Consider the following 72,089-nt stretch of genomic DNA (forward strand, 5'->3'; position numbering starts at 1 on the left):
ACTTTGCTAAGCATTTATAGTTCTTTGCCTGCGGGTCTTTCTTTTTGTGGTGGTTTTGTCTTCCCGACTGATTTGGGAGAGATTTTGTAAATGAGCTGTGCGTCATACTAAGTACTTATCTAAGAGATCACAATATACAGTGAGGGTGGGAAGCCTAAAGTCTGTGTGGACACCTGAGCCCACCTGTTCTCTGCAGGTGATCTAGCAAGGTGCAGCTGCACTCTCTGTGCAGCACCTCATGGTGGGGGGGTAGTAATCCTTTGTTAATTGTGCAGCTTCCCAGACTGAGGATAGAGAGGTGCATATTTGAATGTTATAATGTCCAAAGAGATGAAAAACTAATACAGTGGTTCCTTGGGTTAAGAACTTAATTCGTTCTGGAGGTCCGTTCTTAACCTGAAACTGTTCTTAACCTGAGGTACCACTTTAGCTAATGGGGCCTCCCGCTGCCACCACGTTGCCGCCACGCAATTTCTGTTCTCATCCTGAAGCAAAGTTCTTAACCAGAGGTACTATTTCTGGGTTAGCAGAGTCTGTAACCTGAAGCATCTGTAACCCGAGGTACCACTGTACTGGTTGGATTTCCAAAAGCAGGCAAATAGTTGTGGGTGGTGGGTTTTGCTTGTTGCTTTTAATACTGGGGAACATTATATTTTAAAAATATGTCCCCCAGCAGTGGACATTCCAGAGTGGACGATACAGTCCCCCCACCCAATCTGAATTGGCAGTGAACATCACTGCAGGGCACCTGTCTACAAAGTACCTGGGGATCATCTGTCTGCTCCCGGTATTTATCAAAGATCCAGCATCAACTGACCCACTTTAATTCATCAGAGGTCAGCATCCTTACTTTAGTTAGAACTGCCAGGAACCTTGGCCCTTAGATCGCACAGTTGGTAGAGCAAGAGCCTCTTAATCATGGGGCCGTGGGCCTCACGTTGGGCAAAAGATTCCTGCATTGCATGGTATTGAACTATAGAACCCTCAGGGTCCCCTGCAACTCTATGAAATCGCGCCCTCTGGCTTGGAAGCCTGATCTTAGTGACCAGGTCTGTAGGAGGCGACTGCGGTGACTCCACTTTGCACGCTCTCAAAAGAGCCGTTATCAGAACGTCCCTTCCTCTGGGGACGAGCCTTGGAGAGCAAACGAGACCTGTATCTGAGCGAAGAAGAGTTGCTGCAGGGGCACTTGCTCATGGCTTAAAAGGGAAAGGGAAAGAGGTCGCGAATCTGACGTGGGGCAGAGTGCGTGACAATGGGTGGGCAGGGCTTTCCTTTCTCCCCGGCCTGGCGGTGCTGAAGGGGGAGAGCGGTTTGTTCTCGACGGCCCTCCTCCTCCTCCTCCTGTCTCCATAAAGGAGCTTGACTGGAGAGAGCCTTCACGTCTCATGCCCCTTCGGCTCCGCCTGTGCCAACCTGACCAGCACCTGCTCCGTTCCAGATCGTGCACCTGTCCTTCCCCACCCCGCCTTGGGGCCGCAGTGCGGTTGGGTGGCCGCCTCCTCGAGTGCTCTCCAGCCCCTCTGCGCCCCCGACCATCCATGGACGGGGCGGGCGCAGCGCCCTGAGGATGGAGAAACTGGCGAAGTTCCCATCCCGGGGCGCCTTTGCGCCGGGCCAGCCGCAGCCTCCGCAGCAGACGGACGACGAAGAGGACGAAGAGGAGGACGAGGACTGCTACGCCGAGCTGCTGGCCCAAGGCTTGCTGGACGAGGCGCCCCAGGCCGGCTCGCTGCCCGGAGGACGGCGCCGTGGGGCCCCCGAGCCGGGGCTCCGCGCTGGGATCAAGGCAGGTGAGGGGGCAGCTGCATGCCGGCCAGCGGGAAGGGGCAGCCCAGAGAGAAGGAATCACAATCCCTCAGGGCCGGCGGGGGCAGCCTCGGATCGGGGAGCCCTTCCTCGTGTCTTCCTGCTGGGCTGGGACCAATGCCGTTGCGCACTCTGCACCAGCCCCGGGGATTTGTCACCACCCCCTGCTCCCGTTTGTACTGCCTTTGGCGCTGGGAGCAGAGACCAGGATGGAGGATGCTCGGGTTTAAACTCCTTGTCTTCCCCTCCCACCCACGGATGCGAAGGGAGCGTTTTTCCAAATAATTGCAGTGGAAAGAGATGCCTCGGAGCCAATGCCGAGCTTATCTTGTTTCCATTGCATTCCAAGTAAGCAGTGAAAAGGACGCACAGGTCATCCCCCCCACCCCCACGTCACCCCTCAGTTTGGTGAGAAAAATACAAAGGCTTTCATTCCCACCGAATTCCCTCCCTTTCGCTGCCGTTCTCTCTCTGAAACCCAGATCCTAAACATATTTACAGAAAGCGAAAGGCTGAAAGAGGTCCCCTTGAACTCAGCGGGACTTCCTTCTAAATAAATACATAGGCTTGGAATGCGAGTCTCCCTGGTTTTAGCTGGGCTTCTTAGAATTACAGTCACAGAGCTTGGCTTCAGTTTACTATGCAGATGTGCAACATGGTGTCTTTTAGTGGTGTAGTGTTTGCTGGTGCTAAAGTCTGCAAGTCTGAGGTGGGCATTCCCTCAGCTGGGTATCTACAGATTCCAAATTGGCAAGGGAACATTTACTGGAGTAATTTCTATTGGTGCATGGGGTTTTGTTACCGAGGTACCCAAAATTCAACAGTCTGCATGTGAAATATGAATATAATAGCTAAAACAGCAGCATTGATTGGACCAAATATTCACCTCTTCCCGTATGCCTACCGAACATTCTTCTTTTCACACCTTTTCACACTTTGTATAGCTCTATGATAAGAAGACAAAACTAGAAGTCATCCGCTGCAGCCATGGGGATGTTGCTCTTGTTGCATTGGGACTATGGGATGTGTTTGTGTGTATGCGCAATGTGGCTCTTTGCAACACACCTGATCTGGATTAGGCTTCTCCCCATGTGGCTCTGATCTGCATCAAGAGGGGAAAGCTCCCATCCAAGAAATCCAAGCTCAAAATTGTGTGGAGTTCCCAGGTACAGGCATAGCAAAATAAAATGAACCAACAGCCCACAGTTCATTTTGATTCATTGTGTTTTCTTCTTAAACTCCCTTGTGCTCAGAAATTCATTTTAACCGTGAACCCCTTTCCTTGGAAGAGGAAGATGGAAAGAGCCACGAAAGTAAGATAAAATCTCTGAACAAACACTCGCCTCCAAAGAAAACGATCACTCAGATGATGAAAGATAAGAAGAAGCAGACGCAACTCACCTTGCAATGGTAAGACCACTGGCCACTCCAGAGTGCTGGTTAACTCTGCACACTTACTGAGGAGTGAGTCCCATTAAACTCAATGGCACTTGCTTAGGAGTAGACACGCAATGCCCCTTTCCTTCTACTCCAGGGGTATACAACATGGTGCCTCCAGATATTATGGACTATAATTCCAAGAATATTTGCCCATCAGCCATGCTGGACGGGGGTTATGGGAGCTGCAGTCCAAGCACCTAGAGTGCTCCATGCTGTGTACACAGTGTTACTTTTCCCCATTTAATGTATTCATTTTTAATTGTTTTAGGCTAGCGTGATTTCCATGTCATTGTAAGCCTAAATATGGATTACCAGGACTGCAATAATAATAATAATAATAATAATAATAATAATAATAATAATAATAATAATAATAATAATATTTGCACCCTGCCCATCTGGCTGGGTTGCCCCAGTCATTCTGGGTGGCTCTTTGGGTGGCTTTTAGTTCATTGTGACAGCTGATCCAAGCTTTGGCTTCACATGCCATTCACACGCAGGATTGTGGTTGAGGAAGAGTGATCTTAACCACGATCCTGCATGCAGGTGGCACACACTAAACCAAAGCTTGGGCAAACTGCTGCGCCCTGCTGAGCTAAAAGGCCAGCCAGGCAATTGTTATATGCTCCCTGGAAGCCAATACACCTCTGCGTTCATGCTAGGCTATGGTTTGGCTTAGGGTTAGGTCAGAGGCAGGACTATTAACATTTAGGAAAAATGATTGGAAGAAAGTGGTGGAGGTATTCACACAGTACAAAAGGACCAGGACTTTTTTTTCCAATTTCTGGGCTGGTCAGTAATAATAATAAGAAAGATAGATAAACTAGGATTAAGGATAGGATAGAGTATTTCATGTTATTGGCTTGTTTTCCACCTTTAGGTTGGAAGAGAATTATATTGTATGTGAAGGGGTTTGTTTGCCGAGGTGCATCCTCTATGCACATTACCTGGACTTCTGCAGGAAGGAGAAACTTGAACCTGCCTGTGCTGCCACATTTGGGAAGGTAAATAAGGCATTTGATTCACCTGTTTTCATTTCATTGCTTTTTTGAAATAAACAAAACCAGTTCCCTCATTTTCTTCAAGAGGCGTTTGATTTGAGCCTCTGATTTCTCCCATGATAACAGGACTGAGCAAAGCCCTCTGTGCTTTCAGTGAAATGTTATTTTAAATCTTACTCCTGGTAGGATATGCTCAATGTCCTTCTTTGTTTTGCAACATGGGACTGAGAAGGGGCAGTAGTAGAAGCCGGGGATTTGCAGGAGGATAGAATCAGTCCTTCACCTGAAGAGGTGCAGGGTAGAGGAAAAGGATTGCTGGAGTCGGCAAAGTTGAAAGGCATGTAACTTTTGTAATAATTACTGTGAGAACAGGGCACAGTTAATGAAAGAGATTGAAAAGGATAGGGTTGCAGGTGGCAGATCTTTCCTCTTCCCTCCTACCCCCAATTGACAAAAATCCACCCATGCTTTAATGTTGAACTTATTTAATCAAAGTGAGAGGTGGGCTTTCCAAATTAAATCCAAACTACTAGGAACTAGTGAAACTAAACACCAAGAAAGCTCCAGAGTTCAAAAAACACCCATATCTCCCAATTGCTTTGTGGAGCTGAAACACATTAATTTAATGAAATGGGGGAGGGGTCCATGTCTCCCAATGATATTAAATGACTTCAGTACCAACAAGAGTGAATTAACCTTAATTCCTACCCCCAACTGCATTACTTCCTTTTCCGAATTTTGGCAACAGTGGGATTATCTCATTCTATTAGATGCTGGGCTTTCCGGCTCCAGGGTATTTGCTCTGTTGTTGGCTGCTGAGCTGTGGTGTCTGTGACTTTTGGCAGCTCGGCTCACCCTCAGTTGTGCCGTTGCAGAAGTCAGTTCCAAGGAGGGCCTTTTCAAAACAAGATTAGCTATGCTGTTGAACTGAAAAACAACAACCCAGTATCGGCACATCTCAAGTTCAGAGTTCCTTATCTCAAACCACATTGAATAAATTGGTTCTCCAAGCTAAAAAAACCCCTTGTTTTAAAACCCACCTGGCTTTTTGGTAACCGTCCAGCTACTCATATTGCCCAGTTGTCTTGTTGATGCTTCCAGGGCAATTCATGTGGGATGCTAAAAGTGACACTGGGCTTTTCTTGTGCCACTTGTCCAAAATTGTTTGATTCTTGTTCTTGTGGCACAGAATGTGGAAGAACATCTGCCTTGTGTGCAGAGTGTCCCAGGTTCAATCCCCAGAAACTTCAGGTAGGGATGGGAGATTTATCTGCCTGGAACCCTGGAAATCTCTTACCAGCTGTTGTAGACACATCTGAGCAAAATGGACCGTTGGCTTGTGGCAAACTTCCTGTGTTCCTAGATGTAAATCTTAAGCTATAGAGGTTTTACATTCAGGTTTCATAATGTGGGAAATGAGAGCGGCAGGGGAGATGAACGCAATGCCACAGCCTTTGCCCTCCCATTATAGATATTTAATTTCTGATCTTTCACTCTAGACTATTCGTCAGAAATTTCCTCTTCTCACCACAAGGCGGCTGGGCACCAGAGGCCACTCAAAGTAAGAGATATTCCACCTCTAGCTCTTCGGAGCTGTGATTTCTCAATCTATAAATGTGTGTGTTAAGCCGTAAAATCATTCATCAGACAATGGGAATTCTCATATGAGATGAATTAATAAATAGTCTCTAAAACAGGGTGCAGAATCTATTTCAGATATGGGGCCATGTATTCTTGTGGCTGATCTTCCAGGGGCTGCATGGATGGGGCCAGATAAAAAGCAGGCAGGGGCAAAGGTCCTAGCCACACTCGCCAAAATAATCACAAACACACACACCCCTGCAGTCACACACAGCAGTTAGGTTTGAAAAAGACCTCCTATTGGAGCTGATAGGAGGCTTTTCTCCAAACCTAATTGTGGAACTGGGCATTATTAATGGGGAAGATTAATGATAGAATGATAGCTCTGGGTCCAACCCCCAAGAAGAAAGCTATTAATTAAAAGGCCCCTCAAAGCCTCAGTAGCACTTGGCCTGGCCACACTTAGAGCAATTATGTTTTACAATTCTTAAAATATGCACAGATGAGATCTGAAGAAAACAAAAACCCCAACCAGGATATCAACATGGAAAATTCTGGGGTGCAACAGATTAGAAATCAAAATGTCTTTAGGATGATTCACAAGCATATCATTGGCAGACCCTGTTCCACTAAAAAAGGCCACAAATACTTAAAAACCTTCAGATTAAATGACAAAAGTCTGGGTAAAAAGGAAAGTTTTTGCTTAGTGCCTAAAACTAGACAAAAATGGTGTCAGATTATCTTCCCTGGGGAGAGCATTCCACAAATGGGGAGCGGCCACAGAAAAGACCCGTTCTCATAGTGCCACTCTCTGGACCTCTCATGGAAGGGGCACCAGAATAAGGGCCTCCAATGATAATAGCAAGGTTTGGGTTGGTTCATATAGGGAGAATCAGTCCTTGAGGTATTGCGGTCCTGAGCCCACAGGCAGAGGAAGAGGGGGGTGGGGAGAGCGCACCGCCCCCAGCACCACCCCCCTGCGGTGGGCGCCACGCCCCCAGGACGTGCACCACGCCCCTGCAGGTGGCGCACCACGCCCCGGGACACATGCCACGCCCCCGAGACACATGCCAGCCACGTCCCCGCCTGTTCTCTGCCACTGTCTGAGCCATTTAAGGCTTTATAGCTCAAAACCATCAGTTTGAATTAGGCCCAGAAACTAATTGGCAGCCAGATCCATGTACTCTAGGTCTGATCTTTTATAAATACCCTTGTGTGAGCCCAGGTGAGATTCATTTCCTACTGATTTCCTACAACCAACCTTATTTACTTTGATGCTTGATGAAAAGGCTGAAAAATGTATTTATTTTATTTATCTCCCAACATTTATATGCCTCTTGACTGTAATAAAACCACAAAGTGGTTTACAAAAGGCAGCATGAATGGGCTGGGTGAACAAGAGGGGGAGGGAGTGAAAGATGGAAGAGGTTAGAGTAAGCGTAGTGAAATGGCAAAAGTGATGGAAAGGCCCGGAGGAAGAGACCTTTCCACACAACTGCTGTCCATGAAATCCCGCAGGCAGTTAACTTAGTAGGAACCATTAAACCAATGGCCCAGTGCAGAGAAAGCCGTTGGACATAAGCCCTATTGAAATCAACGTGACAGATAAATTAGCTGTGCTTAAATTAAGCCACACAAGTAACTTCCTCTGGACCAAGGCCAAGGTCTGCTGTGCAGCTGCGGTTCCTGTTGAGGGATGACCTGTGTAGGTGTCATGGAGGGCAGATGCTGTGGGCTGTTTGAGCTCGAGTTACAGTTTAATTTCTTTGTAGACTTTGATCAATGCTAAATCTTAGCTTCCCTGCGCCATTTCTGAAAGGCATTATCTTATTTATTAAAAGTGATTTAGTGGGTTAATAAAACTGATATGGCAGCTGGCCTTGCGATAATGAGTTATTGCAAGTGCCTGAACAGCTTAATCCTATCATTGCCCTTATCAGCCATCATTTGTGTCAGCATATGCTCAGGCCAGGGCTACTTGCCGCACAGGAACATATGTCCATGCACATGAAAATGGGAGAGTGAAGAAATAGAGGGAGAGAGATTCTTCTGCTTCTTACAGTAAATTTTGACGAAAAATGCACATATGAAGATTGTCTTCACATCTTTTATTCATTTTCAGTACAATAAAAACAATTAGACACTAAATAAACCTATCCCATCTCTCTTATGCATCCTATAAATCAGTTTCCCTTTTCTTGATCCTCCCTCTTCTATCATACTATATTTTATATAAAAAAATTACTTTTTATGTTACAGATAGTAAACTATTCAATAGCTAAAGTTCACTATGGCGAGTGAGCTCGCTTCTGCATACCTCCGACTGCTGGAAATAAGCAGTTTCTAAAAATCCAAATAAGTTGGGTTCCTGGCTTAAATGTCAATACCTAATGACAAAATGGATGCCATCATATAAACTACTGTCTTGTTTTTCTCTTATTTGCTTATGAGTCTTAAGGAAAGGCATGCACCCTGTTTTCAGGGATACTGGTGAAACTTCTTATTGTGATAACACTTTGGGGTCTTTCATCACCTTGACTAGTCATGCTCCTAAGTTCAAATCTTAGCTTTTAATAATGTCCTGTCTTGGGGGACAGGATTACTGAATGAAAGTTACCTAATGAACATAAAAAAATAAAACTTGAAAGTCTGAGTTCTGCTTTGTCCTCAACTTTTTGTGCCCCTTTTAACAGCATATCTATCATCTCTATCTATCTATCTATCTATCTATCTATCTATCTATCTATCTATCTATCTATCATCTATCTATCTATCTATCTATCTATCTATCTATCTATCTATCATCATCTATCTATCTATCATCTATCATCTATCTATCTATCTATCTATCTATCTATCTCTATCTAATCTATCTATTTATCTCTATATCTGTTTGTTGGCTTCTTCCCTGCTACAGATATCACTATTATGGAATTGGCATTAAAGAAAGCAGTGCATACTATCACTCAGTGTATTCTGGAAAAGGTTTGACAAGGTATGGTAAAATAACATTTGAAGTATAACTGATATAGTGTTGAATGATGTTCAAAAATCACCTTGGTCTAGTTCACACATGTACACTTGATTTTTCACCACTTGATTATTATATTTATTTATTATTTATTTATTTATTTATTTATTTATTTATTTATTTATTTACGGCTATTAGCCCATAAACTTGATTATTATATTACATGATCAGGCGTTTGCTTGAACATGCAAATGCTCAAAGTGTGGACAGGGGAGTGGTGTGCATTCAGGCTCTATTTGTGTTATATGTTATAAGTAACATATAACCAATGGCTACCCTCTCCTGCCACAGCAGTGTGGCGTGTCACACCCTTTGAGAACAACTGATTTATGGGCTCATTGCCTTGTGGGCAGTCTGTGTGTGGGAGGAACATCCTGACAGTGGGTGGGGTTGAAGCCAACAGAGACAATTGCATAACTCTACAACACACCCCTTATTGGGGACACTTTGGGGAACATGCTCTTAAAAGCCCCGGAAAGCAGAATTGTGTTGCCTAGCACCTAAATGAGAGAAATGAGGTCTCTAGTAGGTGCTCTTGGGGAGGGCATTCCAAAGGCAAGGAGCCACCACAGAAAAGGCACAGTCATCAAAAAAGTGGCAAACTTTTAGCTATTCTGAGACTGAGTTAGGCTGCTTGCAGACAGGGATTTATTGTGGAACCACTGCTACCCATGCACAGAAGCTTTTTGCAACATCCACATCAAAATGTCAGGCCATAATTTTTGTTGTATTTAATCCAAATTTCTTCTGACTGCAGAAAATCTTTTAAGGAAAAACAGACCTCTATATGTCTGCAGTCACCACTGGTATGAAAGGAAGCTAGTGCATTGGTTTGAGTGGACAATTTGTCATATAATGTTTCAGTCTCCATCACCAACGGAATTTCAGTATAGCTGAATATATATCTGCATTATTATTATTATTATTATTATTATTATCATCATCATCATCATCATCATCATCATCATCATTATCATTAACCAAGTGAAAATAGATGTTGCTTCACTCTCCTCAAAAAAGCACCACCCTCCCTTTTGTGAAACATGATAAGAAGTGGTAGTACTTTTCTCAACATTTCCTAAATTTTACATCCTAATGCAAATGTGAAATATCTTGGTTTTCAAAGGTTTTCTGGAAGCAAGTTGAAGAATGAGGTGAGTAATATTTCATATGCTTTTGTAATGTGGTGGGAACATCAGATACACAGAGCCCTGTTGATCCCATAGTGGAAGTTCCACAGTCTTTTGATGTCTGCTTCAAAAGCTCATGTAGTTGTGGCCTGTTGTTTATACTTGGTAAGAAGACTAGAAAATGCAGACTCTTGATCCAGAGGGGGGAGTGAACTCAAATTAGAGATTTAAGAACAGAACAGCTACAGGAAACTTTTGACTCCACTCAGATACAACCAAATTCAAGGTGACCTAACAACTAAACTGTACAATAGCACAATCCATATATGTGGGGCATCAACGAAGCTCTTCCCAATGTCAGCTTCCCCCAGTTTGGGGAGGACCAAAATTTTAGATTGTTTAGCAACATGTCCCCCAGGTAACATAAGGTATGAATATTTTACAGAACTACAGTCAATAAAGTTCATTACATTATGCTAATTGATTATAGACAGAACTTTCCCAAGCCTCCCACGTCTACAACCTTTTTTGCTTCACTGAGACACACAGATTTGCAAATGGTTGGCTCCCCTCACCCACTGTGAAGGCAGCAGTATCAACAAACTCCTTTATCTAAAGCATTTATTGTGCCATTCAAGACTCTGTGATTAATTGAGCCACAAATAATTGCTGTCATGGACTCTCACGTTAAGCGGGCTTACAACGAGTTCCTTCGAAGTGAAAGACACCCATGGCAAATGTGCGGCTGAGACCCAAGTCTCCAGATTCATTATTGAATTCATCATGCCAATGTTTTCTCTGCATTCGACACAAACCCACACACCACACCTCCTCCCTCAGCTCCCCTTGCCCCTCATTTTTGAATGTTTGATGGGTACTTGCATCATGATGTTTCCCAAATTACTCTTGTTTTTTTAAAAACAAACAAACACAAAAACAGTCTCCAAATGCTGAGAGGTAATTGTTCAACTGCAGCCATGTTGACTCATGACAGTCTTTTAAACCACCTAATGTTTGTGTCAATACAGAATGTGAACACACATCACTTCTTTCATTTAGCTCTTTATCTGTGTTTGTGTAGCCTGATTCTCAGGTGAGGTGCAGCCTCACTATCTATATTTCTATCCTTGCTCACTTAATTTTACTTTAAATTGTTGAAAATCTAGAACAACGGTTCCCCAACCTTTACCTCTATGGACCACTTGAAAATTGCTGAGGGTCTTGGTAGACCACTTCCTGATTTTTCCACCTCTCATAGAAATCGCAATGTGCCAGATTCTTTAATGGTATTTTAGAGCTATGTTTATTTCTTTTATATTGCATTTTATGGCATTACAATTTGAATTCCATGCAACAAAATAAAACACAATATAAGAAGTAAATGAAGCAATAATAAACCATTAAAAATAAAATAAAAATATTTAATGTGATGGATGTGCCATATCCTGTCTTAAACCACAAATCCACAGACAAGCCATGGACCACCTGAATGAAGCTTGTGGACCACAGATGGTTCTCAGACTACAGTTTGGGAATTTCTGATTTAAAATATCCATTGACTATTATCCTTGAATCATGAGATTGGCCATGGATAGACTGCTTAGTTAGATGGCCTGATTTGTGTCACCCGGCATGCTAATTCTGAGAGTGCCGATATATAACAAATTCAAAAGCTGAGGTCACTGGAATAAATATAAAGGGATGCAATGTTCAAGCCAGACTAATGTTGCACATTCTGTGCTCCTGGTTCCATGTTGTAAACTGTAGGATCGAAAATATGGGATCCAAATAAATTTAGCTTTCAGTAGTTACCAACACATAGTTACCCACACTCCTTACAAATGTTGTATCCCAGCATCTTCTAAGGGCCCAGAAATCAAAGGGAGCCTTCCTCTATGGCTCTCAATCCTTCTACCTCTGATCCCACCCAAATCCCTCTTACAAATTAAAAAGTCTGCAAAAGCTACAAAACGAATAATTTACACATAATATACAGATTATGATCATTTATCCCGAGAATATGAGTTTCCTTGCTGTGGAAAGTCCTTTTTTCAGTTTCAAAATCTTTTATTTTTAAAAAAAACACCACAGAAAGAAAGAAAAACAAATTAAAATATAATTCAAACATTTTAAAGGGCAGGTATGAAAAAGAAGGCAACAAGGAGAAAACACAGTTTTTGGAATCATTTCAGGAAGAAGCATCCAGGTTTTTTAAGAAAATCCGTTCCCTCTTTCCCTCTCCTTCTGTCCTTTTAATGCTTAGGGTTAGTGCAGAAACATAGGCAGGTGGAGACCTTGGAGCTATCTGGTTGAGCCAGAAAATGCCTGGGCAGATTTATTATTGTAATTCAATCTCTCTCTCTCTCTCTCTCTCTCTCTCTCTCTCTCTCTGTGTGTGTGTGTGTGTGTGTGTGTGTTTTCCTGTGTGCTAAAGCACCACCATATATATTTTCTGATTTAGTCTTCATATGCATAGATTTATTATTAATTTAATTGATTTATTCACAACTTAATATAAGCAATCTTGAAGTGATTTGCAAATTAGAAACTTGAGGGGAAACCCAAATCTGAAGTACAAATAAATAAGAGAGAGAAAAACATACTTTAAATTTTAAAAAATGGAATCTAAATATAAAAACAAAATACAGATCAAAACAAAAGCAAAAAGTTTCATAATGCCAGCTTCATAATTCTGATCAGTAAATTTATGCCAATTAGTATGGCCAACTTTTATCCTGCTAAAATTGCGGCTGGTTGTTGGCGTGAAGATGTAATATTGTTTTCCATCTTATAGGGTGGATTCACTCGGAAATATTCACTGAGCTCCAAAACTGGGACTCTCCTTCCAGAATTCCCCAGCGCCCAACACCTTGTACTGGATGGGTGCATCTCCAAAGACAAGGTAAAAATGTAAAGTGATAATATATTGAACTAAATCAGCTCCTTTTTATTCTGTCTCTTCCCTTGAAGGCTTCACAGTAGTAGTGACATGAAACAAGTAGAAATATCTATAATCAAACAAACTTGACTGATTTATAGTGGGAGCAAACCTCTATTATCTCCTTTTAACTGGCTCTCCGGTGGAAAGTGGTTAAATTATTTACATATTAACTTGCCTAATATTTTACAAACAGGTGGTATTTGCCTTAAGAAGGGCAAAACAAAGAAATAGTTAGGAGTACTATCCATTCCAAATACCAATGGATTAATTTAGCACTGATAAGATAGGAGCAAACGACTGGGGCAAATTATTAAGTGGATTTTTCCTCCTGCCTAGTTTTGTCAATGAACAGAAGATAGCACACTTGTACTTACTGATTATTTTTAAATTATGTACATGTGGAGTTTACATGACAGAAAATAGCACTGGACATTTCAGCTAGCAGATTGGGTTCATTTCTTTGTAAATCTTTGTGAACAATCACATAAAATGTAGACCTTTATGAAAAATCTCACTGAAAATGTTTCACAATTTTGGCTTATTGTCCATTTGATCATTGGGATCTCCCAGACTTTCCCAATCGTCATTAAAAGCCTGAGATATGCTTTGGATCCCACAGGAGTCCAGGAAATGTAGACACTGGTTTCTATGGAGACACTTTAAGCTTGGAAAGGTGCTCTACCTGAAGCATACAACATGTCCTTGTTGTAGAAGATACAGTCTGCATATGCCAGGCAAATTAGCGTTTAAAATAATTTTATAGCTTTGACAAAATCTTCATGATTCTGTTTGATTGGATGGTCCAGATCAACCTTTACAGCAAGATGATGTATAACATTCAATTGCCAAAATGCCCATTTTGGAGATCAAAGTCAGAAATCAGCATTTGAATTTTAACAGAAGAACCCAACTTGGAATGTTCAGTTTCAAATGCTAGTCACTTTCTGCTCCTTTGATTGGACAGTTTATCTTGGCATGTTAAACGCTATTGCTCTATACTTTTAACTCTATTCTGTGTTACATCAAGAAGCAGAAGGACAGAGCATGGCAAAGCTTTGGCTCCAGCCTGAGTATTGTAGTGCTTGCTGGATTGAAATCATGGCTTAGCCATGACAAATCACTCCTTAGCCTTCTTAAGTCATTTATCTCCATGCAAAAGATTTGTGTTTGAAGCCCATGAGAGATGCTGCCACTCAATGCTAGCAATCGATGGACCATTGGTCTGATTCAGTAGAAGGCAATGTCCTATGTGCTTATGATAGTTGGATAGGTTTGCTGTGAGGGCAAATGAGGCTTCCAAGGCACTTTGAAAATCTTACATAAATGGTAAATTGCATAAATTAACAACTAAGTGATCACCTCGCTTGAGTGCAATGCTCAATTCCATACATTATTATTTTGTATTAGATCAGCTTTCACAGTTAATGCAAAACTGCACTATGATACTTACTAAATTCCTGTAGAAGAGGTGAAAGTTTGTGTGAAGGGCCATAGCTCAGTGGTAGAAAACATGCTCTGCATGCAGAAGGTTCCTGGTTCAGTCCCTGGCATTTCCGGGGGGAAATGGGAAGCGTTCCTGCCTGAAACCCAGGAGAATTTCTGGCACTCGGTGTCAACAATACTGAGACTGAAGGACCAATGGTCTGATAGTATAATGTGGCTTCTTATGTCTCTGAATTTCATTTGATTTTAATTTTTTTTTTAAAATTCCTGAAATAGGTAGATACCCTCATCATGATGTACAAAACCCATTGTCAGTGTGTCCTGGACAATGCCATTAATGGAAACTTTGAAGAGGTAAGGCTCACTTGAGTATGCACCTAGCACTTACCTGTACAAGGTCATGGCCATCATATCATTCATATCTGTGCTCTGCTTGCTCTTCCATAGATCCAACATTTTCTATTACATTTTTGGCAAGGAATGCCCGACCACCTCCTCCCCCTGCTTGAAAACCCTGTGATCATTGACATCTTCTGTGTTTGCGACTCAATACTATACAAGGTGTGTTCCATGTTAACTAAAGTGGAGAATGGAAATCTTGTCCCAAGCTAAGTCCTCACTGAAGTGAGAAGCTTCAGTCTCCATACAGGGTTCATGTGACTGAATACTCCTCCATACAAAAATCATTAAAATCACTGCAGATAGAAAACAGGAGTGTCAGGGTTCCTTTCTAGTTTTTTATCAGGAGTACCACCTATAGTGGAATGGTTGATGGGGAGGGAAGTGAAATGTTAAAGTTTCTACAAACTTTTGAGTGAAGTGTTAAAGTTTCTACAAATTCTTCAGTCTGTTAACTTTTAATGATTGTGAATGGTTGTTGAAATAATCTCTTATGTGAAGACAAAGCAATTTTAAGGAAGCTTTAGTAAGCACCAGTTTATTCCTCCTACATTGGAATGTGTTGGTGTTTGAAAATTTTTCATTTTCCTGCCACTTTATTCAAGGTCCTTACAGATGTACTCATCCCTGCAACTATGCAAGAAATGCCAGAAAGGTGAGCAATTACTTGCATAAGATGATGTTGATTGAATAATAAAGGTGGACATTTTGATAACTGATATGGAAGGTGGGGGAGGAATTACCATTTTTAAAAAACGTTGATCTTTTGACACCTAATGACGTGAATTCTTGTAGTTGAACAGGGAGCAGCTTGATGGACAGCAGTGTTTCACTTGCTAATTTCAGTTGCATTTATTTCTTCTCATCCAGCAAGGGCAATCAAATTCTCTATGTACAAAAGGGCAGTATGTGAGTGGTTCCTTATGCTGAATCTCCGCCATCAGCAGACAGGGCTGTATACAAGTTCCCCCTCGCTAGTTTTGGACTGTACACATACCACAAAACAAAGAGTTAGTTAGCACTTTCAGCTTTGCCAATGCTGATTGCGAGCTAAGGAAAAATTGCATTCAACCTTCCCTTCCTAAACAGCTGTCTCAGTGTTCATTATCTATACAGTGATATGCAGTATTAATATGGTTTTTTTAATGGTGTCTGTTGGATATATTTGTTTAGGCTGAATTGTTCTGTATTGTTTCATTCCCTGTTGTTTAATGCAGTATCAAGTAAGGTTGAAGGCTTAATATATTTTGATTGGATAGGATTGCAGTGGCAAATGTTGATTTAGCTAAAGCCAGAACCCATTGCACATTGCTACTTTGCCATGTCAGGCAATCGCAGTTGGGCTGCTGGGACAGTAGATTTGGCCCATCTTGTTATGCTGGTGCAGAATAACACCATGTGACACTTGCCATTGCTTCCCACTGTGTTGCTAGTCTTGTGCATTTATTTGCAAATGCAATGGGTCTTGAGTTTTGGCCACGTGGCTTTTGAGACTTCAAGCAACTAGTCTGGCTTGTGTTGGTTTATCAAGTATGCAGCTTAGACTGTCCAACATTTTTGTTCAGCTGTTCCTGATTATGACAAAAATCAATACAGAAGTTGATTCCAATCTACTATTTTCCTTTTCATTAGTTTGTTGGCTGATATAAGAAATTTTGCTAAAAACTGGGAACACTGGATTGTTTCATCACTAGAAAATCTACCAGAAGACCTTGCAACAAAGAAATTACCCATAGCACGAAGATTTGTATCTTCGCTGAAGCGTCAAACCTCCTTTCTGCACTTAGCTCAGGTAAATCTAGAATAAAGGTCATAGCACTGCATGCATGATGAAGAGAGTGACCTGAAAGTTTTGACAAGAGACATTGGTTTTTGCCACTGGTGCTCTAGTTGTCTCAGCAATTGCTTCATTGCCCTCATCCCTGGGGAAAACCATGCGGCCACCTGGGCTCCATCTAGGCTCCATCTGAGAGGGAACTTTGGAGCCAGACAGTCAATGCCCCTGGTTAACTCCACATTCCAGTGGGCTACCAGGGAATCAGCAGAGGCCATCCATGTGGGATAATATATCCCCTACCACTCTCTGCAAACCATTTGGATCCATTGAGTGGTGGTGATGAAGTGAAGTTACAGGGAACCAGGCAGAAGGCCTTCTCAGTAATCATGCCCACCCTGTGAAACACCATCCCATCAGATGTCAAAAAGATAAATAATTATATGACCTTCCATAGAAATCTGAAAGCATCCCTGTATTCAGACGTTTTTTTATGTGTAGTGTTCTGTTTAATGTGTTATGAGGCATGCAGGCATCAGAGGTTGGCCAACCTGCAACCCATTATATATTTGTGCTTGGATCCTATACAAAGCTTGAGGTGGATATCTGTAGGTTAAGAGAGAACTGCTCCTCTCCATGCATTTGGTGAATGTGCAATAATGGCATAGAGAGGAAAGAACACTTCTAGGCAGGAAGGGTAACAAACCATTGTTGCAAAGGTGCTAGGGAACCTCTTCCCTCAGGGGAGCCCTCTTTGCTCATTCCCCTCTGGATTGGTCCTGGCCAACTGACCATTTTCACTAACACATTGTTATTTACCAACCCACCTACCTCTCTCAGGGCTGTAGATTCACAAGCAAGAGCTGGTGAGAACAGTTGCTGCCACTGATCAAGTGCTTTCAGGCAGCCCAGACCTGCTCTGTGTTTTCTGATGGTGCAGCTTAACCCCCAACTAATTTCGTTGCATCTGAAACTGAGCAGACACCAGTTATAAGAACTGTGCTTGCTATTTCAGTGTTCATTCCATATTTTTTTCTATGTCAGAAAACATTAAGGGGGCCAAAAATAATAATACTGATTCTGTATGGTCTTCTGAACATAAACATAAAGAGAAACAGTAGTGCCATCTCCCCACCCATCTCCATTAGCATTTTCAGCATAGTTTTTTCCCCTGTTGCCTATTCACAGATTGCTCGACCAGCGCTTTTTGATCAACATATAGTGAACGCCATGGTTGCTGATATTGAGAAAGTAGATCTGCACAGCATTGGATCTCAAGCATTGCTCACAGTCTCAGGAAGCATGGTTTCTGAGGGAGAGGGCTACGTTGAATGTAAGTTGCTGGTCAAGGGAGGAATCATTGCTGTTCCCCACACCCAGGGAATTTCTTTTAAAATATGTTACATTAAGAATCACATTTAAACCTTTCCTGTCGTGTAACAATGTTTCACCACTTAAGAGATTTTTGAAATCTTAAGTGGTATAGAAATGTTTTAAAGAAAGAAAGAAATATTAATAATGATGTTAATAATGTCTGAGAGAAGTCAGAAGAAAAATCAAATGATTCCCAGGCAATATAGGTTTAATTTTGCTTTATCCAACAGCTTAAGTCTAAGGTGATTTGTGTCTCATGTGTGAAAATAGGCCTTAACCTGCGGATGTTTACTACAGGTGCCTGAAGCTGCATGGAAGCAAGAGTTTCTAAGTTCACTTAAATGTTGGGAGAAGCTCTTTCTCATTCCATGCACATGGTGGCCACTGATATTGAAGAACCTGGTTTGGGAATGTGATAGAGGCAGCTGATTGTATACAACTGAAAATATTATTTGGAAAAAATCAGCTTCACTCTATTCCTGAACCATCACTTTTGATATTTCAGACTTTTGCTGAAATCGTTACAGGATCATTGACATCCTGATTTTATCTCTGGCGATTGCTTGTTATGATGACCTGGCTAATTTTCCCTTTTGTCTGGCTACACTCTGTGATCTTTGTGTGGTCGTTAAAAGTATTTCACTAAGGAATAATAAGTTTCAGAGTTAATGAACTCGTTTTTGTTTCCTTTCTTAAAGTAATGTTTTTTTCTTTTTAAGACACGTTTACATTTTCAGTGCCATTTCTTTTCCTCTTCTTTTTTTACTCCATTCTTCTGTTCTGCTTGCATAGCTTTATCATTGCTGTGAGACAGGAAAAGACTGGTTAATCCACAGGAGAAAAATTCCACAGGGTGCATGTAGCCCCACCACTGACTGCTGAGATAGCTTGCTCTAAATCAAGAGGAGTGCCCTAGCCATTTTTTGTCTGAAGGTCACATTGACATGTTACAAACCCTCTGGAGACCACATGCCAAAGTGGCAAGGCATTAAAGTCTACTTAGTCAGGGTAGCTGGTATAAGACTGGGTACAACTAAACCATTAAGAGTTTGTGGTATTTTATTCCTGTGTTTCTCAAAATTGCTATAAGGGTGTATTCCAAGCAACAGCTAAAACTACTGGGTTGTATCTAGCTAAGACATACTCAAAATAGGTCCATTGAATTCAATGGACTTTATTTTGATGAACTCAAGATGCTGTCTTCTCATTTCACCTCTGCAGCTCTAATTCTTCCTTTTCCTTTCCTTTACATGCTCCAAAACTATCAATGACTGGTGAGTGGCTTTCTCTCCTGTTCAGAGTAGAATGCAACTACATGTTTTCCTTTTTACATGTAGATGACTCTATTACAGTGTTCCAAGAACTGAAGGACCTTTTAAAGAAGAATGCCACTGTGGAGTCCTTTATTGAATGGCTGGATACTGTGGTTGAGCAAAGGGTTATCAAGGTAAGCCCCAACTGAAATCAAATTGTTCCTGATAAAGTCTATTCCTCTTGTGAACAGCATTCTTCCCTCTCATGGTGCCCAACTGGCACCTTCCCTTCCTGGGGGTGGGGATACAATGGGAAACTGTGGTTTAACCAGTGCTTTTTTCTGGGGGGGGGTGCAGGGGTACATACCCCTAAACATTTTGTGTTGCCCTGACCAACCGACCAACCGACGGACCAACATGCCAGCTGTCTCCTCAGTAGTAGCGCAGACTGGAGCTCCGTCATCCTCCCCACCAGTGCCCAGGGAGGGGAGTCTGGGGCGGCTGCAATGGAGGCAACGGCGCTCCTCCTCCTCTTGCCGGGCTAGAGCCAGCCAGCGAGCACTTGCCCCTCCTCGTTCAAGCAGACCCTGCCGTTGCCGGGGGCCTTCCTGTCCTCTCAGCACTGCTGCTGCCACCTTGAGTCCCTCATCCGGGGGTTGGGGGGAGGAAGGGGAGAGGAGATGGGGAGCAGCCAAAATGAGAGTACCCCTAAACATTTTTTGGGAGGAAGCCCTGGGTTTAACAAACCAGAAAGCAATGCATTAAGACACACTGGATGAGGGCACACAAGGTAACAGTTTGTTGGACTGGGACTATTACATCTGAACTGAATCCAATGTATTGTTAGGCTTCAACTTGATAGAAATAAGTCAGGCATACATCAGAGATATTGCAGGTTTGGTTCCAGGCCAAATATTTCAATAAAGCAAGTCACCCAATTCTTTGTGTGTGTCCCAGTACATATAAATTTTATGTTTGCACTATACTGTAGTCTATTAAGCCAGGCCTCCCTGGCTGCAGGGGCAGGAGGGGGAAAACCCAGCTTCAGCCCTAGCCACCTCCGGCCCTATGGTCAGAGGGGGGCAACAGCAGCAGGGGGGTGGGCTGACTGCAGTTGCACCAGCATCCTCATAAGAGTCAATGAGGTATGCCTGTACTTTGTGAGAAGACCTTAAGGTCTCAGAATCCATACACTATCACTATACAATTCAAATGATCATTAAGCCCTCTGATTCAAGAATGAATTGAAATATTGCAGAGTAGAATGGCATTCTCAGCTCTGTTTAGCTAATCTTTAGATAATCACTGTTAAACAGAGGAAGCAAGGGAGGGGTGGAATTGTCCACCATTCAGCATCTGTTGCAGAACATTGTTCTAGGGCAAACAGGTATAGTTTCCAGTGTTTTCCTCCCACGTCTGGAAAAAAATGCTGAACAATTTACTGTATGAATCAAGATTAGCTGAGTAAGAGGTAATGATTTACAGAACACGTAATCCTTCCATTGCCCTCTACCTTCTGTTCAGTTAAAAGTGCAGGGCCTCTCTCCGTCACACCAAATGGCTTCCTTTTGTTTGCTGATTGAAAAAGGGGCAGCTCGTCATGTTACCACAAGCTGCTGCTGGGTCCTGGCAAGGGAGGCAGTGTCAGAGCGTCTTTCAACGCCTGGACACAGAAAGGACTGACAGATTGATAGCACAATTTCTTGCGGGGATATTGTGGGGTGTTGCTGGGCAGGGGTTGTTGCTGTGAGTTTTTTGTATCTTTATTTTAGATTTTGTTGTGATTTATTTGGGTTGGTTTTGTATTTTTAAATGTTTTGTTTATTGTTTATGGCTGCTTTTGCTATGTTGTAGTTGCATATTTTTTTCATGTTGTAAGCCTCCTTGAGCTTGGTTTGAACTGTGGAAAGGTAGCATACAAATAAAAGTATGTATGTATATATGTATGCATGCATGACAAGAGACAGAAGCAGGCCCTGATATCCATTATGTGTCTCTGCAGGCACATCGGTGATGCTGCAACCATTATTTAGAATGGAGTGTAAAACTGCTTAGGCTGTTGCAGCCTTAATGATGCAGTGGGGTTTACGCAGAAGCAAATCCCTCTGTGCTCAGGGGTGTAAGATCACAGCCTTGAAGGTCCTTAGTTTGGGGCCTGGATTGTGCTCTACACTTCTTAGAAAACATTGTTTTCTCCCAACATCAAGTGACTACACTCTTGACTGATTTCACCTTGCAGCAGTAGGTTACAAAATTATGGCCTGTATGAGGCACAGCCATCATGGTACCCTCCAGATGTTTTGAATGACATTTCCCATAATCCTTGACCATAGGCTCCTTAATGGTTGGGACTGATGGGAGCTGGAGTCCAGCAACATCCAGAGGGCAACCATGTTGTCACCCCCTGGTCTATACTAACGATAACTGGTTTTTGATAAAGCCAGTTGTCAACACACAGTCTTTAAGCATGTTCACTACAAGCAAGATGCATGGACATTGGTCTCCAGAAATACTGTACTGCACAGCAGGATGGGTATGTTATAGTTTCCACTATATGTGGATTTGGTTTTCATTTCTTTTCTCTCTCCCCCCCCCACCTCCCTGCCATTTTGTTTAGGCAAGTAAGCAGAATGGTCGATCCCTAAAGAAGAGGGCACAAGACTTTCTTCTCAAATGGAGCTTTTTTGGAGCTCGAGTAATGCACACTCTCACTTTGAACAACGCATCAAGTTTTGGTATTTGATTTTATTCAAATTCTTTGTTTTCCTATTTAAGTTATGGCAAGGTGTAACCAGGGGCCCCACCAAATTAAAAGAGGTGGGACGTCCATTTAGGTGGTGTCAAAGTCACACAGATGTGCCTATTTTCCCAGAAGCTAAACAGAAGTCCTCTCGAATCCAGACATATAGAGACTAGTTGTGATTACTCAGTGGTGAGAAGTATTTTCTACATATGGTCAGTGGTTCTTACATTACTTTTCTAGGACTGAACCATGGCATTAAAAATAAATTTTAATGTTAGGCTCTAGTAGGCCCTGGCTCCAACCAAACTTTTGTCTTTATCTGTGTGGTTTATATAACTGGTTCTTTTAATTTTAGAGAAAAAAGTGATTTTGTTGTTGAGATGCTGAGTGATTTTCTTTTACCTCCATGTAACTAGAAGCAAGTTTTTCTTGATGTTTTTGTTGGTGTACTTATGTTATTGCTTTTTGGCAATGGGTTTGTAGTTATACCATTAAAAGGCATAGATGCCACGATTCATGCCATGTTTAATTTCTACATGAAAGGTGATGGGACTAAGCTTTGTCTGGAACTTGTGCTCACAACCTCTCATACGGAAGTCCCTCCCTATCTACATATGTGTACATAGGATTTGTCTTAGACCGAGTCAGACTATTGGTTCATATAGCTGAGTATTGTCTACAATGACAGCCAGTGGCTTTCCAGGGGTTTAGGCAAGAGGATTTTCCAACCCTGCCTGGAGAAACCTGTCACCTTTTGTATGCAAACCATATACTGTGTTTTTAATATGTCCAGTCAATCAATCAATCATTTTATTTGTATGCCACCTTTCCAAAGTTAAAACCATGCTCAAGGTGGCTTACAACATATCCAAAAAATAACTACATAGCAAAAGTAGTCATAAATAATAAACAAAAGATCAAATGTTACAAAACCCAATTGAATAATTTCCACATAAATAATTTGATACAAAATAAAGATACAAAGAATTATCCACAGCAACAAGCCCCTGTGAACAGTCATAAGAAACACCCTGCAGCCTCAGCTTTTATAGCTGGAGTCAGTCAGAGCCCCACCCTCCCAGTCCAGGTGGGGAAAGGCCTGCAAGGCAGGGAGCAGGTCTTCCAGGACTCACAACCAAGATGGGCCTCAGTCATTCCCTATATACCTAAGTGTATAGAGAAGAGGTGATTTCACCTCAGAGAGCATTTTATTCTCTACGTGTTCACAGGCCCTTTTTCCTTTATAATTCTTATACAAACCCTGGAGTTAGGGATGGAGAAACTCGATTCATTTACCTTTCAAAATTCAAACTTACCTGAATGTTGTGATGCAGTTCTGCAACAAACCAGCGTTTGCAAAAAAAATGCATGAATTTTTCATACTTTTAAACTGAAAAATGCTCCAAAATTGGAGAACTGAATTTAAGATTGGAGAAACGAGAAACTGAGAGAACCAATCTTGATAGATCCTTCAATCCCTACCAGGAATAAATGATTGTTTTTGTTTTTTTAATGACAGCTCTATCGTCTCAAAGAGCCCCTAGCCACTGCTAGGAATTATCTTTAAAGTGTTGTTAAGTCAAGATTTCATGACAATGTGCTCATTTTCTTACTCTTATTCTACAGAGGTCTGCTAGCAAGACTCTGCCAACTACTTTCTTGTTGTTTAGTATAAGGGAAACTGAATATAGCAAACCAGAACTCTGTCTACAGAGTTCAGCTTTATCTTACTCTAATGTATGCCCTCTTCAAATATAAAGCATATCTCACTTTCATCAGTGTTGTACTTTGATGTCATTAGTGGCCAAATAACCTACAGGACAGTCAACATATTGAGCTTGGGGGGCCAGTGCAGAGCAAGATTAGAGTGAGAAGTTAAGCACTGCTTCTTGTTGGTCTTAGCAGGTCATTGAAAGTCCAACAATTATTTGTTTGTTTCATTTGCTTCTTGTAGAGTGTTGAGAGATGGTCACCAAGATAACTTTATGACATACACTCTCTCTCTCCTCTTTTCTCCCCCTGCAAAGGTTCATTTCATTTGGTCCGCATGCTTTTAGACGAATACATCTTGCTTGCCATGGAGACCCAGTTTAACAACGACAAAGAACAAGAACTCCAGAATCTGTTGGACAAGTATATGAAGAATCTGGGTAACTAGGAGTGGTCGTTTATAACCCTGAGAGTTCTGAAGCTTTGATGATGTTCACACTTGTTTGTGGTTAGGCAATGGTAGCCAAGCTGATTGGTTGTTTTGACATGTTTAAACAATTATTCTTCCATACCTAATATTGGCAGGGTGATTTGTTTATTTAAGTTTCTCTTGGGATGGATGATAGATTAAGGCTCCAGTCTTAAACACACTTATTGGGGCATAAGTCTCACTGAACTCAGTGTCCACACACGTTTCTGAGCAGGCATGCATAGGACTGTGCTGTTATAAAACTAAACTAAAATTAAAACAGATTGCTCCCCTCTTGTTCCTATTAATTCACCTTCAGTCACAAAATGCCAACCCTAAAAAGGTCTTACAAAATGTCATGTTGGTGCTTGAGCTAAGGCTTTGGTGAGCCCCTGGGGGTGGGAGGAATTCCAAGTTGCAGAGGCTGATTCTGAAAACAACTTTTGGAAATGGCAGAGGGATGATGAATCAAGAAAGGTAACCTTTAAGAAAATCCTAGCTGGTCATAGAGAAGAAGGCTATCTCTTGGATATATTCTCTCCTGAGGAGAATAGGTACCTATTGTAAAAACCTGAAAAAGTACTATATGATATGTAAAAGAGTACTTTAAAAAATATTCAGGTACCAAGCAATATGGTTCTTTTTAAACATACCTAACCAGTTTATATTGTCCAACAACTCTGTTCCTATTACGTTTGATTACTGTGCACAATCATCTCTGGTTCACCGCTAGCTGTATAGCTCAGTCGGTAGAGCACATGACTCATAATCTCAGGGTTGTGGGTTCAAATCCCACACTGGGCAAAGTATTCCTGCATTGCAGGGGGTTGGACTAGATGATCCTAGTGGTCCCTTCCAGCTCTACAATTCTATGGTTCTCTGGTGATATGCCTGAGTCCCAAAGACACAGGGTTTCTCCTCAAGGGAAAACCTCACTTAACACTGCCCACCGTACACTTCAAGTGTGTGGTCTTTCACAGCAGATATTTAAGAAGTGTTCCTGAATGATCGACCCATTCTTACATTTTCATAATTCATCTAAATATATAGCAGTATACACACACAGCAGTGCATACTCTTACTTCACACTTTATGAATCCCGTCTTATTTTTCCAGATGCCAGTAAAGCTGCTTTTACTGCATCCCCAAGCTCTTGCTTCCTAGCGAACCGCAGCAAGGCTGGTACACTTTCCAGTGATGCTTCAGTGAAAAATGAATGCCTAGTGGAGCAAGCCTATTTTCCTCTGCCAACCAATCAGCACAGCGGCATGTCCTCTGGTCTGAATCCTTTCTCCATGGGGAACCCTGAAAATATGCAGCTAACAGGTAGGAAACAAATCCCCACCACCCACCCTTTATGCTTTCCTCATATTTTCCCTGTGTAGTAGTGGGCAGTGCTATGGAAAGGAGCTGTATACCATGCAAACCATTCCTCTACTCTACTGTTTGTTTTCCCAGGTCAAACAGAGCTCTCTCAAAGCACAGGTCATCTCATGACTCCGCCCATATCTCCAGCCATGGTTGGCCGAGGAAGCGTCATCAACCAGGGACCGATGGCAGGCAGGCCTCCTAGTGTGGGTCCACCGCTGTCATCTCACTCCCACTGTGCATCTTATCCGGAGCCCCTGTACCAGACTGTGCCACAAACCAACCAAAACTTTTATGGAGTCAGTGCTGGTTACCCAGTCATGTTCAGGACCCAGACTCACCCATCTTCTGCACCCTATCAGCACAGGGCAGAGGCCAGCCATTTTGCAGCCAGCAACGAGCAGCAGCGCTTCTCCAGAGACTACTTCAGCAGCAGCTGCGCTGTATCTCCATACAGCACGAGGTCACCCCCTAACTATGGGTCCTCTTCGACAGTACAGGAGGCACACGGCATGCAATTTCTGAACAGCGGGAGCTACAACTTCATGAACAGTCCAGCAGCTAGCTCTGGTCAAGGATCGTCATATTCCTCAAATGCTTCCAATGGTACTAAAATCTTGGATTTCCATTGATCTGTACTTCTTCCCTAGTGCTCCAAAATTTATGTATATTCTCTCTAATACAACTTCTGGAAGCGATAGGCATTTTGGGACACATTCTTAACCTGATCTCCCTGCTGGTGGGTCTTAGTGGAGTGGTGGGGCCACCATGGCATCTGCAACCCTGCTGCTCATGGAAGCAAGACGATTGGACCTAACACAGTTGTGCATCAGCAGTGAGCTCAGGGTGCAGTGGATCCTGGGCCAGCTGAGCACCATCTTTTCTCTGCCCCGGGACCCATTTTTGTCCTCTGGGTCCTGGTGGCAACGAGTCTTCCAGTAGACCTTCCACTTGCCCATTTGCTGAGTGGAAGAGGGAGAGCAGTGCTGACAAGAGGCCATCTTAGCCCACAGAGCTCAGTGGAGGGACACTTCTGCTCAGTCCAAGCCAGCCTGGCATAAAGGGTGGTTTGGATTGCTTTGTTAGTCTCTGGCAGCATAAACAGCAGTGAGTCTTGTGGCATCTTCCAGGCTTGTATTGTAAAGTAAGTTTTTGAGGACAAGAATTCTCTTTCATGGTTCTCTGCTCAAAACAAAACAGAAATGAATAAAAGGTCCCTGATTTCTGTTTAGCAGGGTCTCATAGGATAGGTTTCTAGATAATACCACTGTCTGCTGCTGAGTAAGAATTTAAGAAGAGCCCAACTGGATCAGGGCAAAAGTCCATATATAGTTGAACATCCTGTTTCTCAAAGCCAACCAAAAGCCTCCTCCAGGAAGCCAACATGCAGGACATAAAATCAATCACCTTCTTCCATTGTTGTTCCCAAGCAGTTGGGACTGTGAGGCATGCTGCCTCTGCCTTTGAGCCCCCAGCATGGTGTAGGGGGACCAGGTGGTAATACTGGACAGCATCGTGAGATGATGGAGAAAGCAAACATTCAGCTGCTTGGAGGCTAGCATAACTGAGTACAGCTCTCTGACCTTATGCCCATTTGTGATCTTATGGTAGCTTCTCAACAGCCACACACCTTCAAGATGTTAATTTGAAATAATTAACTATGCCCAATTTTTTTGACCAAACTGTGGGAGGACAGGAGTGCCTGGCGTGCTCTGGTCCATGGGGTCACGAAGAGTCGGACACGACTAAATGACTAAACAACAACAAAATGCCCAATTTATTCTCTGCCACCATTGGTCACCCTCTGGTAAGGGTAACAGGTCTCCCACCCACCCCACTCCCATTCAGACGCTGGTATCCTCCAGCAAATCATCTCACTAGCCATTGCTGCTCCAGTATTTAGAAGTTACTGGCACACAAGTTTCCCTGGTTAAATCTGCTGCAAATCACAGAGATGCTACTTCACACAAGCAGCTACCAGATGGAGGGGTGATGCTGTTTGGTTTCTGCAGCTTGTCCATCTTTGTGTCTTTCTTGTATCCATAACTATATCTCCATATCCATATCTGTGCACATTCACTGTAGACATGGAACTTTAATTTTATTTGGGTGCTATAAGGCAGAATTCTAGATGATCTAATGCTCATATAACAGTTGTCTATTAAACCTAATGTACACTTATTGTCTGTCAACAGGGTTCTATGGGAATAATATAAATTACCCGGAATCCCATCGGCTCGGGTCAATGGTGGATCAGCATGTTTCAGTCATCAGCAGCATCAGCAGCATTCGACCATTGCCTCCATACAGTGACATTCACGATCCACTTAGCATCTTAGAGGATGCTGGAAGGAAACAGGGAGCATCATATTATGCAGATGCCTCGATAGCCTGTCAGAACCCGCTAAGTAAGTAGGTCTGATGGCAGAACAAGAACTCTAAATCTTCTCATGTTTTGGACTGGGCCAACAACTGGATGGGAAGAAGAATAGTGCTGACTGGCCATGCACATTAACCAAAAGTGAGAAGAGGTTCTGTGCATGCACAGTTGTATGCGCATAGGACATGTAGTACTTGGAATGGTGGAGCCCACTTGCACTGGCAAAGCCTGCGCACATACAACAGTATATGAGTTGGGTCTGTTCTCACTTTTGGCCAAATGCCAAAGTTGAGGTGTAATGCCAGCAGACAAGTAGAGGTCAAAAATGGAGTCAGTCAGCACTAACCTACTTTGTCTCCATGCATTTGCTTCATGCATGGGCTTGTATCCAGTGCAACTCTAAGTAAGCATATCATCAGTGCAAGAGTTCTCACTTGGGCAATGGGACTTCCCATCTCCCCCACATACACTTCCTATTCCCTCCCCAAATCTGCACCTAAATGTCAGGGAAACTCCAAAACTCTAGAAGTGATTGGGGAGAGTCCCATTGTAGAAGAACCTTCTCACTGACTGGATGCCTTCTTAGTGCTGCACTGGATACAAGCCTTAGATCCAAGCATGAAAAATGGGTTTACGTTTTAACTTCCATGGGAATCTCAGCTGCAAAACCTACAGCCAGTGCCAGAGCCCAGCTTTAGAATGGAGGCATTGTACATTTCCTCCACCACCTCCATGTATCTCAGACATAAGACTTTCAGCTCAGAGGGTGTAATGTCTAGGAAGGCTGAAATGTTGTCATTCATCTCTTTAGAAATTAATCACAACTAATGAATGATTGATTCCCCCTTCTCCCAAGCTCTAAGTATGGCCCATTACATATGTGATTTGGAAAGCTATGGTAGGAGGGTGGTTCCTCTGCATCACACCCACTCCCACTTTTCTGTTCAAAGATGTCCTCTGGGGCTCCCCTTTGGAAATGCTGGGCATTTTCTCACGAACATTCTTCAGAAATGTTGTTATGGTTGGAAATGTCTTTTTAATAAAAGCTGGGGTTCAGAGGAACCCAACAGGGCCTCATGACCATCACACACACCCAAGAGTGTTAACTCCCTGTTCCTTACTTGATCTATGTTTGCAGGCAGGAAGAATGAAGAAGGCTTAATTTATGCCAGAACTGTTCTTAGTGCCAGGGCTGCACCTTGAAAGTAAAAGATGAAAGTGCTCCCGAACTTACGCACATTGTATTTCTTGCTCTAGTAAGTAGAGCAAGTCCTCCTATAGCAGGGTGGAACTTGCAGATCAGAGGGTGCTATTTACAAGCAAACTAAAGCCATGGCCTATGTCTCCTTTTCCCCCCTAGAAATTAAGCACTGGAAGTAGTAACTGTTGCCATTTTCTTTGTAGCTTCAGATCTGCAGCCTGCTATATCTGCATCCTCCTCCCAATGTATGTATGGACATTCTAGACAATGCCCTTCGCAGGAAGCAATGGACTCTTCTGGGCAAGGTCATAGTGAGATGGTCTCCACCTTGCCACCAATCAATACTGTTTTCATGGGAACTGCTGCTGGAGGCACCTGACTTCCAGAAGTGGCTGTACCAGTCTTCAGTCCCAGGACTTGATGGCGAATAGGAATGAAAAAGTATTACACATAATGTTTTAAGACTACCAAGAAGATTTTACAATGCACTGAAAAAGCAACTACAGCTGGTTGCAGAGTCCATCCTGTCTCAAGTGTCTCTGGTCTTAAACACAGGAAAAGAGATTGTCCATTGCATTTTCTCTCCTTGTCACAATTATAACCAATATTCTTGTTTTTTTCCGTGTAATCAGGATGCTGTTCTTTCTTGGTGATCACTTTGCTGCCCCTTGATGCATGGTGTACCATATGCACCACCTCGTGGTTACAACAGTGTGCAGGTTCACACCTGACAATGGGTTGGCTAGTCTGGATTTAACAGCTTTGCTGCACCATTATGATGTTCTAGATCATCTAACAGCAACACCCCTAAAACACAGAGTTCTGGTGTTGCTCTGAGGCAGCAGTCGCTGCTCTCCAACCTATAAAGAAGGCATAATCAGAGTGACAGATAGGTAGCCGTGTTGGTCTGCCATAGTCAAAATAAAAAAATTCCTTCCTGTAGCACCTTAAAGACCAACTAAGTTAGTTCTTGGTATAAGCTTTCGTGTGCATGCACACTTCTTCAGATACTTCTCTGAAGAAGTGTGCATGCACACGAAAGCTTATACCAAGAACTAACTTAGTTGGTCTTTAAGGTGCTACAGGAAGGAATTTTTTTATAATCAGAGTGAACACTCTTGTTCAACTTAAATGTCCTAGTTACCATCCTTTCTCTAATTAATTTTCTACAGACACTGGATATGTGCCAATATGCACTTTGTTCACTACTGTATTACACCAAGTGCTTTGTACTCTATATTTGCTGCATGCATAGTGAAGTGTAGCTTTATTTTACACCTGGAGGTCCGCTAGCTTTTGTGCACCGGCCCTAGATATCTTTAGTATGTACATACTGCTCACAGTTGGCATCCAGCAACTGAACTGGAAGGAGGTCAGGTGAGCAGCACAACCCCACCACTCTACTCGCTACTGGCTCCAGGTAGGCCTGGATACAACTCCTGCCTTGAAGAACAACTGCCAGTCAGCACAGAGTAGAAGATTCTGAGCTAGACGGATCAATGGTCTGATGCAGCAGAAGGCAGCTTCCTATGTTCCCACACCACAAAGTCCATGAAGCAGTGTGACTGTGACAGTGGTGCACTTATGTGAAACATCTGGTGCCTGAGTAATGTGACAGCAGCCATGAACTGTAGTGCTTGCCTATGTAACATCCCATATGTACATGAACACACCTACCATATGAGTAATCCTTTCAATATATAAAATCCGAATGCCAGTCCATGATCCATGTGAGCTGATGAAATTTTCACAGTATTTCTCCATAAAGCACTGAAATATTTCCTTGTTTTTTGTTGCTAAAGTACCAGAATGTTTGTCTTTCTGCTCTGCTTTATTGTGCCATGTCTTCGCAGCAAGAAAAACCAGCAATAAGTTCCAATGAATTGTGGGGGGAAACAATCCTCTGCCTCATTATTCCTCTAATTTATATTTAAAAAGCAGTTGTCCTGTATCTTCATACATACATTTTGTTTATTTTGTAAAAGCAAAGAAACATTATTTAACACATGTTATTTACCTTTATTTATTGGAGTTGCAGAGTTCTTTGCAAGTTGCAATTCTGTTTGGCAGATTGTCAAATGTATGTGTTCTACCTCCTATGGAAATGTTTACAGGGTAATTTTTTATGATGGGGTGGAGAACCTGTAGTCATCCAGATGTTGTGGGACTCCACTTCCCATCAGCCACAGACAACACAGAGCAGTGGCTGGGGATTATGCGAGTTGTAGTCCAATAACATCTGCAGAACCACAAGTTCATCATTTCATTTTATTGCTTCAAACCTATCTGGACCAAAATTACATTTTTCTAATCTTGTGGATTAAAGGGTTTATTTCAAATGCTATCAAGTGGCAGCCTCGTTTGTTATTTTGTTGTTCTCTGATTGGTTCAGACCTAACTCTTTTCCAACCTGATACCCACTAGGTGTTTTGGATCATAAGTTGTACTTCAGAACTTGTGGAGGGCACCAGAACAGGGCAGGCTGTTTAAGCATATATTTCACATGGAAAAATTATCTTTAGCCATCATTTTTCATGCTCAGCATTTCTTCTGAATCCCTCATGATACAATTGGATCCACCATGTGTTAAATTGTCTCTCAGTTCCAGTGACTGATAAATCTCAGAGCTCCTTCATAACTGAAAACATTCCTCACTTCTGAATCTTTCAGCTGCACTACCACATGCAGCATGAAAGGAAGGGTATCTAGGGTTTGTCCAAACCAAGCATTCTACATGTCTTCCTTTGGGCCCCTTTGACCTTAGTCACCTTAGACACCCTATCATCCTTAGCTAGCGGGAATTGTGGGAGTCCAGCAACAGCTGGGGACCCAAGTTTGAGAAACACTGTTAGAGTCTAAAATCCTGACTGCATTTTTTTGGAACACATTGAACCATGCCTAAGTCACCTTGCCAATATTTTTGTAGCCTTACATGGTATCACCATAGTTTATGGTTGTGATGTGTATATACCTCTCTACTGAGTACATTTCTGAGCACAATTCAAAGTGTTGGTGCTGACCTTTAAAGCCCTAAATGGCCTCGGCCCTGTATACCTGAAGAAGTGTCTCCGCCCGCATCATTCAGCCTGGACACTGATGTCCAGCTCCGAGGGCCTTCTGGTGGTTCCCTCACTGCAAGAATTGAGGTTACAGGGAACCAGGCAGAGGGCCTTCTCAGTAGTGGCACTCACCCTGTGGAATGCCCTCGCATCAGATGTCAAGGAAATAAACAACTATCTGACTTTTAGAAGACATCTGAAGGCAGCCCTGTTTAGGGAAGTTTTTAATGTTTGATGTTTTAATGTATTTTTAATCTTTTGTTGGAAGCCACCCAGAGTGGCTGGGGAAACCCAGCCAGATGGGCGGGGTACAAAAAATAAATATTATTATTATTATTATTATTATTATTATTATTATTATTACTACTACTACTATTATTATTACCCTGAAAAGAAACAGCAGCATCCTGCTGGCATCTGCCTATCTCCGGCATTAGAATAGAAAGGCAAGCTCCTTACCTGCTTGATGGCCTGCAGTGCATGTGATCAGAGGATGAATTGTTGACTGCCACATCCTCAGATGTTCTGACACACAGCACCACATCTGTTTTATCCATAGTGTAAGGCTGCAAAGATAGATCACCCTAGCTCCGCAAACATTAAATTTAGAACCCCCTTTAAAAGGCTTTAAATTAAGTCCTGCATCTAGTACATATTGAACACCATGCTCTGTTCTGTTCTTAACCCATCAGTGTCAACAGAATCTTCTGAGGTTTTATGTACAAGCTAGTGGAGTGTCATCATCATGATAAGGGTGTGTGTGTGTGTGTGTGTGTGTGTGTGTGTGTGTGTGTGTGTTGGAGAGATCTAAGGAGAGAGGGCCTGGAAGCACCTGTGTATGTGTGTGTATTTATGTAAGGAATGACTGTGTTGTTCAGATTAATGGGAGATGAACCATGGGATGGATCTCTGCAGATAGAGACTGAGTTTGCCAGTGTCACACAAGTCCTATGATGGCCACAAGCTGCCCCAGCTATCATCTCACCATGCCTCTCCAACCTCCAGTCTGAGGCAGATGGCTTATTCTTCCTTTTCTGGCCCCTATAATCTACCCCATCCCAGTAGGCTTGTTCCAATAATAACAATCTTCCAACAGTATTAAATATTTCTCACACCAGTGGAATAAGTTTGCTAGGATGCGAGGAAGTATTGCAGAGGCCAGGAGATTAAAGCGTTAGCACCTCCATTCATTAGATACTGGAGGAGAATGGTGAGATCAGGGCAGGTCACACTTTCCCAGTACAAAACAAGGAAGCTAGGGAACTGCTTAGGAGAACATGAGATTTTTACAAGCTGCTGGGTACCTTACTTCTAGAATTCAAGTTATTTAGCATCCAAATGCTTTTTAGAATGGTATTGAGATAGGCACCTGGAAATAGCAGAAAGATTCTAGTAAGCAGTTGAAATAGGAAAATCTACTTCCCTTCCTCTTGGCTTAGTTGATTATTATCCCTGATCAAATAAAAGGCCACATGTTCGGGTTGCCCCATGCCCTGGTTGCTATAGTAAAGGTAGATACACAGTTAAATTCTGCATTTAAAAAGAGATTGATATTGAGAGTCTTTTTGTCTCCTTCATGCGCTGTGGTGGCAAGTTAATAGGAGTATTTATCCCATTGTATGAGAAGCTTTACTCAGGAGATTTGCTCTACAAAAGGCTCACATCTTTGTCAGCTCATAAGGCAAAGGAGAAAAAAACCCTGTCAAATACACATACAAATATACTTACATGCCGAGCCGTCAAACAAACATCAGGCTCTGACAGGAAACTAATATGGAGTCAATTTTCACGCTTGAAACTAAAATGAATAATGTACATTTGCCATTGTACTCCGTGTAATTTTATTGAATTTTTATTATTGCAAGCCATCTTTGGGAATGATGATGATGTTTATAATAAAATGCCATAGAACCATTCCTACCTGATGCTAATAGGCTTCTGCTTATCTTTCATCGTAAGAAAATCTCAGTGATGTTGTAGTAGTGACCGGAATGGTGCAGTGCAAAGAGTGTTGAGTCCAGGATTCACATCTCCACTCAGCCCTGAAGCTCACAAGGTGACCTTGGCCCAGTCACTGTCTGTTAGCCTAACCTACCTCACAGGGTTATTACAAGGATAAATTGAGGAGGGGGAGAATCGTGGACTCCTTCTTGAGCTCCATGAAAGAAAGAGAGAATATAAATGTAACAATAAATTAATTCATTAACTAAATTACTGCTACCCACCACCACCATTTAATGGATTACTAGTCTGCCTTTTAGAGTGTGTGCCCTCCCAATGTGGGTTACAACAAATTCAGTTAAAATCCCAAGAGTCAAATCTTGCAATATGCAATAAAATCAATTAAAAAAAATTAAAATCCTTAATTCTTAAATATAATAGCTACAGATTTACCTAAATGCCGACTGGAATTTTAGGGTTTTCCAAATGACAACAGAGGCAGGGAGTTTACAAATTCCCCTTGGGGAGGACAGGCCAGATAGATGGGGCCACCACAAACAAGGCGCTGTCCCTGGTACTTAGCAAGCCTGGCCCAGAACATTGATGGCATTCTTAAAGACAAGGAAGGTGCATATGAGTGTAGGTGATCATTCAGATAGCCTCATCTCAAACTGCTTAGGGCTTTAAAGGCAAAAGCTAGCACCTTAAATTGGGCTCAGTGGCCAAGAGTCGGCCAGAGCAACTGGCAGAGAATAGGTGTGCTAATAAGTCCTACAAGTGTTCTTGATGCCGCACTCTACTCCTGTTGAAGCTTCTGGGCCATTTTTAAGGACAGTCACATGTACAGAACATTGTCACATGTAGAGAACATTGCAGTGAACCAGGCTGGATATCTCCAAGGCATGTGTCTCTGACACAATGGTCATTTTGTTGAAGTAACTAAATGATAGACATTGATATGGCACATTTCGAGTGTTCAAAGCACTTCTTGTATACAAACTTAGCCACTCTTACAATAGTCCTGTAAAGCCAGCAAGTGTTATTAACTGGCATTACATCTGCGATGGCAGGGAGGGGAACACCACTTGCATTCATCTCTGGTAATAATCAGTACAAAAATGTAGGCACAAAAATCTCCACACATGCTGCTTTTTGCTTCTGTTTTTGGAAGTTTAACTCAGAACAGCTATTTGAATCTTGCTGTTAATCTTCCTCCGCCCGTCAAGGAACCCAGAGTGGCACCTCCATGGTTTATGAGGGATTGAACTTTGCCATTCACCTGGGCAGGATTTTAAAGACGGCGTTCTTGGGTTACACTGCTCACCTTTTCCTCAGGTCCCAAAAAACTTTGTTTTCATCTTTGTCGGCATTCTGCAAAGTGGATCTGAACATGAAGCAGTCTGGGTAAGATTTAACAGTGATGTGTCTGTGTCCCTCCGTGGGCAATCATGAATGTCTAGGATTTCTACTTTAACACCTGCATTGTCTGCCCACAAAAAGCCTGTCTCCCTTAAGCACCACTTTATCTGCTCTTCTCAAGAAGAGCTCCTGAGACTCAAAAGCCAGACAAGCAGTGGAGGGAGAGATCAAAGCAGAATTCTCTCTGTGTTACATGTGGCTATGACATCTGTGGGGAGAACAATTGGATACCTGATACCCATGGGCACGCACCACTGGCCAAATCTGATTTTCCCCAATTTTATCTGCCCTGATAGGAACGGCTTCAGTGCCAGACAATGCAAAATGATAAAACACAGGAGAGGCAATTTGTTAAAGTGCAACCACAAAGAACGCTTGACTTATCCACCCCTCAGCATATTTCAGAACCTTTTTCAAAATGCACATCTTTTCTTAGGGCCAAATGTTGCAGCTGCTTGCAGCCTTTCTCTGCCCTTGCCTGTTCTAAAACAGGGAGCAGCCTCCGAAGCTGCCAGCTGCAGCCTAGGAATCGTAGGTGTCTGCCTGGCTGCTGTGTGCCCTTATTTTTCCTCCCTGCAAAAACAAAACAAAAAAGCAGTCATGGGAAAGGAAAACTTTGAGCAAAAAAAAACGAAGAAGACAAAAAGGAAAGGTTTACCATAAACCAGGGTTGAGTAACTGGATCTAGCCAGGGAGTCATTCTGACAAGTGGCTGGGGCCATTAAATAGTCCTCTCTCCCCATCCATATCCTTCACCACCAATTCCTTCATGGAACCATGGACCAGCAGAGGTGCTCTCAGTGAGCAAATGACTAGGAGAGCAGTAGGAGTGAATCTTTTATACCAGTGCAAAGGTGGCTGTGCTTTTTCAACTAATAAGAAAATCATACATCCAACTAAGATCTACTCAAAGCAAATTCATTGAAATTAATGGATCTATCTTAGCCACATCCGTTAATTTCAGTGGGTCTATTCTGGGCAGTGGGTTAATTTCAGTGGGTCTATTCTGGGCAGTGGGTCTATTCTGGGTTGTTAAGGCAGCAGAGAGCATTGCTGGCTGCCCGCTCTCCACCTTAGAGCAGATTTATGCCACAAGGTGCCATGGGAAGGCACTGGACATAGTAAAACATCCATCGCATCCTGGTCACTGTCTCTTCGAGCTCTTGCTGTCGGGACGGAGATACAGGACGATGAAGACAAGAATGAGCCGTCTTAAGAACAGCTTCTTCTCCAGAGCGATCTTGGCCCTGAATGGGAAGCCAGGACTTTGAAAGTCATCTAATCTCCCTTGCTGTATTATACTGTATTGTTTAATTAGTGTTTTTATGGAGCAGTCAAGTGATTTCGTTGTCCCCGAAGGGGCAATGACAATAAAGATATTATTATTATTATTATTATTATTATTATTATTATTATAGCTGGCTTTAACCTGTAATTTCCCTATTGGCAGAAGCAGCACAGCCACCTTTCCACTGCTAGAGAAGATAGAACATAACATTGTACTTGCAGGAGACTGTTCTCATGAGATGCACTTCATTCATGCTGTCCATGACGACTTGGGACCACAACAGGGATGATTAACAAACATAAACTGGGAAATGAGTTGATCTTCAGGAAAAGGCAACTGCAGTAGCTAATGCAAAGTTCTGGTTAAACATTGCCTTACCGTTTGCTCTAGGCCGTCTGTTGTTTTTATGTTAAAGGCTTAGTTGAGGTTGGCCGCAGTATTGACTTTGTAATTAAACTATTTTAACTTCAGGATTTGGTAATCACCATATTTAAACCATCTGGTCCATAGCTGGGGGTTGACTTTCTCCTTTCAAAGCCTGAAGAAACCCCCTGCGTTATGTTTTTTTAGCCTGCAGCTCTGGGGACTTCACAATCCCTGTTCTTCAGCACGTAATCCTCGGCCAGTTGCAGGGGAAAGGAGAATGACTTCCTGTTTCTGTGACAAGGAAGGGTTTCTTCCATCCTAAAACACTGTGCATGGGGGCAGCATTTAACACCGTTGCACAATTGTACGAAGGTATCTGAGAAGTGGCCTCACCCAAAACACTGTCTCAGTTCTATACGGATGTCTCTGGCCTCTTCAGTTAAATTTTAGAGCTGGGTGACACCTTTTCCTGAGACACTGGAGTATTACTGCCAGACAACAGTGACAGGTTGGTAGTGGAGTCAAGTTATGTAGCTGCCCACTCAGTGCTGCCAGAACTGCTGCTTTCTTGGACAGGACTGGGGTGGGAGCAAGGTTAGGGCTGTCTAGGTGTGTCAAGGAGTTCCACTGCCAATCCAACACTCCTGCTGGTATACCCATATGGTAAGCAGCAGCAATGCTGGTCCCTCCATCTCGCCACTGCACCACTGCTGTTTCCAGCATTTTGCAGCAGAAGCAGGAAACTGCTTTGGGGTGATTTTCCGAGGGCTGCCTGGCAGTGGGTGGGGCTAGCGGTAGAAGCAGGCAAGGGCCAGAAACAAAAAAGTGGCCTGAGTATAAATGGGGCTCTTACATTTGTGCAGTATATGTGTCTTTGAAGTAATGTCAGATTTCTAAACACACACACACACACACCCCTCTACCCTCTAGGCAGGGAGGAAAGAGGATTTGCCGCTGTTCAAGGACACTTTGCAGCCAGGAAAAAGCACTCAAGGAAGGTGCAGATCAAGCTTAAATAGTTTCCTATTTCATTAATATGGCTGAGGGTTTTTTAAAAAGTATTTTTTTCCAGATAAAAAACACATAATAACAAATAAGATACATATAATAAACTTAACTATTAACTTAGTCTCACTGCTACTTGCAAGTGAAGTGAAAGAAGGAAAAACCAAATTATTTTTAAGGGGAATACTGGTTGACCATTTTTGGGTGTTATGTACTCAATTCTGAAACGCTCTCTGAAAATTCCAGCTACTGTTAATCACTTAGTATTCTTGCTGGACTTTATTATTTTTGCTCTTTATGAGGGGAAATAATCGCATCATTCAACCACTTCATGCGGTCCTTTGTGATTGCCAGGCCAGTGTGGTGCCTGACCACAGTGCAATGGCGACATATGAATTAGCTTTCATACACCTTGAGTAAAAGAAGAGGACCAGGTTTTGTGGAGAACTGCTCTTAGTGGATCATTGCTACTTTTCCGTTTATCCAACAAGCACTTACTCCAAAACGTGTCATGACCCGCCGACTTGTTTAAACCATTAAAAAATGCTTAATGTGGTGAGATATGGCTGTAGAGGGTCCATAATTCTGTTTTAAAAGCCTTTGGTTTGCAAAGCTTTCTGCTAATGTTGGCAACAAAACTATTGAAGCCTGCAATAAAGCATTCTCTGAACAAATGCATCTTCTCATGGCCAATATTAAAATTTATATCTGTTTTTAAATTAAACATGTTGGGTTCTTTCGTGTTTCCTTTCCTCTCCAAATGTCTTGGTCGGGAAGAGGTGCTGGAGGAAATGGACTAGCAACAGGAGGATGCGAAGAAGACATTAAACAGATGTCAATTGGGCTGTTATCGCAGGGTTTTTAGATATTGCCACCTGTCCTATGTCCCACCAACTATTACTTTAGCACTTCAAATCATCGTGTAGCAGAGGTATTAACATTTCTATTAAATCTTTACTACCACATTAGAGAGAAGCCAAAGTGCATGCCTCCGTATTGCGTCTGTCGCTGTGAAAATACAGATCAGAACATGGAAGTGGCTGATACTGCAGCTACTAACTAGCTCCCCACACAGATTCACTGGCACTCAGTGCTGTTTTTCTAGAAAGAGAGGTGCCAGAACTCACCATGAACACCTCCCTTGTTCTCTTTGATTGGAAATGGTGCACACCGGAGAGGTGCTGGAACTCAGTTCTGCCGAGTTCTGGCTGGGGGGGAAGCCCTGAATATTGGCTGCTCAGTCCATATAGAGAAGAAGCACTTGGTGGTCCCTTGTGCATCTTGATAGCCATGCATTTTCCTAACTGGAAGCCTATGATGCTGACCACCATCTGTGTATATCTGTGAAAATATAAGCATTCGTTAAGAGAAATCCCTCTGATTTTGTCCTAAAACCGTATCATTTTCTATTCAAGGCCTTAGAGCACATACCAATGGATTTTGGTCAAGCGTCTGATATCTTTAAAATATGAAATTTGCTTTTATTAATAGCTGAGGAGATTTCAGACCATTTTAGCAATCTTACAGATTGCTTCAAATATTATTTCCTTCAGTGGAAGTAAGCAAGTGACAAACTGACAAAATATGGCAGAGAATTCAGTAGTGTGTGCCTACATACATGAATGGAGGGGCTGTATTTGCTCCATTGTCCTAGGAAGAGGACAAAGCAATACTTGGGCTCCCTCTATTGGTTTGGAGCCCAACCCACAATCTAGTTGTCATGAATTATCACTAGCAATGGAAATGGTCACCCCGGTGAACTAATATACAGCAGTATTTATTTATACATTTCCAGCATTTATAAATTTAGAAATACATCTCATGACGATTTTATGTTTTCAGCCTATGCGAAAAATGTTTTTGTTCACCCAAGCATTGTCAAGAGTAGCAATGTTGGTCACATATATTACTGGTCTCTGTGCGACTGTGAGATAGTATTTCATCCTGTTTTTATATCATGGTATCATGTATTGCATGCTTTTTCTCTTATATATCAATGGGTGTTTCTTTTTTTAAAAAAAACCTATTAAAACAGTTTACAAATATTTAACATAAATAAGTAAATCATGCCAGCTGCGTTGGAGAACATCTGCTGGGAAGGTGGGGTGGTGGGCACATATGTAAAATAAAACATATAAATAATAAGCACAAGGCAATTGCCAGTTCTGATCTGAGGAAAGATCCTTTCGGCATCATCATCATTGTGGTGACTGGTGCAGAAATGTCTTCCTCAGCTCCTCATTCAGAAGTGTGTAATAATCAAATCTGTTTCCAAGAGTGACATGAAATTACTTCCATATAAACAGCTCCAGACTCTCATGTAGGCCAGACAGGAAAGGAAGTTCAAACTATTTGGAGTGTGTCTAGCCGGCCGTTATTCTATCACAGATGCTGCTGCTGTCAGCAACATATTCAATACCATCCACACTTGCAGTGCGAGTTATGTCCTATTGCCTGTCACACTAGACATATCATGTGGTGTCTCTGATTTCTTTTACTAGGTTACAGCAGGATTGGACAATAATGTGTTCGTGCAGGCCTTGCCACACATCATTAATGATAGGGGGTTTTTATTTTTTTAAAAAATGGAGGAAAGCTTTTAGAAGACAGCCACCATACCGCTAGATGGCAGTACTGCCTTGGCTGTATGGAAGCCCCTGCAGCAGAAGTCGCCATCAATCACTTACAGCCACAGGCACATATTTCTGCTTAATACAATGAAACAAGGTCTTGTAATTTGACAAGGACGGTGTGTGAAACATCTGAATTGTATTTTACTATATGCATCCTTACTTTAGGGGCAATGGCTACATGTGTCTTAGGAACATCTAAATGTGTTTTCCATAATGCGTGCAGCTGTCCTTGGAAATGTTCAAAACTTTGAAAAATGTTCAAAGCTGGTACAAAATGCTGCTCGTTTTTTTCTGACCATAGAGTCCTAGCCCAGAAAACCTAGAGTGACATTGGCCATAGGATGCTATGTGATTCATGCAGATAGAAACTTTCGTGAGGCAAAGGACCCTCCGGAGTTTCCACAGCAGGTACTCCAACAGAATCTGGCTGCTTTTGAATCTAGGGTCTCATACGCTTTCTGCTTCTTCCTTTAAAATCGTTTTTGTCCTGGGCTATTGCTAAGGGGAAATAACAAGCCTGCACAGCAGTCTCCTGAACTCCTGCATCACAGCCCAAAACTAAACAGGTGACCCATTCCATCATCACATCTTATCTGTATACCAGGAAAGGCATCGCCGGTTGAATTTCTGCCTTGTAGCTGTTAGACAACCATTTCTATCTCAATGAAGCCTACTTACAGGAAGGCTTACTATTAATTTTTACTGCTCATGGGTGGGGAAACCTTTCACTTCTCCTAACACCTACACACAGCCTGGGTTAGGTTAATCTGTGACTTCTTTCTTATTTTTCCTGTCTTAAACCAGTTTGAGTGTGAATTTCTTCTAATACAGTGGTACCTCGGGTTAAGAACTTAATTCGTTCCGGAGGTCTGTTCTTAACCTGAAACTGTTCTTAACCTGAAGCACCACTTTAGCTAATGGGGCCTCCTGCTGCTGCCGTGCTGCTGGAGCACAATTTCTGTTCTCACACTGAAGCAAAGTTCTTAACCCGAGGTAATATTTCTGGGTTAGCGGAGTCTGTAACCTGAAGCGTCTGTAACCTGACGCATATGTAACCTGAGGTACCACTGTACACACATTTTTGTATGTAATTTTGCCCAATATAAACATTTTTATGTCATTTCTCCTGATATTTACACACTTTACTCCAGTACATGTATTATTGCATACTTTACTTGGCAGAAGAATGGCACTGCAAAACTACTGTGAATTTTGAAGGATGGGGGTGTCTCAGTTCATGTATTGTTTTGGAAAGTCCTGATTTGTAGGCTCACCTTTGCACTGAATTGTGTTTACAACTAAATAATAATAATACAACCTCAAATTAGAATTTTAAATTAAGGAAGACTGCACAATGAATATAATTAGCTGGATCTAAATCTTATTTCAGCATAATTTGCTTTGGAGAAGATAATAACTTAGGACCAACTTGATAGTGGGAGATTCTTCTGGGGAATAAACAGTTTAATATGTGAAATGGGAATTTGACCATCAGGATCTACTTCACCCTTATTTTGCCTTCTGCCAAGATTTCTCCCCAAAACTGTCAGTGCCTGCTTGGCCAAGTTTAGCACCCCCTCCAGGGGTTTTCATTCAATGTGGCATTCCTTACTTCCTGGCCTCAATTGTTGTGCTATTCTGCTGCACATTGTTGAAGAGGTGCCACAACTCATGGTGAGGTGATTACACATTTCAGTGATGAGTTAAGCAATTCTTAGCATAGATGTACATTCCCCCCACTCCAGCACACATGATTTGCTAAACACTTGGTCAGAGAATGATCTGCAGGCATGCCTAAACAAATGGATGTGTGTTATTTTTCATGTGCATAAGTATGCAATCGATTCTCCAGGCAGGAAATGGATCTTGAATTCTATCTTCCCTTTCTGAAGTTGTCCTCAATCTCAACTGTGCCAGTTTTATTTTTTAATCAAAGCCCCTACCAATCAAAACAATCTAAGAATCAACCGGAAAGATGAAGACAAGAACAGATTAAGAATAGCCAAAGACAAACCTTGTGAGTGATAGAATAAGATCTAGAGCACATCTGGGCAGGATTTATTTTGAAAAGTAGTTGTAATACTGTACTTTGTATAATCAACTAGAGTTTATAGGTGTCATGAATGAGCCAGCTCCCAGGGAAGGTTTGCAGCCAGTTCCCAGGGAAGGGTCATCTTGATTGATGATGGCGGAGGCTGTGTTAAAGCTGTCCAGAGATATCTATTTGTTTGACAATAAAGCATCATTTTTAATTCACTGAGCTCACTGTGTTATCAAGCCGGGGACTGGACTCCTCACAATAGGGCAGGTTTATCTGGCTGTGTGTTGACACTCCAAATTGCTAGCATACAGGCTGCACTATGGACTTGTCCCTATATTCCAGAATGCCTAATGGTCATTACTGGCTCTCCCTGCCCCCAATCCTTTATCTGGCCCTGGTAGTTAAAGCTGTGTAACAAGTTTAGACCATCCGGTTTGGCTGCTTTAGAAGCCAATGCCATGAAGTCTTCCAAAGATCCCAAAAGGGAGTGGAACACTTGAAGCTGTTAATAGCTTTTATCTTCATCCTTTCCCAGGATGCTAATAATCACCTGCCACATCCTCTGATCATGGAACCAATTTTATCATTTCGACTGGTTGCCCGTCAGAGAGAGAGAGAGAGAGAGAGAGAGAGAGAGAGAGAGAGATGGCAGCGAATGTATGGCTCTTTTAGCCATAGGCATGTAAGCTTGGGATAGAAAACAATTTCAACATTCCCAGCCTGGAATCCTGCCCTTAGCAAACACATCTGATGATCATACATGGTCTTTTGGCAGGCTCAGCTCATGGCCATCTGTTGAGGATGGCCTTGTGCCTGCTTAGATGAGGGCTTGCCAGATTCAATAGGACACAACAGCAGATGCCAAGCAAAACGTGCCTGCTTGTCCTCCTATTATTTTAATTTCAAATTACACAGTAATGTTGATCTGTATTGTAACATAGTTGCATTTTAAAGGAATTAACACTTGGTTTCAGCTAGATTATAACAGAAGCATTAGAAGAAGGCATCAGATGAGAGAACAACCCCACCCCACCCCATTTCTAAAATGGCTGGCAAGAGTTGCTGTAGTAGTCCTGCCTCAAAAGAACTTCATGCTATGGACAGCAGCCTAGTCCTATAAATTAGCTTCTGCTGCCATGGTGCAAACATCTTTCTGAAGAGGGGCAGTAAGGATGTACAGTAAGCCCGCACCTTATGCTTATTTAATTTACACAATTGCAGCTTTGCATGGGTGGATGGGGGAAATAAATCCACTCTCTGTTTATTTACTTCCCACTACCCCCATCAATGCAAAACTGTGATCCAGGCTTACCCGGCTTTAAGAAGATGTCACGAAGGCTCTGGCAGGATCCTAGAGCCTTCGCACCACCTTCCCAAAGGAAGGTAAGCAGCCCTCCACCTTGCAGGGATCCCAGTTCTGGGGGTTCCTGGTTTTATGCAGTTTTGCATTTACACATGAACCCCTGGAACCAAACCCTTGCATAAGATGTGAGCTTACTATGCTGCTTATTTTCAATCTGTCTTTAACCTCTGCTATTGCTAGGGAACAGCTAAGGATGGGAGGGGGAATTCAATGCAGTTCGCATTAAAAGGTGAACCTACCTAATTCACACACTCCAGAATAACACACAAACCAAACACATCTTCTGAAAATCACACTTCTCTGAATTTTTCAGTGCAGTTCTCCAGTCAAGTAATGTGTACATAGATGCATATATTAAAGTGTGTTTAAAAATGCAAATATTGGTGAATATAACATAGAAATATGCTTTATATTATGGGACATTGCTTCACACAATTATGTGAACCTTTGCTGCCGGTCAGTTCTGAGCGATTGGTCTGACTCTGGACCATTGGTCTGACTCTGTAACATACCTTCCTATGCTCATAGGTTCTTAGGTCTGTAAAGGGTTGAAAGACATCATGTTTTCAAGTCTATGTGTGGGGTCCATGTTGCAAGATGTCAACCTTATATTCAGCCTGATTTCAAGGCAGAACAATCACACAATAGTTTCATATGGCCACAAGCTTGCTTATTTTTCAGAATGGTTAAAACTGTTACCAAACCCTGTGGTATTTCTCTGCTGCCCCTTGAGACCAATTGTGCATATATAATGAGAAGAAATGTTGGTATGTTTGTTTTTTCTAAAATAATCAGTCGTCAACAATATAGCTTAGTATTTCAAGCAATAAACCTACTTTAATCACTGATAACAATCCTAAATCCCCATGAATGAGAAAGCAGGATCTTTTCTGGATTAGTAAACACAGTTAATATATGGCCTATCCTTTGGCATTAATGCTCGCTGCAAAGTTTGCTTAAAAAATATACAGTGCAGATGCATTGGACTGAATAGCAGTTGAATGTGCTGTAATTTATCTCTAAAACATAGCTGGCTGCAAGATTTACTGTGCCAAAAAATGTGGAGAGTGATTTCCCAGATATTTACCACTGATGAGAGAAATGCTGGCAATGTCTGCTGGGGAACTCTCCACACAGAATGAGTGACCTGCCACACATTTCAGGTTAAGAAGCACGCACTTGTGGAATTCTAGGCCTCTGCAATAGACGGAACCCATAAATTGATGGGCACAGCCCTCTTCCTACATTTGATGGGGAAGCTTATCTTGTGCATTTCCAAAATGGGCAAGATTTAGAGAGCGCAAATAATATAAGAGCCGGCAACATGGCGAACAGGGCAGAAAGCTGTATAAGCTCACTCAACATCTGGCAAATTGTTATTCAGGAGGAATGCCAAGCTCCTCCAAGCTAATGGATTATTTCTAATCATTGGTGTAAGTCAGGGGTGAGGAACTTCCTTTTCGGCCAAGGGCTGCCTTCCCTTGTAGACAAGCTTCCGAGGATCTCATGCCAGGGGTGGGCAGGATCAGAAGCCAAAGGGGGAGAAGCAAAAGACAGGATTTTTACATTGTCTAGTCAAGTCGGCACTGCTCTCCAACCATGCAAAAGACCTGAATGAGAAAAAAATATCATTGTGGCTTTGCCACGGGTTGCAATCTTTGCACTATATTCAGAATGTGCATTGCCCAATAAGTAAGAGAAGGCTTGGCAGAGTGATGTTACAGAGGCTAGCAATGATAGCAAAATAAGATGATAAAAAGGGTCTAGAAACGGTTGAGCGAATTGGCTATGTTTAGCCTGGATAAGAGAAGACTGAGAGGAGATATGATAGCCATCTTCAAATATCTCAAGGGTTGTCAAATGAAGGATGAATCAAGCTTGCTTTCTCCTGCTCCAGAGGCTAGGACCCAAACCAATGGATTCAGGTTACAAGAAAGGAGATTCCAACTAAACACCAAGAAGAACTTTCTGGCAGTAAGAGCTGTTCGACAGTGGAACTGTCTCCCTCAGGAGGTTGTGGACTCTCCTTCCCTGGAGGTTTTCAAGCAGAGGTTGGATGACCATCTGTCATGATGAACTTGTTGAGATTTCTGTGTTGCAGGGGATTGGACTAGATTATCCTCATGGTACCTTCCATCTCTACAATTATATGATTCCCTGGTTAACCCCTAGATATATCCTCTGGCTATATGTCATGTTTGATTTTCATGGTGTTAGTAACCATCCATGATAGACTTTCATCCTGCTGAGATTGACGTGAAGGGCTTGCTTTGCCACATCCATATCCTAGTCTTTCTCTCCAAATTTCCAATTCAGATCATTCTCCCATGTCCCCCTCCAGATGTTATTGGACCGCACCTCCCATCATCTCCAGCCAGCATGGCCAATGATAAAGGATGATGGGATCTGGAGTCCAGCATCATCTGAAGGGCCACAGGTTGCCTACCCCTACTCTACAGTTTAAACCATGGCAAGGGAACTATGCCAGTAGTGTCTGCTACCCTCCCTGCCATATTGTGACATGGCAACACTAAGGGGATGGCAAGGACCAAAAGATGGTGTGGGAGTAGCATGGGTTGAATCAGTTTGAACTAACCAGTCAATTATTTGGCTGCAGGCTTCCAGCAATGTTTCTCTTTTTATCTGACTTTGTGTGTGTGCACCTATGAGAGTGCATATTGGCAATTTCTCCCTCTCTTTGTTTTCAGGTAACAAAGGCTGAACTGTAGCCTTCAACTAAGAGTTTCTTTCAATCGGGATCTGAAAACATAAACACATTCAACCTGCTCTCCTTTGAAAATGTTGCATTGTTGTGAAAATTCTCTCTTCCCTTTGATAGTCATAAAAGAAAATTCACGTACTTACATGGAAATGCAGAGAGATTCCCCCCACCCACCCACCTTGGGCACCGCACCCTGCCATCTTTGTTTTGATAGTGATAGTCAGGCATAACACAAATGCCTTTGTACAAATTCTCCCTCCTGCCACAATAACCCCAGTAATAAATTAACTGAAGAGGCTGTCAATTAAACACTGATACTAATCTAGGAATAAAAGCTCCCTTTGAAAAGGACTATTTTATAGCATATTTTATAGCATTATCAATGTTGGCTTCATCCCATCCAATCCCCAAACAATTGAGTGCTCCACATAGTAGAAGCCATCTAGGCAACACTTGTAAATGTGAATTACTCCTGCTATAGATACAGCCCTTGCAAAGAATGCTTGGAGATTAAAATGCCTATTGTGTGAGGAAGGCATAATGGATTTTAAAAAACTGGTAGTACATCAATAATTAATGTTGGTACCTATAATGAAAAGATTGCCAAGGACAATTAGGAAAATGATTTTAAGTGTCCTTGGAAACTAGAATGCTGTTCCAATTTTAGTCTTACCCTTATTAAGTGTGGCTTAAAGTTTGGTTTCTTTGAAGTGTGGAGATTTGAACATTATTGAATTAGATGTCTTTATATGCTGATCTTTAGGGAAGGAAGTGATATATCCATCTATTATCTATGCCTGAAGATGAAAATGCAACAATTTTATTCAAGAATTAAGGCAAAATATGTTGAATGTCAGGGAGTTTTAACTGATGTATTTTTGTATGATTTCTTTAGGGAGAGGTAGTTCAGTGGTACAGTGCATACTTTGATGTCCTGGGCAGTAGCAGGTGGTGTGTTGTGCTGGTGGGGCTCACTTGACCACCAGTCAATTGTATTACTGCTGCTTACCAGGGGGTAGAATGGGAGAGGCAAGGAGCACCAGTTTGGCTCAGCTGGTTTGTTTACACCATGCCAACCTTGCCACTACTTGGCTTTGCCCTCCTCTCCTGATGAGCACCAGCAACGTTCCTGAGCAAAGATCAAGTGAGCACTGCTGCCTCACCACATCTCCTGGTCTCAGGTTCCATTCCTGACATCTCCAGGTAGGGGTGGGAAAAATCACACTCTGAACACCAGTAGATCAGCGGAAGCTAAGTGTGTTGCTTTGGAGATGTTGTTGGGCCATGTTGTAAACAAAAATTGCCCTTATCCCTTTTGGGGTATCCAAGAGCCCATATAGAGTCCTTACATAGGCTCCCTATTGGAATAGAGAGAATAACAGAGGCCAACCAGAGAATATTGAGAAGCAAAGCAGCTAGTAAGCTTGATCTTTATTGATCTGTTGCAACAGGGTGCCTCACCTGCAGGAGAGAGGAGGGACCCAGAAAAATGATGTGCAAGGCCTTATAAAGACTTTTGAAATTGCCACCCTGTAGATCAAGACCACCCCCAGATACATCACACCTACATCACAAAAAGGTGGTCTAAAACAGAACATTTGAATGTTGTTTTTCTCCTATCATTGTTTATCTCCTGTCTGGAAGGTTACTTGATTGGATTTCCTGGGTAGCCTGGCCATTCTTTTGTAGTGATAAATACTTAGTTCCTGGGCCAGGTCACAGGCTCACACCCTATTCAAACACAGACATATCCTTAAGACAGGATTTGTGAAGGAAAAGACAATGAGAAGGCTTCTCCATTTTGACCTTGCAAAGAAAAGATTTGGTCAGTTTAGGAATCAAAATGGTTCCAGGTTGGCCTTCCTGTGCTGATCTATGTATGTGCTTGGTTGGTACACTTATGAACATTACCATATATCTAAGACCATAAAATTCCTATCACAGCTACAACTCCTATCATCCATGGCTGTTGGCTACACTGGCTGAGCTGATGGGAGTCCAAGAACACCAGGAGGGCTACAAATCCCCTCTCTTGACTTATATGTGTCAAGAGTGCTTAGCAGCCAAAGGAATGCACAAGGCAGATAGTTAACTATTGTCAAAGATGACACAGTTGCTTCGACAGCTCTGGATACCTACGGCCACCAGTCTAGGTTCTAGGCAGCCATTCCCAAGTATATGGAGCAGTTGCAGAAACAGGGCACCCCTCCACCAGTTTGTGTACCTTCCCCCGACGAGTGCAGCTGGAGTCTACACCTGCATGGAAACTTCCTCTACTCATCCCCTTTCAAACGCCTCCTGGTTCTGGGAGACAGTGGTGCAAGAGAGGGTGGGGGAGCACATGGCCCTTCTCGTGTCTGACCTGCTCCTTCCTCCTTCCTCCTCTTCCTCCCCCCCCCCCATCCTGCACTCCAATCTCCAGCTCTGAAGCTTTCTCTGCCTCCGACTCTTGCCTTCTGGCCAGTACAGTTCCCCAGAAACCACTAACCCCCTCTCCTCAGCCAAACTCAAGCCACCCTTCCCCCAACGCATGCTCATCAGCAGCCTGCCAGTCCCTGACATCATGATTCCTGTAAAGATCTAAATCAGCATCAAATTAGTAAGAAACCATCCAAATTGCAGGGATTTGTCAAGAAAGAACCTATTTTTTTCTAGTTGCAGATAGGTAACCGTGTTGGTCTGCCATAGTCAAAATAAAAAAAATTCTTTCCAGTAGCACCTTAAAGACCAACTAAGTTAGTTCTTGGTATGAGCTTTCGTGTGCATGCACACTTCTTCAGATACCTATTTTTTCTACTTCAGTATTTCCACTTAGAACAAGACTTGCATAGGAGGAGCACATTGTCAGACCATAAATTGTTTCTGAGACCCATGAGGCTCTTGTTTTGGCTTTGGACTAGCGAAATCCAGTCATGCATTCAAAAAGGCCCAGGAAGTGAGAGCTTATTCCCATTCTTTCCTTCTGTTTACCAAACATGCTGTTTTGTGTGATGCCACAGAGTAATGGCTCCGCTGTTCAGAAAACTGTCTACTTTACAAGAATTCAAAGAGCTGTAAAAAGCTCTGGGAGCCTCTCCGTTTAAATAAACAATCCTACTGCACCTCATCTTTGAGATAATAGATTGTAATTTGGTGTGAAAACAGTCGTCTCTAAGGCAGCACTGGCTATGCTACTCAGTAAGTAGGTAGAGCAATATTATTCAGGGCAAAACAGTTAAACTAAACCTTCATATCTATCATTTTTTCTTACAAACTGTCCCTGCATACAGCAACAGCCTTAAATATTGCATCTGCTGTTGGATTGTCTTTTGGGTGGTCATGTGTTCAGAAAGGCCGTCCTCTGTTTGAAGGGCTGCCAGAGGACATTATTTATTGAAGGAGTCTTCTCTCTGAAGAGCTATCAAGTCCAAGTCTAGATTGAAGATAAAGAACCATAAGGAAGGAGAATTGAGGCCTTGAAGTTGTCCATTGCCTGGGCAGCAGCCTCAGGAGAAACAGTCTTCCCCAATAGGATAAGATGCATTGCATTTATATTGTAAATTATCATCATGGTAATTATTACTAAATCTGCAACTGTAAATATAGATCATAATATGCAAATTTTATGCAAATTGTTGTTCCTTTCAGTGCTCTTTTTAGCGGTGCATTTTTCATTTTTTAGTAATGTGTAGCCCTTATTTCTTAATGCACACCTTAATACATAAACCTTTCTTAATACATTAGCAAATGCCCATTTTATGAAAAGATGTTTCCATTCCCTTGTGGAGGTAATGCATACCCTCCAACATTTCTCCATTGAAAATAATGATGTCCCATTCCATAATGATAATTTTACTATTTATAGCCCACACATTACTGGGTTGCCCCAGCCACTCTATTTATTTATTTATTTACTTACTTACTTACTTACTTACTTACTTACTTACTTAAATTTTAGTTTTGCATTTTCTATTTTACATATGCAAACAAAATAAAAATATAAACATAAAATCCCCTTTGACTTCCCTCCCCCCATTGTGGATCTTAATATAACGATTTCCCCCTCTGCATCTCTTTCATAACTCTATTCTTATAAATCCTTTATCATTCCATAGTTCAATTTTTAACTACAAGTTTTCTGTCAATTCTACCAATACGTGTAATTGTTTACAATAGTTTTTCAAATAGATTATAAACTTTCCCCATTCTTTTTTAAAGTCCGCCTCTTCCTGGTTTCTAATTCTTCCTGCAAGTTTGGCCATCTCAGCATAGTTCATTTGGCAGGGGAAAAAACCAAGAATAAAGTATACATTACTGACAGATGCCAAAGAAAGATGTGGGTTCTCCTTACCAGGTCTGAGATTATATTTTGAGGCATCTTGTCTTTGCTGATTAACGGAATGGATATCGTTGGGAAACCGTTCCATTTTAGATCTTGAAGGACACAATAACAGATTTAGTTGGCACGCCTATTTATAGTATAACAAGGTTAAAGTTCATAAAGCTTTTTTGAATCATATTATGAGGAAACCAGTGTATGAAGTATGGGACAAATATAAAAATTTATTGGAACTCAAAACACCATAGTGGCTCTCTCCACCTGAAGCCATATCGGTGGAAAAAAGAATATGAGAAATGATTGGGCAACATATAAAAACTATTAATAGAAGTAGATAAAGATTTAAAATTAAGGAGGTTTGAAGATATAAGAGAATTAGTAACTGATTGGTTGCAATATCACAAACTTAATGAAGTGTTTAAGTTGGCCAAAAAGAAGGGTTTGAAAAAAATTAAACCTCTCAGTTTGAAAGGGAACTGTTAGAAAATAAAACTAGGCTAATTTCTAAAATGTATAAACTTTTATTAAATTGGCAAATGAAAGATGAACAGGTCAAATCGGTTATGATTCACTGGGCTTAAAATTTACAGCTTGCGGGGGCCACCAGCGGGCGCATTGGAAGATGGCCGACAATAACATCTCTCCGACCCACACGAGGTAATTAAGAGGCTGATATGGGAGTACGCAGCCTCCCTTACCCCCCCCCAAGAAAATGGGGGGGACTGCCTTGCCAGTGGTGTCCATAATTTACCCCCGGATTCGAAAGAAGGGGGTGTGGGCACTTGGCACAAAGCCCTCGAGTGAGGCCGGCTCTCCCGGATGCTGTCTCTAATTCGCGCACTGGTTCGCATTAGCTCGGAACATTGGAAATATATAATTGGAAAGAAGCTAATGCACATACATCAAGTGAAGATCGGGAGTAAAGTCTGCTGATTAAAAGATCTCTGGGAGCGGAGCGACGGGCTGAGCAATAAATCAAGTGAAGAATCATCATTAAAAGACTGGTACGTTGGAGTGAAACGGAAAGGGGGGGAGGAAAAAACTTTTCTTTTTTTTATCTTATGTGAGTACCAATAACCCTCCCCTCCAGAGAGAAGAATTGTTGCAAATTATTAATCACAAACAGGAGATCAAGAACTGTGTGGAAATGAATTGAGGACTGGTAGAAAAATCGGGGAATGGAAAGTTTTATGACGCGGTTACAAATGGTGTTTCGCTAAGACAGGCTTGCCTATAGAAAGACGAGGGGGAGGAGGACCAGGGTCATCGGAATGTGAATGTATGGTCATTGGAATGTGATCTTGACCTGGCAGGGCCCCCTGAGATATAGTTTGGCAAGCCTGAGAAAATCAACGGACAGACGGGGGGAATGTTCTTTACGGAGGTGTGGAAATGGCGTCTGTTCTTTATGTGATATGATTTTTGGAGAGTGTAAAACCCACACAGAGGATGTTTGTTTTCAACCCGCTTGTGAAGATTATCAGAGATCGCAAAGAAAGGAATATATGATAACAACAAGAAGATGATGAGGAAAGTAACAAAGAGACTATCTGGACAGAACTGGATAGAACTGTTTAATTAAAGCAGCAATATGAGTGATGTTTGGATCCCTTTCGGAGCTTGATGTATGGGTACCCCCAACAAAAATTTAAAAATCTGGCTGTATAATTTGGAATTAATGTGATTTGGAATTAATGTGATTTGATTGGCCTGCTAATAAAAATTATATTTTTTAAAAAATAAAAAAATAAAATTTACAGCTTGCTACACTTTGAAAGAGAACTATATGAAAATGATGTATCATTGGTACCTAACTCCTAGTAAATATACAGCTTCTATCAATGTTTAATTTTTTAAAATTATTGTTTTTTCTATGTTTTTAGTGGTTCTTTTTATCTGTGAGCTTCCTTGAGTCCCATCAGGCTAAAAGGCAAGGTACAATACATAAACATATAATTTTCAGAGTGGTTTAACAACCAATTCACAGCAAACTCTGGGAATTGTAGCTCTGGGAGGGAACTATGTGTCTCCTAACAACTCTCAGCACCCTTCACAAAACTGCAGCATTCACATACCAATAATTGCAATAAAACAACATGACACCAACCCTGTCATGAAAAGCAGTCAGTTCCCAAAAGCCTGCTGGCAGAAGGACAACAAGGAGGGAGCCAGTCACGCTTCTCAAGGGAGGGAGTTACAGAGTCTGGGAGCTTGGGGAAGGGAAGAGGGGTCTTCTAACAACTCCCAGAAATCTTAACAAACTACAGCTTCCAGAATTCTTTGAAAGAAGCCATGGCTGTTAAAATGGTATCATAGTGCATTGAATGTATGACTGTGGCCTCAGCCTTAGGGAGAGGTATAAGGGCTTCCCATTGAATGCTGGGAAGTGTGAGCTCTGTGTGTTAGTCACCATAGCACCATGATTTCAAGGGGAACTGTTTTTATGGAGTGTGTACAGAGAAAGTCCACAGCCTGTTCTGCAGTTATAGGTGTACTCTTTCCACCCATGGAAATCACAGGAATGGGTTCAATGATGTATCAATGTTAAGCCCAGTCCTCAGCCCCTTTTTGCCCTGTGATCATTGGTACCAGCATGATCCAAGAAAAGCCACAAAACCAGTTTGGGCATAGCCATACTACAGATTTGAACTGGTTACTCCCACTTCTCAGGGAACCTTGGCTTAGAGACAATTCACAGCTTTCCACATAACTAAAATTTGCATGATTCTTTGTCAGCACAACAGCCAATCAAAAGACTGTAATGTAGATATGACTTGCACATGGACAGGACCATAATGTTGGAATGACCAGGTGGTCTTCTGGGAAGCGCCATTTTGACAATGTTTTACTGATGACTGGCAGCTTAGCAAGAGAGTTATAATGCATTTAAACATGCTGCTATTAATGACATAGTTGATTCAGGCTGTGTTATGTCAAATTGCAAGAGAAAGGCAGTCCTGATATAATAGTTTACATGCAGTGTTTTTATACAGGCTAAGAATCTCTTTACTGGCTCAGAGGCTTTAGCGCAGTGCTTTTCTGATGTTGACAGATTCCATCTGCTTCCCCTCAATTAACATCAAACATGTAAACCATCTAACACATACAGTACTACATTTCAAGGGATTAAGAAATCAAAAGTAACTCTTCGTCACAAAATTGCATCACACTGCATCTCCCTATGGGGATTGAGAGAAAATCTAAATATACCACAGATTAAAAATATGTGTGATCATACTTAAAAAATTATATATGTGTGGCTTAACTTATGTGGCATCAGTTGTCATGCCCATTGAAGAATAACAGGCTAGTGTGGGAATTCAGTCTTAGTTGTGGCAATAAATTTCTGATAGAGAGACCTCCTCTTTGCTACCTCCCACAATGCTCCTGGAACTTTGCAGAGATAGAAAATATCCAAATGAGTTTTCCTAATGTAATTTGTATATCATACCCCCAAGTTGCTGGGGCTCAATTATAAGACAGAATTGCATGTTGAACTACATAATTGACTGCCTAGGAGCCTCCACAGGGTTCAGTCTGGCACTGCACTTGGCTTGTACCACTTCTCAAGCCCAACGCGCTTCAGTCAAAGTGAGGTGGCTCACATTGGCTCGGAAGCAGCCCCCCCCCCCCAGGACTCATGGAGCCCACGTTGTGGTGGTGAATCTAACTTTGCATAGCAGCAACCTTTGCAAGAGGGTTTCAGATAAATAATGGAGTTGGTGATGGATGTAGTGACACTACCAGGAAATGGGCAAGCATTTGGATGCTTAAACCTAGGCATTTCCTGGTTCTAGAACAGATTTCCTAAGCTACCTCCATACTTGCCTTGTGGCAGTAGATGACACAGCACTGAATAACAGATCACCACACTAAAGAGAGATATCACTACAACAAGCATTGCCTTACATGTTCATCTCTAAATCCACCTTCTGTGCCTGGGTCTTCCCGGGAAAGTTCATAAAGTGGGAGTTTCCAGACAAGCACAGCCCAGAAGGCAAAGGCTGAGATAGAGACTCCTCCCCATTCCACATATAGAAGCCAGCTGGACTGATACTGAAACTTAACTTCAGCACTAGGGACAGCACAGCATCCACTACCAAAGTGAAGGGCAATAGGATGGTTTAGAGGCCAGATGGCAAACCTAGCTCTGTCTGCCAACAACTTACTACTGGTCCCCTGTCCCTTAGCACCTGACATCTAAGACAATCATCTCTGCCTTTTTTGCTGGCTCCCCCCCCCAAAAAAAAAAAATTTAAAGGGAGGAGGACAAAAGTGTAGATGTGGCAAAGAGAGAGGGGCCTCTCATCCCACACAAGACCAATTACTACTTTACCCAGTACCAGTTTTTGCAAGATCACATCCACATGGAGTCTTGTACTGGGTAGATACAGACTGCATGTAGTAGCTTTTGTAACCTACAAATGGAATGAATGCAGTGGAACAAGGTTCTCTGAAGAGATTCCATGTGGAAAAGCTTTTCTTGGGAAAGGCCTGGTTGCCTGAAGCCAGTCTAGGATAGCTCTGTAGGCAAATGAAGATGTCAGAAGGAGGGGATAATGTACTCTTCTACACTAGAGCAGCTGATGTAACAGGCATGAAATTTATGTGGCTGAGGATCTGGGATTGCCACCTTTCATGTCCAACAAAGTTACGTGAAAGGTCAAGGCCACTATGTCTTTCTGCTAACATCTGAGCAGAAACTGGCATTTGGAGTTTCTCATCCGTACGTATATATAGTAAGGTAGATTAAACTTATACGGAACAGCTGTGGTGGGACTTACTTACAATGCTTAGTGAAAGGGCAGAAAGATTAGTGGCCATGTTAATAGGACATGAAACCTATTGACAGGGAGGGAAAGAAGAGAAAGAGCCCCATCAAAACTGCAGTATTATTATTTTTTAAAAAACCATTACTTTAAGGTTTATAGAACATGGAAAGTAGAAAAAAATAAATAGCGACAGAACTTGGATTTTAGAATGCAAAGTTAAGTTTGCTGAGCCAGTAATGCATCTGCCTATCTTATTGTTTAAATTGTATCAGTTGTTGCACCCTTGTTCACTTTGATCCATTTGGAATTCCAGAGCTGTAAATGACATTCCATTGGAATTTATGGGCCATACAAATCAAGTTGGTCTCCACAACAGACGGATAAAAATAGCTTCTGTCCACTATATAATCCAGCATCTCCTCCACTCCACCCTAATTTAAATACATGCTTAAATCCAGCTATTCTCAGGACTGTCCTTAAGCATGTACTTAAAGCTTGTTGGTATTTCTGAACACAGGGCAACCTATTAAACTGCTACCTAATTATCCCTTTGTTAAGAGGAAGGCTTTCCCCTGCAATCCTAATGCAATTTATGGAACCATCACCAGTCTCCATTGTTATATCAGCCCAACCTTTGCAGAGAGAAATAGAAACCATGCACACACAAATACCCAATAAAATACATTTTACTGGACAATCACATCTTATGTGAGGGTTCAGTTATAAGTGTTCTGTGTTTACACAAAAACACTCAAACTCTTGGAACTGCCCCTGAACGAACATCCCAAGACTTCAATTTAAGACTGAAAAAAATGAGAAACTTGGGGAACCAAACTTAACAGATTTGTCTATCCCTACAAGTCACCATTACTTATTTTAGAAAGAGTCAGGAGAGAGCTATTTCTCCTATAAGTCTAATGAACAATGCATGACTTCTGATATTGGCATATTGGCTTTATTCACAGTGATGACACTTTAAAACCTTTCACTTTTCGAGAAAAGGCTAAGATTCATTAGCTAGATGTGTTTGTATTCAGGATCCTTCTACTGGGATAAAGACCCTTCCTGACAGGTAGAGTTTCAAGCTTATCTCACCTTCTGATCAGAGGAGGAAATCTTCCTAGACTTCCTCTGGCTTAATGTCTGCTGCCTGCTATTGCCACTTACAAAAATAGGGTGTTCTCCTCTCAACACCTTGAGGCACCTGAACTGCAATTGGTGTGGTGTGTATGGGGAGAGCTAAACACTAACTGTGTTGCTGTTTTATCTATTTGTTTTCTTAGGGGGTAATAATGCTATCACAAACAAACTAAAATGAAGATTTCTTTGGCAAAGTCTTGTGTTAAAACAACCAAACAATAACAAGTGTTGATTTTGGACCTGAAGGAAAAGATGTTTATGGTGGAAGCTTAGAATTACTGAAAATGACTGCAGTGTAAGAAATCAGGGAGGGTTATTTGCATAAGCTGCAGCATTTTATTATTATTATTAAGCAATCCATTGCCCTCATCTGCTTAATTAAAAACTAGAGTTGAGCCAATTTTTAGTAGTAATAAAAAAATAGGGGTTATTTTGTGGGTCAGTTTCCCATCAGCCTGCGTATCCTGGAAGCAGGCTCCTCTTTCAGGGAGGCAGCCCAGGAAGTGCAGTTGGCTCTCTCTCCACAGTTTACCAACACACACGTTTCCTGCGAGATCCAGGAAAATAAGCAGCAACCCCCACCCCCGAAAAGATCAGATGGGTTCCTTCCCCTCGCTAGAAACCAGGAGAAAATCACCTTCTCATTGAGTGGGAGGATAATGTTTTCAGGAAAGTGGACGGGGAGAAGTTCAGTCCAGCCTTGTTAAAACTAGGTGAGCCCTTCTGAGATGCACTGACACAGTACAGTACTCTTCCAGAGGGAGACATTTCATCCAGGGCTGGCCTTAGATTGTTTACCACCACCACCCACACCTCCTCCTCTGCTGTGCACACCCAGTGCATCCCACCCACACACCCATTGTCTCGTGCCCCGTCCGCTCCCACCCGGCACCAGCAGTTGACATAGGGCAGTGGACACACAGTGGGCATGCAGGGCGAGGAGGCCAACAAGCACAGAAAGGTGGCCAGCAGTGCTGGATCTGCTGCCCCTCCCAGCTATCTGAAGCCTGTTACCCTGAGGCAACTGTCTCACTTCACCTCATGGCTAGTTTGGCCCTAATTTATCCATACCATTCATGTCCTCCTGCCTCCTTCTTCCATCCTTCCTGACTCTGGCCACTGTCCTCCCACTTGTACTGCTAACGTCACTTCTTTTATTTTCTTTTTTTGGCTGTTGAAGCAAGTAGGAGGTCCCTAGAGCAGTTGCTAACTGGTACTTCACCAATGAGCCATCTTGTTCCAACTGGTTTGCTCCCCAGGCGTCAATGCAGCTATTCTGAACATAGCTGCATTGGTTCCTGTAGAATACCACCATTTTGAACAAGTCACATACTGCCATCTTGAAACCTCTTCAATGCCACTGGTGCAGTGAGAACTTTCATGGTATGCCAGTGGGACTGTGGAGTGTGACAGGCCTCCCCGGTGATTCTTTCCTCTCAAATGAGATGGACTTGGAGTGCTGCAAATATGCTGCGACAAAAAAAGGAAGCCACCAGGTCCATCTGCTACATCAGAGCCCAAGAGCCACCTTCATTTCAATGAAACCAAACCCAAGGTATGTGTTGGGACCCCCGGAATCTCTCACTTAGATATTTGGGGTGGGGTAACAAAATATGCATGGAGTCATGGAAGGCTTAGGACGCACACTAGTCAGAAAACTAAGTGCACAATAACTTTCCTAAACAAGAGTAGAACAAGAAACTCCTGACTCCACCTAGGTACAACTAAGTCCAGTGCCACCTAGTGTCTCAGTTATAAAAGGATACCATCTATACACATAAATATACTGAATGTGTAAACAAGCTTGATTTGATAACAACATCCACAAGGACAGATCAGGTTCATAGCTCTTTTATCCTCATGGTATTGTGGTGCTTTTCATAAAAAGTGGAGCAGGTCTCATTCTGTGGTCTCCCACACAATGTGTTGAATACTTCCACTTGGAGCTGTCACTGTCAATACGCTAAAACATGAATAGCATCCTTTTCTCAATGGAAAGAATTAATTAAACTGTGACTGCAGAGATCTAGCGACTAAGAAAGCTCCCTCTGACATAAGACCCCTTTACCTTGGCTTTGAATCACTCCACATTTTGTTGGGAAAGCTTTTGTTAGAAACATACACCCTTAGATTGTTACCCAGGAGAAAAGATTCCCAACAACACCATAACAACCCAAGCCCTCCAGTGCAGCAAAGGAAGTTTAAATTCTACTTGCCTTTTGTCTATTTAGCAATTTTTTTTAATTGATTTTACTTTCATGTACGGAATGAATTTGATTATTTAAAAAAATAGTTACACTAGTGACAATTCCCACTGGTGTGTCCATTGTTTTAAAAGTATCATTCAGGGAACACTGAGTGGAGAAAACACAAGGCTTACAATCTAGAGGTGCTCTTGTGCACACCTGCTTCCCTTCTCTTCAGTTTTTGGGAAGAAACAAAGAAGCCACATGCCCTGAATTCAGTCAGTCAGTCTGCTTAACAGCGCTATCAGAGCCAGCAACGTTTGACCACCTGGTCAGCAGTGTACTCAGCTATTATGAGCACAGCACCCCTATTCAGTATAAGTTCCACCAAAAACATATCTGCATTTAAATTTTGGCTGTACATCACCTTCTGTATTTTCTAGGAAAGGATCAATTAAACACAGGAAGCACGTTACAGTTATCAGTCAGAAGGCACTTCCAGATGACCTGTTTACTGAGCCTCCATCCAGGTTTTCTTGTAGGGAGATTAGATGATATTGGCCACTTAACAAACATTCATTCTGACTTGTTTGCAGGAATGAGGTTTCTCCCCAATGCCTATCTCACAGAGCTGGTTCTAGAGGATGCCATGGTCAATGGTGTCAAGGGCCATGGAAAGATCAGGAAAGAATAACAGTGTCACACTTTTCACACACACACCACCTTCCTCCTGATAAAGGTCATCCATCAGGGCGACCAAGTTTAGATGATCTTGCATCAAAGCAAATGTTATCCCACATGTTATCCAGTGCATTTCCCTGTTACCTTCCTAATGGCAGAAAGATCAGTCTTCGGGGGAAGTGGATTTGATGTACAAGAACTCCCAATCAACTGTAATTGTGCAACTTGAATTTGCTGGCATGTGATTGCATCCCACCCAAAAATACTAACAGTCTAGAAGCATCCTAGGTCTGCACAGTTGCTTATCCACAACAGCATGATACAGGAGGCTGATACACACTTTGTAAGTATCTGCATACCCCTACAACTAGACTGGAGACTGGGAGCAACCACCAAGACCATATAACACTGGTCCCAAAAGACCTACATTGGCTTCCAATAGGTTTCTGAGCACAATTCAAATTGTTGGCCTTTAAAGCCCTAAATGGCTTCATCCCTGTATACCTGAAGGAACATCTCCACCTGAAAAATAAGTCATGTCAGACTAACCTGATCTCGTTTTTTGACAGAATTACAAGCCTGGTAGATGAAGGGAACGCAGTGGATGTAGCCTACCTTGATTTCAGCAAGGCATTTGACAAGGTGCCCCATGATATTCTTGTAAAGAAGCTGGTAAAATGCGGTCTTGACTATGCTACCACTCAGTGGATTTGTAACTGACTGACTGACCGAACCCAAAGGGTGCTCATCAATGGTTCCTCTTCATCCTGGAGAAGAGTGACTAGTGGGGTGCCACAGGGTTCTGTCTTGGGCCCGGTCTTATTCAACATCTTTATCAACGACTTGGTTGATGGAATCAAGGGCATCCTGATCAAATTTGCAGATGACACCAAACTGGGAGGGGTGGCTAACACCCCAGAGGACAGGATCACACTTCAAAACGACCTTGACAGATTAGAGAACTGGGCCAAAACAAACAAGATGAACTTTTACAGGGAGAAATGTAAAGTATTGCACTTGGGCAAAAAAAATGAGAGGCACAAATACAAGATGGATGGCACCTGGCTTGAGAGCAGTACATGTGAAAAGGTCTAGGAGTCTTGGTTGACCACAAACTTGACATGAGCCAACAGTGTGACGTGGCAGCTAAAAAAGCCAATGCAATTCTGGGCTGCATCAATAGGAGTATAGCATCTAGATCAAGGGAAGTAATAGTGCCACTGTATTCTGCTCTGGTCAGACCTCACCTGGAGTACTGTGTCCAGTTCTGGGCACCACAATTCAAGGAGGACACTGACAAACTGGAAAGTGTCCAGAGGAGGGCAATCAAAATGGTCAAAGGCCTGGAAATGATGCCTTATGAGGAACGGCTAAGGGAGCTGGGCATGTTTAGCCTGGAGAAGAGGAGGTTAAGGGGTGATATGATAACCATGTTCAAATATATAAAAGGATGTCATATAAAGGAGGGAGAAAGGTTGTTTTCTGCTGCTCCAGAGAAGCGGACACGGAGCAATGGATCCAAACAACAAGAAAGAAGATTCCACTTAAACATTAGGAAGAACTTCCTGACAGTAAGAGCTGTTCGACAGTGGAATTTGCTGCCAAGGAGTGTGGTGGAGTCTCCTTCTTTGGAGGTCTTTAAGCAGAGGCTTGACAACCATATGTCAGCAGTGCTCTGGTGGTGTTTCCTGCTTGGCAGGGGGTTGGACTCGATGGCCCTTGTGGTCTATTCCAACTCTATGATTCTATGATTCTACCTCCATTGTTCAGCCCAGAGACTGAGGTCCAGCACCGAGGGCTTTCTGGCATTTCCCTTGCTGCAAGAAGTGAAGCTGCAAGGAACTAGGCAGAGGGCCTTCTTGGTAGTGCCACCCACTGTGTAGAATGACCTCCCTTCAGATGTCAAGGAAATGAGTAATTATATAACCTTTAGGAAACATCTGAAGGCAGCCCAGTATAGGGAAGCTTTTTAAGGTTTAATGTTTTTTCTATGTTTTTATATATGCTGGAAGCCATCCAGTGGCTGGGAAAACCCAGTCAGATGGGCAGGGTACAGCTAATCTAATAATAATAATAATAATAATAATAATCCACATGTGAAAGTAAAGATCATTACAGACATTGTGAAGAACAATGGGGAAGTAGTAATAATAATAATAATAATAATAATAATAATAATAATAATAATAATTTATTATTTGTACCCCGCCCATCTGGCTGGGTTTCCCCAGCCACTCTGGCCGGCTTCCACAGAAACCAAAAAACACTAAAATATCATACATTAAAAGCTTCCCTGAATAGGGCCGCCTTAAGATGTCTTCTGAATGTCAGGTAGTTGTCCATCACCTTGACATCCGATGGGAGGGCATTCCACAGGGCGGGCGCCACCACCGAAAAGGCCCTCTGCCTGGTTCCCTGTAGCTTCGCTTCTCGCAATGAGGGAACCGCCAGAAGGCCCTCGGCGCTGGACCTCAGTGTCCGGGCAGAACGATGGGGGTGGAGACGCTCCTTCAGGTATACTGGGCCGAAGACGTTTAGGGCTTTAAAGGTCAACACCAGCACTTTGAATTGTGCTCGGAAACGTACTGGGAGCCAATGTAGGTCTTTCAAGACCGGTGTTATGTGGTCTCGGCGGCCGCCCCCAGTCACCAGTCTAGCTGCCGCATTCTGGATTAAAAAAATCCACAAGTTAAAAAGAAAGAGTTTCTATTTATGTACAGTGACAATTTAAGTTCAAGGCAACTTTAGCTTGAAAGGGGAGTTACACACTTTGAAAGATCTAAGGCTAGTAAGCATAGCTGCCATATACTACTGCAAAAGAATCTCTTAGAAACAATGACATTTCTGCTAATGGAAGCCTTGTTCAGAGTAAATTCAGTATGCATGGTCTTTCACCTAAGCCAGCATTTAACAAAAGGGAGAAGACATTGACCTCTGTCTTGAAGCAAGCAATTGTTATATTTGTAATTTAGCAAGCCAATATTTAAGCAATTTCATTCCTTTTTTTATTCTCTTTACAGTTTTGATGAGGGCAGGTGAATATTGTTTACAGTACCTTCTATTCTTAAAATACCATCACTTTAGAAAATGCTTGCAGGGTTCTAGGCATTATCTATATTGTGTAGTAGCGTATATTTTAGTAAAGGTAAAGGTACCCCTGCCCGAACGGGCCAGTCTTGACAGACTCTGGGGTTTGTGCGCCCATCTCACTTTATCGGCCGTGGGCCAGCGCTGTCCGGAGACACTTCTGGGTCACGTGGCCAGCGTGACAAAGCTGCATCTGGCAAGCCAGCGCAGCACACGGAACGCCGTTTACCTTCCCGCTGGTAAGCGGTACCTATTTATCTACTTGCACCCAGGGGTGCTTTCGAACTGCTAGGTTGGCAGGCGCTGGGACCGAGCAGCGGGAGCGCACCCCGCCGCGGGGATTCGAACCGCCGACCTTTCGATCGGCAAGCCCTAGGCACTGAGGCTTTTACCCACAGCGCCACCCGCGTCCCTAGCATATATTTTAACTTACTCCTAATTCTCTAGTTATGGTGCTGGGTTAATATGGCTTGTAGAACTTACCCATAGAAATTGACTTCTAGCAAACAGGAATGGGTTGTCAGTTTCTTTCAATAGATATATTCCTCACGTTTCTATCTGAAAGTATTAAAAGCAGTTGTGGTTATCTGCTGCACTCATTTTGCAATACAATCAAGAGGTAGGTCTCCAAATAAAGCAGTCATTTAAGAAGTAACACTGAAAAATAATAATCTCCAGTCCACCAAAAGAATGTCAGACTCATTGAATTCTAAATCCTAACCCCAAACACAAAATAACATAACTCTCCTTTCCCACAAGAAACCCTTTTATCATGGGAAGTGGTCAATCTGAAACTCATCTATTGCTCTGATACGAATCAGTGTGCAACAACTGTGGTAAGACTAGTATGTTACATACTGTAGAGGCATTTTGTTAGAATCTACCATGAATTCCATTACTTTGCTGTGAAATTCCTTTCTATTAGTTGGTGTGTGTTTAACACATTTCCCTAGCTCAAAATGCAGATATTAAGGAAGAACAATGCAATGATATTGCCACAAGAAGGGAAAAACCCGTAGCACAATCCTATACATACTAACTCAGAAATTAGGCCCAGTGAGTCCAATGGGACTTACTTCCAGGTTAAAGAGCAACCCTAACTGTGGGAAGCTAGCATCCCATAATTTCATCAGTATAAGTTACCCCAATTCCAAACTCCATTCAGGAACCTTTGGGAGGGGCTGATGATGACTGAACCAGCAGGTGACTGTGGGCCAGAGCTTACAGGATTGGGCCCTAGGTCACATGATTGAACTGAACAAGTTTTGGAGTAGGCGTAAGCCCCTCCTTGCCCCATTCCACCACACCCCTTTTGTGGGGATTTGCACTGGCAGGAGGTCCACTGGCTTAAGTTCCACTGTCTAAGCCCTGGCTGAGCCAGAGTGAGGGACTTAACACTGAGCCCAGCTGAGCCAGAAAAGCCCAAAATCTCCCCAATCTAAATTCTCTCATATTGGTGTACTTTAGGTTTAGATTGTGCTCTTAGTGTGTATAGGACTGCAGCAGGTAAACTCTGGACCAGGTCACCTCTGGCTAAAATCTTGCCTCTGATGTGGACTCATTTAGCAAGATGGCAACACCCCTCTCTCAGCCTGAGCCTACCATCTCCCAGATGCAATGTAGCAGTCACAGCAGGCATGAATGGGAGGTATATCTCTCTTACACACAGAGAGAGAGAGAGCACTGTATAAAATCCATCCTCTGAAGAGATTGAGAAGAAATGCCATGTTTAGAGCCAATGGGCCCTCAGTGAAAAACACATATTCTCCAGTGTTTCATGAAGACTCCAGGGGTGATGAGGGAGAATTTTTATGATGGCAAATTTCTCTCATGCAAACAAGATTATGTGGCTGTCAGCACTGCATACCTTTGCCTTTTCTCCGTCCCTCTGAGGGTCAACTCCCATTTGACAGACGCCCAGCTGCTATTCAAGTGGTGAGAGATTGAAAGGCCTAAAGAAGCATGAGTAGGCAGGCTGTACAGGAAGGAGAACCATGGTAAAAATGAAACCATGTCCCTCAAAATAAGGACAAATGGAGGTTTACTTGTTTGACACGTGGTTAATTCATCTTCAGTGGAAGCATTTGCACAGATGCCTTAGGGTCAATAAATAAATACCTCATTTATATTTATTTCAGGTCAGATAACACTCTCCCATGCTCACATTTTAAATGCATTCGTTTCCTTTCCCTGACAAATGAGGGGTTAATATCTATGAATAAGTGTCAATGCTTGTGGATATGTTTTACTGAGCACTTCAACAAAGTGTCTCTGGTCCCTGTCCTACATTAGTGAGCCTCTTATGTTGCTGGGCACTGGGCTATCAGTGGCACCACCAGCCAGCCAACTTCCCATGGTGCCCACAGTGGTGTCCTTCCAAGCCACCACAGGAAATTAAAAACACCAATTGTCTGGAGCAGAAGCAGGGAAAAGTGCAACCTGTGGGTTATTTAATAGTTTAATAAAGAATACAAGGAACAGTTCCCTCGATGCCTAGATCCAGGTTTGGGGCAAATATTGTCTTGAGGGGAGAGCCCCAGCAGAGATTTAAAATCACAAGGCCTGGGCAGGCTGGGTCTTCCTGTTATATACATGCTTTGATTAACAAGACCCTCACCTGAATCTCATAGCTCTCCTGACAAGTGCTTTGGTCTGCCCACCAGATACTAGGCACTCTACTATTCAAATTAGGCCCCAGCGTTTTTGTTACAATCCCCATCTCAATTAAGTAATCAATTTTAATCTAGAATTTAAATTCTCAAAACTTTCTTATTTGTTAATTCGAGCAAGTAAACTACTGCTCTCACTTCATTACAAACAGTATTTCTACCTGCAACACACTTGAGCAAACCTGCTCCTCTTCCTTTCACAGATATTTTGTTGCCATTTGCAACTGAAGCTGCCTCTGATTAGTTATCATTTAATTCTTGGGGGAAATAATTAGCATCATACATCATGTACATGGAAGTTGCTGAACCAATTTACCAACTAGAAGGATTACTGTTAATAGTACCAGTTTTCCTATAACTTGATATTGCTGGATAGTTTTGATGAACTGCAAAAGCATTTTTAATTTGCTTTCTGTTGCCACCCTGGAACTTTTCTTTATTAGTGCCACTTTGTTTTGTACGATTACTTGCAAATGAAGGAAAACAACTTTTCTGCTTGTATATCTTGATAATATAATTTTGGTTACTGAGGACAAATAAGAGTGTACAGAAACAAGCAGGCCTGGACAGGACATAGGTGCCCTGACTGTGACAAAGGTGACCTGTGTGCTTGCTTGCTTAACAGCTGTTGGGAACTTCAAAGTCCCTGCTCTCCCTTCTTATGGTCTTTGTACTGGACCTGGAGACTCCAAGAGAGAGCATTCCATGTCAAGAAGGAGGGCAAGTGGGCACCCTATCAAATGACAGGGCAGGAGCTACACGGAGCAGGGCCTTTTCACTGGTGGTGCCCATTGTAGGCCTCGCTCTTCCAAGTCTTGCTCTCTTTTGGCCTGTATTTTGGAGCTTTATAATTTAGGAAGACTTTGGAAGAACTGGTTGACAAGTCTTATCAGTTGCTGACGTATGAGCGGATTTTATTTGCTGCTATTCTGGGCTTCTGGTGCACCAGGGTTTACACCAGTGAGCCAGTGTGGTGTAGTGGTTAAGAGCAGTAGATTCATAATCTGGGGAACTGGGTTCGCGTCTCCGCTCCTCCACATGCAGCTGCTGGGTGTCCTTGGGCCAGTCACACTTCTTTGAAGTCTCTCAGCCCCACTCACCTCACAGAGTGTTTGTTGTGCGGGAGGAAGGGAAAGGAGAATGTTAGTCGCTTTGAGACTCCTTCGGGTAGTGATAAAGCGGGATATCAAATCCAAACTCCTCCTCCTCCTCCTCCTCCTCCTCCTCCTCTTCTTCTTCTTCTTCTTCTTCTTCTTCTTCTTCTTCTTCTTCTTCTTCTCCACCAGCGTAGTAGAGTTGGCCAGGATGCCAGAAGGGATACAATTGATGAGCTTTCACAGCAGGAGGTGTTCGGCCAACAGTGCAAAGACTGAGCTGAAGCATTCCCTGCCGGTTACCTGTTTCAGCAACAGGGGTGGCTGTTGGTAGTACCCAATTGGTTAGCTGTCAGATTCTAGAGCTCCCTATTGGTGGCTCTTAGGTAATTCACAAAATACAGAGTCCATTTATAAAACACAGTGTTCATTCATGAAGCAGTAACATAAATCTCCATTGCTACATATTGGGTGTTTATAGCCATGCTGTAATGTAGTGCTTATGCGACTGTAAATAAAAGGTGGCTGGGCTCATTGTCTCAAGGAAGAAGTGACAAAACTGATTTCCAATAATTGCCCCCCTTTATTTCCATAACATGTCCTTAAGTCTGTACTCTGAATGGTGACACCAGGGACCTAGAAGTTGCAGGGCTTGTCAGTCCAACCCCTGCACAGTCTCATCAGGACTTACCGTAAGGTAATTGGAGCAATTGGGCCAAATTGGGCCCCACGGGCTGCTCCTAATGGGGCCCCTGTACCAGGGCAATCTAGATAGATTTTATTTATATTTATAAGATTTTGCAGACTTTGGCTGTGAACTGGGGCTCTAAAAAAAAATAAATTCAAGTTGCACCCCACTGCTTCAAATTGGGCCCCACTGGCTAACCCCAATAGTTGCTGGGCCTGAGTTGCCCTGCCCTTGCATGAAGTCTTGGGTTTACAATTTTGGGAGAGGGGAGACAGCGGCACTGGAGAGTGGGCAGGCTGGCAAGGCCCCCTAGATTTGGAGGCCCAAGTTGTCCTGCCCTCACATGAAGTCTTGGGTTTGCAATTTTGGGAGAGAGGAGACTGCCCGCTGGGGAGTGGGAGGGCTGGCAAGGCCCCCTAGATATAGAGGCCCTAGGCTTCAGCCTACTTAGCATATACATAAATCCAGCACTGGGTGAAGGCAGCAGCCGCCCCTCTGCCACCGCCATTGCTGCAGCATCAGCATCCTGAACATGTACTGTAGTATTTTTTTATTTAGCCATGCCCCCCCGGCCAACCAGATTGGTCGACCCAAGGAGTGACGCAGCCGGGGACTCCCTAATGGCGTGAGAGCTAGCCATGCCCCCCGCACAGAGGGGAGAGCTTGTGATGAGCCCGCAAAAAGGAAATGGCTTTGGTGGGCAGGCACTCAGGGGCCACAAGAGATTGCTTTTTCAAAATTGCCTGTGGGGCCGTTTGAAACCAGCCCGGGGGCTGCAAGTGGCCCCAGGGCCAGACTTTGGACATGCCTGATATAAGATGATAATGGGCTGTTCTTAACAAAAAGCTATTGCTTCCCTTTAAGATTCGTGATGAAATTCTCTGTAGGGGCAGGGAGCCAGTTCTTCCTTTTCTAATCATCATAATCCACCATAAACAATGCATAATTCTGAGTAAATGCACGGCTGTCTCACAGATGGATGTGGGTAATACATGTCCTCCCCCCGCCCAACGATCATTTATTCTTCTTCCATTCTTTGACAGTTCCTGTAATTGTCACTTTGTAATGTATATTCCAGCACATGAGCCTACGGGGCTAATGTTGCATGCCTGTTTTGCACCATAAATGATATGTACTGCCTTGTGGCACAAACAGGCAAGCCTTTATACCAAAAGTCTGCTCATTTTCACACTGCTCACTTGTTCAGAAACAGTTGTCCATTAAAAAAAAACACAGTCCCTTATGCTAATCCAGCAACTGCTGGCCTTAGACAGGTGCAGGGATCAAACAGGCTCAGTAAACTAAAACATCTGGCTTGGAACTGATAATAGACCCATTTACTCTCCAACTCAGAAAAGGAATGTCAAATTTACAAATATTAAAATCATGGAGTTACGACTCATCATAGTCCCACTCTTTGAAAAGTTGCCTTAGGATTGTGGAATTTTATCATTTGTATGTGTTTTCCAGCAAAATAACATTTCTGGGATTTTTGTTGCAGAATTCTAAAAAGGAACTAGTTTGCGGGGTGGGAAAAGAAGAGAGGCAGAATATGAGGATGATGTATATGAAGGAGCTTGGAGCCTACAAGCATGGCTGCTCTTCATGCTGGGTCTTCTCTCTCTACCTTTTCTGTGCAGGTGTCTTTCTGGTTGCCCTTAGAGAGATGAGAGGAAGAATGCTTGCTGGCCTCCCCATGCTGACTGGTTACAATAATGTGTGGGAGCACAAGACTAGTATGGCAATCTTAGGGAGCACAGATGCTTGCATTCATGTGCTTCCTATTCAGAACCTTCTTCCACTTCTTAAAGTTCTCCCAAATTCACAATCGTTTCAGCATTTAGCCCAATGGGAGTTTAACAACAAAACTGGAGCAAGGCACTGTACTATGTGTATATAACAAATGGCTTCCCTTAAAGCAGTGCTTGAACCAAAAAAGAAGTGCAAGAAAATAATTGGTCCAAAGTACATGTATGCATTGTGGATGGAAAATCATCTCAACAGAAGTAGACTCGGCATCATTCTCTATGGTTGCCTAACAGCTGGCCGAGACTGTACAGTCATAAATTCTGCCATTAACATGCAATGCAATCTAATGCCAGGGTTGCCAACACCTGGCTGTGTGTTTTCACTGTTAATTGTTGCCTTTACAGTTTCATGGCAGGGGAAATTTAACAGACGTGGCTTCTTCTCTCACTGCAGTACTGTGGCCACATCTAGAGGTGGACTTAGGGGAGCGCAACTGGTTCAGTCGCACTGGGTGCAGAGCCTTGGGGGCACTGCAACTATTATTTAGAATGGAGCCTGAGAGGTAGGGGCACCAAATTATGGCGTCACACAGGGCACTGATGTTGAGACCCCAAGATCCATCACTGGCCATATCCACCAATCATAATATTGTTTTTTTTTAATATTGATATTTTATTTAATTTTTTTCAATTATAAAGCAATGAAGTGATACAAAAAGAAAAAGAAAAAAAGACACAAAACTGTGTAAGGGGGAAATATATAAATGAATATATACAAAAATACCTTAACTCCTATATTCTTTTATAAATTTGATATTATTATCCTAGTACTAATGTTAAATATTAATAGCCTACCACATTTTGTATACAATCGTTCCAAATATTGTCCTATTTATTCCCATCATGATATTGTTAAGGAGGTAGGACTCATTTCTGGACCACAATCAGTTGCCAATAGGTGGTGAAATTGGGTCTTTTCACATTCATCCAACTTTCAAAATAGAGAATGTGGAAAATGATTGAAATTCCCCATCCCCACAGCTCTATTCCTCACATACCCTTTTCTCGTGTTCACAGTTAACCTCCTCCATGTCATGAGCTCCGTGGAAACATCTTGGAGAGGATGCATGGATTCCAAAGAGGTGAAGCAAGAGATCTGAGGATTGGAGCTGGCCAACATGGGGGACACCCCAAGTGGGATGAGGGAGGTTGGTGGAGAGGGCCACCAGTGATCAAGAGAGTCAAGGTTCAAGTAGATTGTCAGAGAAGTGCCCCCCCCCCCGTAATAAAAACTTCTAGTCAGGCACCTTCTAAACAGCCTTCACTGCAAGTGCCTCCTGTCACTCCTGTCAGGAAGATTCTTCTGGGGAGGTGCCTTAGAGGAAGTCAGATGCTGTGCCGGCAGCTCCTGCCCCAAGAACCTGCAGAAGCCAGCATTGACAGGGACAAATCTCACAGGCTCAACCTATTTGCAGAAGCGCCCATTGGTTTGACTGGAGCAGAAATGCTTGCTGTTTGCCGCACGAAGGCTTGTGTCTGCCCAGTTTTCAAAAGGAAGAGGTGGGGAACATAGCACCTGTTTGTTGGAAGACACAGGATCTACCCACTCTGGAAGAATGGCAGATGAAGGTGATAGACTATATGGGACTGGCCGAAATGACTGGCAGAATCCGAGACCAGGGGAAAGAGACGGCGGAAGAAGATTGGAAGAAATTTAAAATTTATCTTAAGAAATATTGTAAAGTTAATGAATGCTAAAATTTTGAGGTTATAGGAAAAAAGGGGGACTACAGCGGTAAAAGATTAAGTAAAAGAAAAGAATAAGGGAAAATTAGATAAAACCAAGGGGGAAGATTTGCTGAAACAAATTTGGAAATTGGGATGCAGAAAGGGGAGGTACGGGGAAGTCGGTGAAGTAAGGTTTAAGAAAAAAGGATTTGAAATTATACATGTTTGTTTATGTGTTTGTTTGTTTGTATTGTGCATTGTTTGTGTTTATATAAATTGTGAAAAACCAATAAAAATTTTATATAAAAAAACAAACAGCACCTGTTTGATCGATGTCTCAGCTCATGCTTAGCCATGCAGTTCCCCTGCATTGCCTTTAACCCTTGCCTTCAGAATGTCGGAAGAGCCTGCTGGATCCGACCAATAGCATCCTGTTTTCATAGGGGCCAACCAGGTGCAAGCAGCAGGCAGGATTTGAGCACAAGAGCATGCTCCTGTGGCTACCAGAACCTGGAATTCAGAAGCATTGCTGCCTTGCCTAGGTACCACTCAGATTTGTGCATTAAGGAGTTTGGCAAAAACAGAAACCCAGTTTTTCATCTGGCAGCAAGGGCCAGGATACTCCCCCCCCCCATGCCATGTTGTGATCCCCTGGGTTACAGATTTGCCAGATTACCTATGGACCTGAGCTCCTTCTTTCTCTGGAAAAACATACAGTTCTATATGAAGTCCTTGAGCGCAGTGACGTCTGGTTAAAACTTTATTTCTCAGCCCAGCCCAGTAGATCGTTAAACTCATTGCTGTTACATGCAGATATTTCCCAAGGGAGTTGGAAGCAAATCTAAAACAGATGATGAGCTTAGACGGTCCGCTTTGCCAAGGTCAGTGCATGGCTACAGGTTTAGTTTTCATTCTACAGCATGCCCAGCTGTGGCTTGACTAAACACTGTTGCTGTTAGGAGCCTGAAATCACTCTCTTGGCTGGGCTGGAGCTCTTGTGCTCACAATATGATCCCATTTACAAGACTTCCTCAGAATGCAGAAGGTGATTAGTGCAGCAAAACCCTAGCCAGCTTCCGGAGCTCTTTTAATCC

General features: G+C 42.6%; 1 protein-coding gene across 2 annotated transcripts; it reads left to right on the forward strand.

Moving 5' to 3' along the window:
- Positions 1–1,105: 1,105 nt before the first annotated feature.
- RFX6 (regulatory factor X6) lies at positions 1,106–29,675 on the forward strand. 2 transcript variants are annotated; one of them, XM_081188929.1, is made up of 19 exons: positions 1,106–1,793; positions 3,063–3,219; positions 4,130–4,253; positions 5,750–5,811; positions 8,749–8,826; positions 9,989–10,016; positions 12,787–12,894; positions 14,653–14,730; positions 14,824–14,937; positions 15,381–15,430; positions 16,408–16,567; positions 17,738–17,882; positions 19,261–19,370; positions 21,794–21,911; positions 23,947–24,069; positions 25,215–25,424; positions 25,557–26,072; positions 27,662–27,874; positions 29,251–29,675. In XM_081188929.1, the coding sequence occupies exons 1-19, from the start codon at positions 1,571–1,573 to the stop codon at positions 29,424–29,426; spliced, it is 2,793 nt and encodes a 930-aa protein (XP_081045055.1). In that variant the 5' UTR covers positions 1,106–1,570; the 3' UTR covers positions 29,427–29,675. The 2 variants fall into 2 exon arrangements, with proteins under 2 accessions (XP_081045055.1, XP_081045056.1); XM_081188930.1 differs by having other exon boundaries at positions 19,276–19,370.
- The last annotated feature ends 42,414 nt before the right edge of the window (positions 29,676–72,089 follow it).

Source organism: Podarcis bocagei (genome assembly GCF_964188305.1).
Source record: "Podarcis bocagei genome assembly, chromosome: 3".
Taxonomy (NCBI): Eukaryota; Metazoa; Chordata; class Lepidosauria; order Squamata; family Lacertidae; genus Podarcis; species Podarcis bocagei.

Coding starts and splice junctions, on each gene's coding strand:
- RFX6 (XM_081188929.1), top strand. CDS start 1,571: ATGGAGAAACTGGCGAAGTTCCCATCCCGGGGCGCCTTTGCGCCGGGC. Junction 14,731..14,823: donor TTAATGGAAACTTTGAAGAG/GTAAGGCTCACT, acceptor GCTCTTCCATAG/ATCCAACATTTTCTATTACA. Junction 25,425..25,556: donor TGAAAATATGCAGCTAACAG/GTAGGAAACAAA, acceptor TTGTTTTCCCAG/GTCAAACAGAGCTCTCTCAA.